Source organism: Podarcis vaucheri, assembly GCF_965113315.1.
Source record: "Podarcis vaucheri genome assembly, chromosome: Z".
NCBI lineage: Eukaryota > Metazoa > Chordata > Lepidosauria > Squamata > Lacertidae > Podarcis > Podarcis vaucheri.
Genome location: NC_138758.1, coordinates 50,480,758 through 50,541,705, shown reverse-complemented (window position 1 = coordinate 50,541,705; position 60,948 = coordinate 50,480,758). Strand labels below are relative to the sequence as shown.

Here is a 60,948-nt window from a genome sequence, read left to right as displayed (position 1 = left end):
GTTGTTTGTGGGGCCTGCCTGGTGTTTTTACATGAGTAGAATGTGTCCTTCTATTTAAAATGCATCTCTGGGTTATTTGTGGGGCATAGGAATTCGTTCATATTTCCTCCCCAAAAAATGTAGTCCGCCCCCCGCCCCCCCACAAGCTCTGAGGGACAGTGGACCGGCCCCCTGCTGAAAAAGTTTGCTGACCCCTGCTCTTGATCATCCTAGTTGCCCTCTGCACACCTTCCAGCTTGTCAACATCCTTCCTAAATTGTGGCGCCCAGAATTAGACACAGTATTCCAGATGTGGTCTGACAGAGGCAGAATACAGTGGTGCTATTACTTCTGTTGATGCATCCAAGAATAGCATTAGCTTACTTGCCACTACCCCCCCAAATATTTTATTCAAGTTGGCAATTAAAAAAATAAATCAAATAGTAAATAAAAGCATAGCTCCAAATCCTTTGCCACCCGCTAGCCCCCTAACCCTCTCCGCACTCCCAAGCCAAAACTTCCGGTCTACGCATTCTGAGTAGCTCATCCTAGTACTTTCACTTATATTTGTGTGTGATCCTAAATTATTAGAAGGGGACTGAGGGGGCTCAGTCTCTCTCTCACTGCCCTCCTCCATGCGAGTTCCCTTCATGGTGAGAGACGGAAGAACGCTGCACGTTCTCAGAGGCACTGTCTTCCGTGCGCGCCTCTTCATTCAACGACGTGCAAGATCCGAGCCCTGCAGGAATATCCACCATCCCGGTCCTTCTCTCTCTCCTTCTCTGCTGCTCTCGCCACCCCGTCTAGCTTCAGGAAAGAAAGGAAGGAGGAACAGGAGGGGGGGAGCGCCCTAGTTTTTTGTTTTGTTTTTTTTTTTAAAGAAGGAACATTTAAAGTTGTTTCCAGCAGCCGCCTCGGGTGAGTCACGTCTGGGCGGCCGCTGCGGAGGGGAGCTCCCCTCCTCGTGTGCCCCCCAACTACCCGCCCCCGTCCATGTTCTGGAAGAATGAGACCTCCACCCCCCAGTCCGAGGGCCAGCAGTCGCGGACCGAGGTGAGGCATGGCATTGTGGGGAGGGGCAGAAAAAGCGGAGAAGAGCCCTTCTGTGCATGTGGAGGGAGGGGAACAGAGGGCCTCCTGTGCCCCGTGCAAACTCTAGAGAGGAGAGTTGGGGGGGCAAATGAATGTCCTGAAGCGGGGGAGAAAAAACGTGCCACCCTGGTTTGGGGGTGGGGTCGTAGTTTTGAGAACCTGGTCCCCAGTCCTTCAAGCAAAAAGGAGCCAGACCCCCCCCACACACACACCTGAGCTGGATGACACCTAGGCTCGCTTGGGATGGGGAGGACTGAGAGATTGTCCCCCCCCCACAAAAAGGAGCATACAATGATAAAAGAGGCCTCACTGCAACCCCCCCCCGCCCCGCCTTCCACGTCTTTGACAGAGGAGGGAAAACTCCTCAGCTTCTATAGAGGACAGATGTGACCTCAACCCACCCCCACCCCCCAGAATGAATGTGCCACCCTAATCCCTTCCCTGCCTTTTGCGGGGGTGGGGAGAGAGATTGTGAGATCCCCTCGCTGATCTCCCAGGTGACTGTATCTTCCCATCTCCTGCATCTCTTTTCCTGGGGGGGGGCATGTTTCGAGATATTCCTTCTGCTTTTAGTGCCTTGGGGAGGATGGTCTCCTCGAGAGCAAAAGGGGCCTCCTTAGGAGTAAATAAAATAGTATAAAATGCTCTCTGGAAGCTTCCTTGGCGGCGGCGGCGGCGGCGTAGTAGTATTGTGGACGAGAGTATTGGTTGGAAAATGTTGGTGGTAAGTTTCGGGTAGCGGGAGAGGAAGGAGAGTCTTCTCACGGGTTTGTTTGTGGTGGGGAGGTCGAGGTCGCCTCCTCCCTCTTTCTGCTGAGCGCGGGTGGGGGTCTCAGTTCTTTGGTGCTCGGGGGGAGAGGGAGGAGAAAGTGCGACTGCGGTGGGGGGGGGGGAGAGAGAAGAGCAGGAAAGGGGCAGGCGGGCGCTGCTATTGCGCAGCCCACCCGACGGCGAGGCTGACTGAAAAACGCTGCCTTTCTGGCTGGGCATCGGCGCTAATTGCAGGCGCTTCGGGGCGGCGTAGGGAGGAGGACGCCGCGGACGCGGCTGCAGAAGCAGCTTTGGCGAGGCAAAGCGAGCCTGGAGCGCAGCGATTACCTCGAGAGCCGCTTTTCAAAGCCACCCCCTTCTTTCCTTTCCTCTCTCCCCCCCCCTTGCAAATTGCTCCATTAACAAGCCCTACCGCCTCTACCTTTCTTCTTTTCCTTCTCTCTCCCTCTCTCTCTCCCTCTCTCTCTCTCCCTCTCCCTCTTTTTTGATCGACGCCGTTTCTATGGCCACTACAAAGTTGAGGTTTATTGTTTGGAGCGGGCTTATATAGAGGGGGGGGGCATGGAGCCCCGCAGCTAGAGCCTTTCCGCCGGTTTCAGAAGCAGCAGCAGCAGCGACGAACGTCTCCACCGCGCGCCTTGACGAATGGTAAGCCTGCTTCCGACGGGGAGGACGAAGCGCAGATGACTGAGAAATGGGGGAAGGAAGGGAAGAGAAGGAAGGAAGGAAGGAAGGAAGGAAGGAAGGAAGGAAGGAAGGAGAAGGGAGAAGGCTGGTCCTCCGCCTCTCAGGGGAGCCCTGGGGGGCTGGGTGCTGTCGGGCTCCCGCGGAGCTGTGCCGCCGTCTAACGCCTCTTGGTTTTCTCTCCTCTCCGCAGGCCCAGCCGGACGGGGAAGCGCTCCCGAGCGCCCTGGATAAAGAAGAGGCGCGCTCGGGCGCCAGCACGCCCTCCACACCCTCCGTCTGCTCCCCACCATCCTCTGCCTCCTCCTCCTTGCCGTCGGGGGCCAAGAACGTCTGCTTCAGTTGCGGCATGGAGATTGTGGACCGGTACCTGCTCCAGGTAAAGGGCAGCTGCGTAGGGGGGAATGGTTGGTGGGCAGGTGTGTTGCGGGGCAGAGGCAGTGAACGGACAGGGGTTTTCATCGCCAGACCCCTCAGCCCTCATCTCAGGTCCCTTTGCCTCTCTCCCCCCCCCCTCCCCGCAGGTGAACGACCTCACTTGGCACATGCGTTGCCTGGAATGCTCAGTGTGCCGGACCTCGCTTCGCCGGCAGCACACCTGCTACGTCAAGAACAAAGAAATCTATTGCAAAAGGGACTATTTCAGGTAGGTTCCAGGAGGCCGCGAGGATGGACGGAACTGTGGGGCTGAGGGAGGGCGGATCCGGAGCGATTCCGCTTGCTTTGGAATTTCCTGGTTGCTGGGTCAGCATGTTCTGGAAAGGTCTCCTGAACGCCCGGGCGGGTTTGCTCTGGATCACTTTTAAAGTAATGGTTTCATATGCAGCGCAGCGAAGTTTACTTGGGAGGAACTCGAGGTGGGCCTGGAGCTTTCAGAGAGAAATTATCTCAGCTTTGGATACTGGAAGAGAATGGGAGTCTTGGCAGTGGCGTAGCGTGGGTTGTCAGCACCCGGAGCAAGGCAAGCAATTTGCGCCCCCTAACCCGTGGATTTGCACCCCTAACCCTAACCCCCAGATGTTGCGCCCGGTGCGGCCGGCCCCCCTGCACCCCCCACGCTACGCCACTGAGTCTTGGGTTTCTTGTGGTGTTTTGCCCCGTAGCGTCCATACTCGATTTGCGGGATGCGGCTAAGGATGCATTCACTGGTACCTAAAGGACTCGAACTGAACGTGTGGACAAATTATTAACTCAGGTGCAAATTGTTCAGTCTTCGGGTCTTTGCTCACCAAATCTTGGCAAAAAAGGTGTGGGGAGGCTGACCCCGATATATATATATATTTAGGCGCGCGCACCCAGTTAGGCAGGATTCCGAATTTGCTTGATTTTAATTTATACTGGTTCTTAATCCTGATTAATCCGAATTAAAAAATTTTAAAGTAAACTTTAAAACAGGCGTCCCAATCTCAAACCAGTTTCTTCCTTTAAGATTAGGATTTGGTAATGAAAACGAAGTCCCGCTCGGATTCCTGGCTAGGCGGAACTCCGGAGCGGAGGCGGGCGCTGGTTTTGGTTTGGAGCTGTCCGCCTCCAACATCCTTTTTCTGAGGGGGGCAACTCTGCAGGTCGGAAGCGGGTGCGCTTTGACAGCGGAGGCAGAAACGTCCACTTTTTGGCCTTATCCGGATTCAGCGCTCGGATTGTCTCCAGGTGTCTCGTTTGTCCGCCCGGGCCAGAGATTTGGAGTTTGGAGTGAACGAAGCGGGCAGCTGCACTTTCCTGTAGAAAAAAAGGGGGGCAGCTAAATCCGAACCCGTCTCTTTCTTGAAGGGTTTTAGGGGGGGGCGTTCTAAAAATAGATAAAAGCGGAGAGACACCCCTCCAAGAGGTTGAATAAGGATAGGTTATTCTGGGCAGGGGGGGGGAATTTGAATTATACCTAGGGCACCTGAGAGCTTCCCAGGGCTGTTTGTGAACAGGCTGACCCCCGAGAGGCGAGCACTGGGGGTGGGGTGCGTCCAGATTCGTTGACGGGTTTTCTCTCCCTTTCGCAGAAATTTACTGAGGAGGCTGTGAAGAATCAAGGGGCAGGGGGGTGGGCGCCGGGTCTCTGGGTCAGGGCCACCCCTTGCTCGGCGGACGAAGCCCCCTGTCTAAGGACTGCGGAAGAGACTTCCAGCGAAGTTGATCCGGTGCCTCTCAGCCCAGTGCTAGACTGGACGGGCCTCTGGGGCGAGGGGAGGAGCAGGAAATCTCCTGCAGCGGTGAAGCCAGCCAAGGCCAAAGGACAACAACGCCTCGTTTCCTCCCCCCCCCCACACTGCCTCGACCGTTTTCTGTAGCTGAGAGAAGGACCCGCTCAAATAGTTTTAGTGAGGTTTTGTTTTGTTTGTATGTGTGGTGTTTTTTGTTTTATTAAAAAAAAACCCCTACGTGCGCTTTTACCTAGTTTGGATTTGACGGGTCGCGCGCCGCGTTTGGAAGGGCCTTTGCCCCCCCCCCCCCGCTCGCTTTCTCAAACTGACCTACCCTTCCGCACAGTGGGTTTGCTTTATAATACTACGGTTTTTGAGAGGATAAATGAGATCAGGAGGGCTGGGCGATGCTCGGCAGGGAAACGGGCGCCCTTCTGGAGTAAAGACAAAACGGCCGGCGCCTTTGCTTTGGCGCCCGGGACCCGCCGGGCTAAAGAGAGGAAGGGAGGCGTCAGCTGAGTGGCCCAGAATGCTCTGAATCCCGAACCCTTCGATGGCACTTGCTGAAATAATAATAGCAATAGTAATAGTAGTAGTAGTAGTAATAATAATAATAATAATAATAATAATAATAATAATAATAATAATAAATAATATAACACCTAATCGGGCTATAAAGCGGGATATATTTTAAATAAACATAAGAACAGAAGTAGTGTCCGCTGGATCAGGCCATCTGATATCTTTCAAAGTGTCCTTAAAATGCCTTTCAAATAAAACGGAATAAAGTCTTCTAACCTACCCATTTTTGCGCGCCGCCTCAAGGTAGCCAGGGAGCGTTGCGAACTATGGTAGTTTGCATTGCTTTTTCTAAATAATGGTCGGCGAATTTTGTGACTTACTCCAGGAGCTGGAAGCGGACCCACCCAAGCAAATCCGAACTCCGGGGTTCAAAGGCGCTGGATCAAAAAAGGAACCTGGGATTGCGGGCGGAAGGTGGGGACTGGGGGTGGGCGCTTGCCCTAGCCCCCGAGGGGAAGGCTCTCCCCATGGAATCGGGCCCTCCTAAAAGAAAGTCCTTCTTTGTCTATTCCTTGGCTTGGGACCCCGTTCTCTCCTCAGCGCCCTCCCGGCCTGCCATCAAGGAGGTCCGAGGTGGGCAAACCCTTTCTGGGGGCAGATGCTTCGGAAAAGGGGGAGAGGTCGCCCTCTCGCCAGGCGCTGCCCCCCTAATGCACCTTGAGGCGGCCGCGCAGCGCCAGGTTTCCTGGAGGGAGCAAGGCGCCCTGGACGGCGCGCGTGGGGGGGTCACCTTTTCCGGAAGGGGAAAAACGAAGCAGGCAAGCGCGTTGCTTGAAATCACAGCGCTGCGGAGCTGTCTGATTTTTAAACCTTTCCTTACCATGCCACCTAACCGAAAATAGTAGTAGTAGTAATAGTTGTTTTGTTTTATTGTTGTTCCCACAGTAGTTATATCCACTGAAATGAATGGACGTGGCTAACGGGTTTCAGTTGTTTGAGCGGAGCAGAACAACTTATACGCAGTTGTTTTTCCTGTGACCGTTATTTTGTATTCAACGAATTTCTACTCAAAATGCAACCGCTGAGTCCATTCATATCAGTGCATCTACTCTGAGGGTGATTAGGACCGATGGCAACTTATCTGTTACTATTAATAATACAACACTAACATCTAGCCAAATTCTCGGGTTTTCGAAGTTCTCTTTCCAGCTGCGTTTCCTAAAATAAAGCCTAGTCGAGTTCCCTGGGACTTACTTCCGCACGAGTGGGTGGGTGGATTGGGGTCTTCATCCCAACGTCCTTCTCAGTCTTTGGCATTTGCCACCCCACCCCCCGCCGTCGCGTGTCTGAAATCTACGCCCCTGGACAACCGCCCGCGTTATAGCATTGCCCCGGATTAAAAAAGGAAAAAGAACCCCGCAAACCAAAGATACCCGAAAACGGGGTAGGGAGAACCAGAAGGAAAAACAAGAAAGAGGAAGCTAGGAATCGTTACGGTTTTGCGTTTGCAAACAAGCAATGTTGTGGCAAGATTTCGAGCCGAAATGGATTCGAAGCGAGTCCCGTTTGCTAGTTACGCAGCGCAAGTGCTTTCGGTTTTTAAAAACTCATACTAGCTAGGGTGAGAAATAATGGGGAGCGTGTGATGGTTTAGGGTTTAGGAGATCTCCCCAAGCCGAGGCGGCGGCGGCGGCGGGAAGATGGTGCTAAAATGTTTGGAGTGATTTAAGGAACCTGAATAAATGCGTCCCATTGCAACGCATCTCCCGCCGCCCCGCTTGCCCGCCTTGGGGAGGCTGACCTCGCCTGGCTGGGACAGTGTCTGCCCACCCGCAGTGCGGGGTAGCCTACCATGAACCCCCTCTCCCTCCCAGCAAAGGAACTTGCAAGCTGGAGGCTTGGTTCTGAGAGCTGCGGGGCGAGCAGCCTCTTCGGGGCGGAGGTCGGCTCTTCGTTCCAACCTGGCTCTTTCCTTATCTCTGGATACTTGCGCCGCGGTCCCGGCCAGAGATTTTATGAGAGACAGAGAGGATCTTAAGGCTGCGATCTTGCAAGGTTCACTCCCCCTACCTGGGAGTAAATCTCACTGGGGCACGGGGGAGTCGCCTATAAGTAAAAACCTGCGCGGGATTTGCGCTGTAAGGCTGTAAATTCTCGAGGTGTAAGAGAGGGGGGAAATGCTCCATGGAGCGCAGCGGCTCTTGCTCCCGAGCAACCGCACCGAGAATCGCGCTGCGGAAAACGGAACATTCTTAAATTCAAGCGGTATGCGGAAAGAGATTTGCTCTTGAAGAGAACAAATACATAAATTGTAATAGAGGAAGCGGAGAGATTAGATAAAAGTTGAAAACCCCGCTTTTGTTCTTTAAAACACTGCGCATCAGAGGGCGGCGAGCAGGTTTGAAAAATTCAGGTGATGCTCCGCCAACTCCGCTCCAGTCTTGGGCTTCGCCTTCATCATCTGACATTTTCCGGGACACCAAAATCCACGCCACATCTTGACTAAATGTGTCCCCTCCTCCCCACCCCAAAAGAAAAGGTCTAAATCAAAATCGAGGTCTTGACAAGTTTTGGGGGGTATTAATTGGGTGCTAAACACCCGCCCCCCCGAAAAACGACATCCTTCTGAAGCAAACTCTGATTGACGCTCTTGCCGGGTGTCTCTGAATGGAGATTGCAGAGGGAGGGTCGCGATCAGACTCGCAGGAGAAGGGGCTATTTTTTAGAACATTGATTGAAACTTCAAAGACAGAACAAAAGTCAGTTAAATCCACAGCACCAATTTTCCAGTTTTTTAATCCATAATTTATTTTTACTTTTAGCAGCCAAAGGAACTGTTATTTCCTCCTGCTGCCTTTCCTCAGTTTCCCCGCAATAAACCGAGAGATCCACATCTACTGGTGATATCCAGAATAATATGTTCCTAATTAAAATTTGAAATTCTTGCTGTGTTATCAAAGAAAATAAAAATTGAAACGCTGAATTAAAATGACCATTCACTTATTTACACACATACTTACTAAGACCTAATGGCCATATATATACATATACATATACATATGTATATGTACATACACATACACACACACACACACACACACACACACCCCTACTTATAATTAATCTGAGCAAGTATTAATACTTGTTATTTCCCCCGTTTTAATATGCACATTTCTGAGTTAAGATGCTGCATGGAATGTGCTGTACACTTTGTTTTTACCTTTATATATAACAATATATTCTTATATTATATATTATATTGAACACCCACACATACACTCTGCATAAACTACATTTTTTTAAAAGGTGAAAAGCAGCCTTCTGGCAACTTGAAGATGAGCCTACTTCGGGGTAGATGTTTTCTGTTCCTTGACTATTGGCATCAGAGCAAATCCAAGAGATGGTTACGTTCCAGCAATACACCTCCCCCATCTAACCTAATCTAGTATTTTCTCTATGCTTCCCAGACATTTAAAATGTTGCATTCCACTGTCAACTGGCGAAGTTATTTCAAAGCATATTTAATCTGTCACTTTCCTGCTCAGCCAGGCTCCCAAACGGAGCCAACGTTCTACGCAAATTCCCCTTCTGGGTGTTGGGGCTCTCCTCCCTGCTAGATGGTTTTAAAATGCAAAAGTGAGGCAAATAATTCATGTCTGATGGCAAGAGGATGCAATAACGCAAAAGGTATCGCCACCAGTGTTACCAGATGCCACATTTGAAGTAGAAAGAGCACTGGGCATCGCCTAGGTGGATGACTGGGATGGTGAGGAAAGCAAGTCACAGCAAACTGCCTTAACCACGTAACACCAGTCCTGAGAGATCTGCATTGGCTCCCAGTATGTTTCCAAGCACAATTCAAAGTGCTGGTGTTGACCTTTAAAGCCCTAAACGGCCTTGGCCCAGTATACCTGAAAGAGCGTCTCCACCCCCATCATTCAGCCCGGACACTGAGGTCCAGCTCCAAGGGCCTTCTGGCGGTTTCCTCATTGCGAGAAGTGAGGCTACAGGGAACCAGACAGAGGGCCTTCTCGGTAGTGGCCCCCGCCTATGTGGAACGCCCTCCCATCAGATGTCAAAGAGATAAACAATTACCTGACATTCAGAAGACATCTTAAGCCAGCCCTGTTCAGGGAAGTTTTTAATATGTAACGCTGTACTGTTTTTAACACTTGATTGGAAGCCGCCCAGAGTGGCTGGGGAAACTCAGCCAGATGGGCAGGGTATAAATAATAAATTATTATTATTATTATTATTATTATTATTATTATTATTATTATTATTTTATTATTATTTCACTCTTGGTCTATCTTGCTCAGCTTTGTCTGCACTGACTGGCAGCTGCTCTCCAGGGTTTCAGGCAGGGTTCTCCCTCATTCCTATGTGGAGATGCCATTGGGGATTGGGACCTTCTGCGTGCAGGGCAGGAGCTCTGCCACTGAGCGAAGGCCCTTCCTTGAAAGAGCTGCAAGGGAGGGAGAGGGGGGAGCTGAAGAACAGTCAGTCAAGCAGAGGATGAGGAAGCCTTGAGAAACGGAAGGAGATGTTGTGGTGGGACCATCTGCCTTGGGAGGAGGGTGGGTCTCTGTGTCACTGGAGGTACGTATCTGAACAGAAGCTGGATGGCCAGCTGCCAGAGATGTTGTCCATTGCAGTTCCTGCTCTGAGCAGTGGGTTAGGCTAAGCGACCTCTGAGTTTATTTCAATTCTATTTCCAGTATGGGTAGTCTAACACTCGGAAGCATGCAACCCCACAAATGTTTTTACCTTGACTTTCCTCAAGGCTTTGTGGTGTCCCAGAGGGTTCAGCAGGTGGGTAGCCTGCAAGCTGAGCCCCACTGACAATAACAGAACTTACTTCTGTGTAGAGACATATAGAATGGTACTATTGTTCTCCAGGGTGCTTTGCATGTGCAGAGGGCCAAGACATTATTATAAGTAGTTTTTGTTTGCTCAAAGATCCCTTATCTTAGGGGGTCTGACATATGTAGGAGGCAGCATCCGTTTGCGGAGGGCAAAATGGAGCTGCAATTGAGATTTCAAGATGTTAGGCTGCTGGTTACATCTAAAAGACAAATAGATAATGGTGCCGTTCTGTTTGTTTTAGGTGTTTAACATTTCTAATTTTATGTGATTTTGTTTATGAGATTTTGTGGTTGTTCTTTTACCGTATTTTGGGGGTTTGAAATCTTATGAGAATAAGCTGCTTAGGAAGGATCTTTGTTTTTGAAAAGCAGAACCCAAGTTGAACCGCCCTGAGACCTCCGGGGATAGGGCGGTACAGTGGTGCCTCGGGTTACGAACTTAATTCGTTCCGGAGGTCCGTTCTTAACCCGAAACTGTTCTTAACCTGAAGCACCACTTTATCTAATGGGGCCTCCCGCTGCTCCCACGCTGCCAGAGCACGATTTCTGTTCTCATTCTGAAGCAAAGTTCTTAAACTGAAGCACTATTTCTGGGTTAGAGGAGGCTGTAACCTGAAGCGTATGTAACCTGAAGTGTATGTAACCTAAGGTACCACTGTATATAAACTCAATTAACAATAACAACAGCAATTGATGATGGAGATAATACAAGCAGGCAGAGAGCACACTTGCACCTACCAGGGCCACAATTAAGGTGCAAGTTTACATGAGAATAAGCCCCACTGAACTCCTGAGGACTTGCTTCTGAGTAGACATTTAAAAGTTTGTGCTGGTAAGCTACTTGTTAACTTGAAAATAAGGGGCCTCCCCAGCCACTCTGGGCGGCTTCCAAAAAATATTAAAATACTCTAATACATCAAACATTAAAAGCTTCCCTAAACAGGGCTGCCTTCAGATGTCTTCTAAAAGTCTGGTAGTTGTTGTTCTCTTTGACATCTGGTGGGAGGGCATTCCACAGGGAGGGTGCCACTACCAAGAAGGCCCTCTGCCTGGTTCCCTGTAACTTGGCTTCTCGCAGCGAGGGAATCGCCAGAAGGCCCTCGGTGCTGGACCTCAGCATCTGGGTAGAACGATGGGGGTGGAGACACTCCTTCTGGTATACTGCACCGAGGCCGTTTAGCAAGTTCAAGTCCCATCAGCGTTGTGGAACTTCCACCTGTAAAGTGCATAGTTAATCTATGGAACTCACTCCCACCAGAGGATTAGACAAATTCATGGAGGAGAAGGCTACTTGTAGCTACTAGGCTTGATGGCTCTGCTCTGCTTCCATGGTCAGAGGCAGTGATGCTTCTGAATACCAGTTTCTGGAAACTGCGGGAGGGCAGAGTGCTGTTCTTGTCCTCGAATCCTGTTGGTTTCCCACAGGCATCTGATGCGACCTTGTGAGAACGGGAAGTTGGACTAAATGGGCTATAGGGCTGACTGAGGAGGCTTTTTTATTATGCTCTTAAAAGGTTGCCACTGTTGCTTTTTACTTTGTCCTTTAAAACAAAAAACACAATGTCCTTCTTTCTATCAGGCAGATCCTTGGGTTGTTTTGGCCTGAAAGGTAAACTCTCTACTAGCTTTAGACACATACTGAGCTTGGCAAAGAGGTTGAAAGGAGTGTGTTCTCTCTCTCTCTCTGAGAAAGCCTGTAATCAGAGGAGAAAATGTTAATTTTAGGACTATTCTGGGCACAGACGACTTGTGCTAACGAGACATAGAAAGCAAGGGAGGAGAATATTGACTTGGAAGATACATGTACCTATACAATGTTAGGTACATACTTTTTAAAATGCAGATGTGGGAAATGTGAGTCTCTGTGTGCGTGCGGAACAAAGCGCCATGTTTTAGAAACAGCCAGAAATAGATGCGACGGCAGGAGTGTTTGAACCAGATTAGATGCACCCATGTATGCAGAGTGGAATACAAACTCATAGTGAAGGCGTGTATTGTGAGGACGGAGGCATCACTTGCCGTGTGATTAAAAATATGCCTTAATTATATGGATTTGACTATTCATGCACCACAGCCCTGTGAAGTAGGCTAGCATAAAAATCCCTGCACCTCAGCTTGAGAAATCGTTTCCGTGGTGTGGGCTGCTGGCAGTTTCTCAGTAGGGAAAGAAATGCGTTTCGGACTGTGCTTAAGGGGCGGCGGGGGCGGCTATGTGGCCTTCCAGATGTTGCTGGACTCCAAATGCCATCAGTCCTAGCCATCAGCCACATGTTGACTGAGGTCGCTGGAAGTCCAACAACATACGACGGGCCACAGATTTCCCCATCCCTTTTGTAAGGCCTGACACTCACAACAGGCAATGAGGCTCTCAGCACTTGACGTAAATATGAGTGGTTTAAATTAAGCACATTCCACTGGGATTTGAAGCCTGAATGCAGACTGCAATTTAAACCTGAAAGTAGGAAGGCCTCCCCACGGGGGTTCAGTAGGGAGCACAGTACGCACTGCAGGGTTGCTGTTTGGATGGCTTTTATTTGGCTGCACAAGCCTTTGTGTCTTCAATTTCTTGCTGTGCATTCAGGTCATTTTGGACTTGGGCTTCATAATAATAACAGATTTTATTTATACCCCGCCCTCCCCAGCCAAGACCGGGCTCAGGGCGGCTAACACCAGATATAAAACAATTGATTGAAATACAACTTAAAAAACAAGATTAAAACGCAACATTAAAATGCAGCCTCATTTCAGTGGAAACTCAAATCAAAAACTTTTTTTTGGGTGAAGACGTCACGTCTTCATCAAGGCCAACTATCCAGATTGGTCCTACGCGGGCCAGAGAAAAGCCAGGGAAGTCCCAAATAGAAGCTCCATCACAGAAGGAAAAGGAAAGAGGGGGAGGGGATCAAGTTGATTCCAAGCCGAAGGCCAGGCGGAACAACTGTGTCTCACAGACCCTGCAGAAAGAAATCAGATCCCGCAGGGCCCTGGTCTCATGAGACAGAGCGTTCCACCAGGCCGGGGCCGGTGCTGAAAAGGCCCTGGTTCTGGTTGAGCCTAATCTGACTTCCTTAGGGCCCGGGATCACTAGGGTGTTGCTATTTATGGACCTTAAGGTCCTCCGCGGGGCAGACGGGGAGAGTCTTAGACACAGTCCTCTTCTTCCACGTGTGGCAAGCCAGACTGGCCTGCTGTTCATTCTGCTGAGTGGGGCTTGTGTTTTATGTGTGATTCTAAATGTTACTTTGTCACCTTGATAACTTTGCTTTTAATTACCTTTCTTCTGTAGCATCCACCAATTTAGTCCTTACGGTATTTACTTACACCTCAAATTTAACTTAAACATTTTTCAAAAGAGGGTTTCTTATTATTTGTTTAATTATTATACCCTGCTTTTCCTACACAAAGTTGTACATTTCTTTGTCTGAATGGGCAGGTGATCTTATAAAAATACAGTTTTAAGTTAACTACTAAAAGCATGTTCCGAAAGCTCTTGTTCACTGAAAGAATATCATTTTTAAAGGTTTGACGTATTACTGGAACAGGGGACAGAAAAACTAGAGTTAAAACAATGTATGTAAACCTGCTCTCCCTGATTAAAATGTGGCTCCCCAAATTAATCTACCAAATAAGTCGGAAAATGCTTTGAGTCACTACTTAAAGTGGTTGTGTAGAACAATGATAAGTGTTGCAGGTCTATTCAAAAATCCTTTTTCTTCTCTCTGGTGCTGCTGGTGAGGACTCAAGCTTTCCCCGAGCCTGTTACAGCAATGAAAAATTAATTAATACCGTTCCTTTGTTTGTACAACCATGCAAACAGAGCATCTCACAGCCAGCTTGCTGCATTCCCCATATGCAAGAAATTAGCACAGTCTTGGTTGTTACTCCATCGCTTTCCCTGCTCCCCCCTCTTTCCAAATTGGCTTTGGGACTGTTCAGACACAACTTCTCACTTGCGTTTTTTAGATGCCGTTCTGCTCCGGTTGTCCCAGGCTGCATCAGAGCAATGGGGGACGGGGTCAGTGCCAACTTGGGTGATGTTCTCTGGGAACCACTTTATCTCCTTTGTGGCCAACGGTGGTGGTGAGGTTGGCTCAGGTTTTGCACGGGGTCCATCTCTGTGTTGGATATGAAGACGAGTGAGCTGATAGTGCCAAAAGTTGGCTAAAATCATTGGACCTGGCTCTTGGGAGCTTGATAGTCAAATGCCCTTTTGCTTTATCCTTAATATGCTGAGTACTGCTTCAGCTCTACAAAGCTGCAGAAGGAGAAGCAGTTAACCTCCAAAGTCTGCCCTCAGCACCACTGCAACATTTCAGAGCTGGGAATGGCACAATTCTGTTGGTGCAAAGTGGGTGCAAAGAGCCTGCAATAATTCAAGCGAATGAGCCAAGGGCCATGCTGAGGAGACAGGCCTCACCTCTGCCCCATTCTTCCTCCCTCCTTATAGGGCAGGTATCTATTACAGTGGTTCTCAAACCACTGTTGCCTGTGGACCACTTGAAAATGGTTGGAGGTCTCAATAGACTACTTAAGCCACTGATGGCCAAACTCGGCCCTCCAGCTGTTTCGGGACTACAACTCCCATCATCCGTAGCCAACAGTACCAGTGGTCAGGGATGATGGGAATTGTAGTCCCAAAACAGCTGGAGGGCCAAGTTTGGCTATCGCTGACTTAAGCCTTTTTCCTCTCTTCCGCAAATCAAAGAACATGGAGTCCTTCAAGTAGCAATATTGGGATCTGTGCGTTTTAACTTGTTCATAAACCATCTAGTGTTAGGTGTGAACAGTGAGGTGGTCAAGTTCACTGATGACACTAAATTGTTCAGGGTCAATAAAACAGAGCTCTGAATTGCAATGAAATGCAATTCATTGTAAAAATGTGTAAAGTGATATATGTTGGCACAAAACCACCTTAATTTCACATATATGCTCATGGGGTATGAATTGGTGGTGATGGACCAGGAACCAAGATCTTGGGCTTGCTGTGGATAGCTCAACAAAGATGTCCATCCAGTGTGTGGCAGCCATAAAAACACAAATTATATGCTAGGGACCATTAGGAAAGAATTTGATACCATAATGCTATTATACAAATATATTTTGTGAGCACATTTGGAATATTTTGTTTAGTTCTGGTCACCTCACCTCAAAAAGGATATTGTACGGTTGGAAAAGGTTCAGAAAAGGGCAACCAAAATGGTTGGGTGTGTGTGTGGAGGGATTCCCCCATGGGGATAGGTTGCAGCATTTGGGAATTTTTAGTTTAGAGAAAATGCAAGTAAAAGGTGACATGACAGAAGTTTATAAAATTATGCATGGAAGGGAGAAAGTAGACAGAGAAAAGTTTTTATCCCTCTCTTACAACGCGAGAACTTGAGAGCATCCAGTGAAATGGAATGTTGGAAGGTTCAGGGAGTCCTCCTTCTTGCAGGAGTTAAACCATGAAACTCCCTCCCCCAGGAGGCAGGGAGGGCTTGGACAGCTTTAAAAGAGGATTGGACAAATTCATGGAGGAGGAAAAGGCAATTGATAAGCCAGAATGGCCATGCTCCGCTTCCATAGCAGTGCTTATGAATACCAGTTTCTGGGAAGCACAAGGGGGCTCAGGTCCTGCTCCCTGGTTTCTTACCACATCTGGTTGGCCACTGTGAGATCAGGATGCTGGGCTGGCACTTCTTATGTACTCATGCTCATCTGCAAGGAAGCAGGAAGGCAGCTCCCAGGATGACTCAAAGAATGAGCAAGACACGGATGGGTCATGGTGCAATGCCCCCTTACCTTGCAAAGGGAGGTAGATTTCTCTGCCAGGAGAATGTTTTCAGTCCTTAGTATGGAACTGAAGGGGAGCAATTGTCTGCACTAGGTTAGTTAGGTTCCCTCAAGTGGAATATTGAACTCCTGCCATGTTTCGGCTGGGAGGAGGGACAGGTGTATTTCCGCTGCACAGTGGAGAATGATCACCAGTCGACGTCACGAGAAGCGATGCACAACCCGTGGCAAACCTGTATCCCATTGTTGTTGGACTTCATTTCACAATGTCAGCCCCGGCCAGCGTGGCCAAGGATCAGGGATAATGGGAGCTGTGGCTTGTCAACATCTGGGCAGCCACATATGTCCCCCTTCCCTGCTCTACGGTATAAATGAGAGCTGCTTTAAGCATCAACACTACCCACCTTTCGCCCTAAGGAACCTCGGGAATTGTAGCATTTCAAAAAACTACGATTCCCAATGTTCTTTCCCAATGGCAGTGAAACAGTTTCAGGTGATGTAGCATGATTGCGCTTTCTGAGGACCAGCTATACCCTCTGGTTCCTCCAGGTGGGAGTCATCTGGAGGAACAGGTGTGCTATATCTCTTTGTGGGACCAAGGATTTGTTGCTACATTTATTTATTTATTTATTTACTTATTTATCTGCCGCATTTGTAGCCCGCCTTTTTCTCAAAGGAGCTCAAGGTAGCGTACATCGTGTTCTCCCGCTTCTCACTTAATGGCTGTGGGGTGGGCTAGGCTGAGGGGCAGTGGCTGGCCCAAGACCACACCCAGTGAGCTAGGGTGGTTGAGATTCGAACCCTGGTCTCCCAGGTCCTAGTCTGGCACTCTTACCACTACACCACACTGGCTTTTGATTCACTGTCCCAGGGGATTCGCTTTCCTGAGGCTACTGTTTCAGCATTTCAGCCTGAAAGGTAATGTGACCTACTGGGCTGAGATTAGGGTTGCTGGTGTTGTACGAGAAGTTGCGCCAGCTTTTGCCGCAAGAGTGAGCAGGAGGCACCCAAAGCACTGCCAGCTTCTTCACTCTGTGTTTCTCTCTCCTTGCAGTCAGTTCGGTACAAAATGCGCCCGTTGCCGGAGGCAGATCTATGCCAGCGACTGGGTCAGGAGAGCTCGCGGCAACGCTTACCACCTGGCTTGCTTTGCCTGCTTCTCCTGCAAACGTCAGCTGTCAACTGGAGAGGAGTTTGGCCTGGTGGAGGAGAAAGTCCTGTGCCGGATTCACTACGACACCATGATCGAGAACCTCAAGCGCGCAGCAGAGAATGGTAGGTGGACACGCCCCCCCCGGGATCCTGCTTACCCCCTCTGTGAGACGGTTTGAGGTGTGATCCCTTCCCCTCAACCCTGGACTTATCCTGGTTGATGTCTCTCGACAGAAAAGCGCAGAGATGCAATGCCCTCCAAGCCCAAGCGGCTCAGAAAGGATAACTAAGCAGAGCGGAAATGTGTCGACTTCCGAAAATTGGCCTCCATGTGTTTCTAGGTGTTGAATATTCTCCAGATACGTGCTAGATATTTGTCGGAAGTTTACCAAATACTTGATCTCTATATTTGCAAGCTATTTTTTGTTGTTGTTGTTGTTGTTCCGTTATTTCTTGCTCGACGATATCTGATGGGCAGCATGCAATGGCATTCAGTACCTGACAAGGGTTGCCACTTTCCATTTGGTGCTTACTATTCATTATTTATTTATTGCATTTATACCCCCACCCCCTTTTCTTCCAAGGGTCTCAAGATGATGCACATGCCCCCCCCCCATTCTTCATGTAATCCCCACCAGAGCCCTGCAGGTAGTTTAGGCTGAAAGAGGCAGCGACTGACTCCAAGGTCACACCCCGTGTCCTTCATAGCCAAGTGGGGATTTGAACCCAGGTCCGACTCTGGCACACTAACCACTGCACCACACTGGCTCTCCAAAACCCAAGTCACGAAGAGATGCCAGCCAGCCACTTTCATAGAGGAAGGCTTGCAGCTTAGTGGGTAACGCACCTGTCCTTTGTGCAGAAGGTCTTGAGACCAGTTCCTGGAATTCCTAGGGAGAGCTGGGAACTCTTAGGCCTCTCTCACTGTCATGGGGGATCCTGCGGACTGTCATTTTGTGAAGGGTGCTAGCCCCACAGACCTACAGTTCCCAGCACGCTCAACAAACTACTGTTCCCAAGGTTCTTTGGGGAAGGTTCTCCCCATGGCTGTAAAAGGAGTATGAGAGTGCTTTAAATGTGTGGTTGGGATGTGGCCAAAGACTTCTGCCTGAAGCCCTGATGAGCTAAGGTGGACCATACTGGGACCAGGGATCTGACTTAGTATAGTTTTTTTATGTTCCCAGTGGGAAGTTTTCCTTGGAAGGGTCATAGAATCATAGAACTATAGAGTTGGGACCCCAAGAGTCATCTAGTCCAACCCCCTGTGATGCAGGAAATCTTCTCACCCAATGTGGGGCTTCAACTCATGACCCTGAGGTTAACAGTCTCGTGCTCTACTGCATGTGTAGGCAAACTAAGGCCTGGGGGCTGGATCTGGCCCAATCACCTTCTAAATCCAGCCCACGGATGGTCCAGGAATCAGCGTGTTTTAACATGAGTGGAATGTGTCCTTTTATTTCAAATGCATCTCTGGGTTATTTGTGGGGCATAGGAATGCGTTCATTTCTTTTCTTCAAAATATAGTCCGGCCCCCCACAAGGTCTGAGGGACAGTGGACCGGCCCCCTGCTGAAAAAGTTTGCTGACCCCTCTACTGGTTGAGCGATTCCAATGCAAGGCCCGGCTCAAAACATTTTGCCATCTGAGGCAAAGGACAAGATGGGAGGAATGGCTTCCTTCCAACAAACTCGGCTCTTGGGGAAACCAGCAATATCACAAGTGCTCCTGTAAAAGGAGGGAGGGGGAGGGGGGGAGAGAGCAAGCACCTCCCTCCATGGAATCTGCCACGGCCAAGATGATACTAAGCAAAAGGGGCCAACAGCCCAATTCCTCCTGACCTACAGAGGCAGGCAGAATGATACGGAAATGGTTAAGTCTGACAGTTTTAGAGGATTGGTGAATATCCATTCCTGAGTTGGAACTAGGAACACACAACTGAGCACCTGCCTGTCAAAAGTTGGCACCACCTTCTGCCACTGCCAGAGGAACTGCGTGTGTCTGTGACAGACATCCCCTTGGAAATAAAGCTGCAACTGAAATTATTCAACTCCCATTGCAAAAGAGGTGAAATTCAGCCGAAAAGGCCACTTCCCCTGGCTTCTCCAGCCTCACTATAAGTTGCATTTTCAGCTGAATTTGGGGGAACCACTTGAAGCATTCGCTGTAGGGAGCTATCTGCATGGCTTTGGTGGGATTCGCTCCTTCCAAACAGCGGAAAGTCTGTAGATTTTGATCAGAAACCTGATTTGGAGTTGGAGAATTTCAGCTGCAACTGTAGCTGGGATTTTTAATCTGCTTCCAGAGCCAGTGTTCTTTTGAGATGGAAGGAGAAGTCTTCTTCCTCCCTGGAGCTCACACTTTCATGCCGTCTGCGTGCCTGAAGCCTACCCAGTGCCGGATTTACGTATAAGCTAAACAAGCTATAGCTTAGGGCACCACTCTCTTGGGGGCCCCCTAGAAATTTAAAGAAAAACAACAACTGGGTGTACATTTCCAAAATATGAGATAAAAAAACAAATAAAATAAAACCTACATACAGTTAGAGCTTAATATACTTATTCTTAACTGTATTTCAGTTCAACAATTACCGTATTTTTCGCTCCATAAGACACACTTTTTTCTTCCTAAAAAGTAAGGGGAAATGTCTGTGCATCTTATGGAGCGAATGCGTGGTCCCTGGAGCTGAATTGCCCAGGGGCGAAAAGCAGATCATGCTTTTTTTTTTTTTTTTTTGAAAGAGGGAAGGGGGTGTGGAAACAAAGCTGCTGATCGGCAAGCGATTGGGGAGGGAGATAAGGGATAGTAGCAATAAAGGAGACTGCCTGGGAGGGGGGAGGTAAAGACAATGAACTTGCAAGGAGAGGAGACAGGAAGGTTAAAGCAATGAGGAGAGAAATTAGAAGAAAAGGAGGAGCAAGAAAACCGCTCCAGCTAAGGAAAAGACACTAAGGCAAACAAGAGGGAAGGGAGTGTTGAAAGGAAGCAGCAAGCGATCGGGAGATAAGGGACGCTAAAGATAAAGGAGGCTGCCTGGGAGGGGGGAGGTAAAAGACCATGGATCCTCAGGATTTTTGCATTGGGTCACCCCAAATTCACCATCGGATCACACAGCATGTCCATGGCTACAGCCTGCACCAAAAAACACATGCATCCACTGTTCTCAGGATTTTTGCATTGAGCTACCCCAAACTCACCGTCAAATTATATGTCTGTGGCAACAGCATGAACCACAAAAATCATACATCCACGCTTTCGTTCAGAATATTTTCTTTCTTGTTTTCCTCCTCTAAAAACTAGGTGTGTCTTATGGAGCGAAAAATATGGCACTTTGATAAAATACATACTTTGTTATGTGCAAATGGCTTTAGATACCTAATAGGTCCATAAATTAGCATATATTCAACACCAAAAACAGTGAAAATTTGTTGTTGACAAAGGACAGCTGGACATCTAAAGGGCGCCATTATCTTCAGTAGCTGAGGGCCTCATCAAACCTAAATCCGGCCCTGAGCCTACCAGTGAGTCCCACCTGCGCTGTGATCAGTCAAATCAGTCTCTGGCAAACCGCAGGCAACCTCCCCTTCCAAGGGAAGTCCTTCCCATGAAACCCGAGGAAGCATTTCTGCAGAGGAGCCATCCTTCTCAACAGCTCTGAGCTGCAAACTCACAAAGTGTCAGAATTCGGATACATGCCTGGAGCCTCAGCTACTCCTGCCGTAGGACGGTTGCTGCTAATTCATGCCACACTTTTGAAAGCGCAGCATAAACATAGCACGATCTTTATATGCTTGTCATAAAGAACATCAGAAGATCCATTTGTGGCATCAGACCAACAGCCCATCTGGTCCGCCATCAAGTTTCCAACAGTGGCCAAACAGATGTGCATCCAGGAAGCCCAGAAGTGGGGCACAAAGGCTGCAACCCTCCCTACTGTTTCCCTCCCACCAGCTGGCTTTCAGTGCTGTACCTGGAGCACATTTACCTGCAATGGCTAGCAGCCATGATAGACCTTCATGAACTTCTCTGGCCCACTTATAAAGCCATCTAAGGCAATGACCACAATCTAATATTGTGGCAGTAAATTCCACAGGTTAATTATCCACTGTGTGGATTTATTTAGGTTGTTCTGATTTTTTTTTGGCCAATCCATTTCAGTAGACACGTCTGAGTTTAGGGAGGTAGCTGGTGTCTCCAGACAGGGCTTGACAGTTCCCTGTCTGAATAACCACTGCCAACCTGTAGATGCAGCGGTTCTCAACCTGTGGGTCCCCAGATGTTGTTGGACTACAACTCCCATCATCCCTGAGCTCTGGCCTTGCTAGCTAGGGGTGATGGGAGTTGTAGTTCAACAACATCTGGGGACCCACAGGTTGAGAAAGGCTGCTGTAGTGTGTAGACAATACAGTCATACCTCAGGTTATGAACGCTGTGGGTTGCAGATCACGCCAAACCCGGAAGTACCAGAACGGGTTACTTCTGGGTTTCGGCGCTCGCACATGTGCAGAAGCACAAAATGACATCGCGCGCATGCTCAGAAGTGCTGAGTTGCATCATGCACGTGAGCAGATGCGGCGCTGCAGGTTGTGAACGCTGCGGGTTGCGAACGTGCCTCCCACGTGGATCACGTTCGCAACCCAAGGTATGACTGTACTGAACTAGATTGTTTGACGCAGTATAAGAGAGCTTCTATGTTCTATGAAAGGTCAAGGGGAATGAATATCTTTCTTTCTACACTATTAATAATTTTATTCACCTCTCTCATGCACTTCCTTTCAATTCCCCGCTAAATTAATATTCCCTGTCCTGGTATCCCTTCCTCATAGGAGAGTGGCTCCAGCCCCTTGATCATTTTAGTTGCCCTCTGACAGCTTTACAAAACCGTTTTGAGACAGGCAGCAGAAACACGGCATTCTGAAATAAGCCACAGCACAATATTTCAGCATTTGAAATTTTATTTTCAACCTCCTTTCTGACTGGCTCCTCGGAGGGGAGTCACCTTTTCACAGTTGCTTGCTACACACCAAGTCAACATTTTCACCAAGCTACCGTAGAATCATAGAACTGCAGATTGTGAAGGGACCCCAAGGGTCATCTAGTCCAACCCCCTGCAATGCAGGAATCACAGTTCAAGAATCCCTGGCAGATGTCCATCCAACCTCTGCTTAAACACCTCCAATGAAGGAGACCCCACCACTGAGGTTCCCAGTCATCTCAGTGGCTCAGACTCTGTTGGTGCATGATAGGCGAAGTTAGGGTTTGTGCATGAGCTGCTGTTTGAACTTACATTGAACACTTTCCCCTTTCTTTGCCCACCCACTCAGTGTGGAGATGTTCTTTTGGAGCTCCATGCAGATCTTTGGGGAACTCCACCGCTTGCCATCCTCCACTGCAACGGAGAACTACCCATTTGTCCCTCCTCTCTTCTTCTCCTCTGTTCTTTAATTAGTCACCCAACCAGAAGAGGACCTGTACTCTTATCCACTGTAGAACTGTAGACATAATGAAGGTGGGCAGTCTGAAGATTCAGGAAGGATAAAATAGTGTCCTCCTCCATGCAGCACAAACTATGGAACCTGCTGCCCCAGGAGGCAGTGATGCTTTAAAAGAGGATTGGACAAGTTAATGGATGAGGAGAGGGCTATTGATGGCTGGCAGTCACCACGTCTTGGCTCTGCCTCTACAGTGGTTCTGAATACCAGCTGCTAGAAACCACAGGAGGGGAAGAGTGTGGCTCTTGTTCTCAGGTCCTGCTTGCTGGTTTTGCAGTGTGGCATCTGCTTGGCCACTGTGAGAACAGGGTGCTGGACTAGATGGGACCCCTGTGGCCTGATCCAGCAAGAAGTTCTTATATTCTTTTTGCCCAACATGGGGCTGGAACCCACAACCCTGGGATTGAGTTTCATTCTCTACCCATTGAGCTGTCAAAGGGTTTTTGGCTCCCAGTTGTTTAATGTGTAGCAAGAACTAAGTGCGCTCTATCCTCCTTAAGGAGCAAATCGTCATAACCAGGTTCGGATTCATTTGTGAATGGATTGTGCACTCAGTTTAGTTCCAGTACTGAAAACAAATTGCTAGGCTTAAAGTATGTTCCAAGGCATCCTGTTCTTTCATTCTGTCTTTTCCACTAGATCTTGAGTTTCTAGTAAAGAAAAATGCAAAGTAAGTCTGACAAGCCTAAAGCCTGCTTGCCCTTCTTCTACAGTGGAGATAAATGTAAATTCACTCATCTGTCAACTCCTTATTCTCTTTCAGTAAGCCTTTCACATCTCTGTAAATAGTCTTCCCAGATGCTCTCCTGCCTCTGTTTGCATACATTTTTTACTGTTTTTAGCAATATACTCTTTAGATCAGGATTCTGTGCTTGGACACTAGATCTGCAGGTATTTGAAGTACACGCAGCTGATATCTGTGCATGTACAGAGACTTGTGCTCAATGCAATGGATTTTCTAGCTTTCCCACTTCTCAGAAGTTGCCGTACTATCTCAATGTTCATTTGTATCACCAAAGTATGTGCTTCTCCCTATTTGGACAGGACTTACACTTCCTGAAGCAAGCTCATTTGCCTTTTGTAGCTTTCTTGACACTGCTTTTTAACCACACTTGCATTCTTTTGGATTGGTTCCATCTTTCTTAATCCATGGTGCACATTTCATGCAAGCTTCTATCACGGTGGTTTTAAATAACCACCGTGACCTCCTTGCCTCTTCCTTTTAACAAATCTTAACACTTATGATCTAGTTAGAGAGAGCAATGTTTTTCAACAAAGCATCTCACACAAGTCTTGGGCATGCCTTGTGATAGACACCAATATCCATGGATGATTGTCTCACAACAAAGAGAAAACATGAGATGGTGTGCTTGTGGATTGTGCAGAACTGCCTGTGAATCTGTGGCTGCACCGAACCTGTTTATGCAGTCATTTCCAGTGTGTGTGTGTGTGAGTGAGTGAGAGAGAGAGAGAGAGAGAGAGAGAACTTCATTAAGTAATCAAAATATTTTACAACAAAACACAGAGGCAGGTGGTGACTTGCTATTATGGATCCACAGTACATGGTTGCATATGACAGTGGAACGCGAAGTGGAACATTTCAATCTAAAGTACGTTTCCGAGCACAATTCAAAGTGCTGGTGTTGACCTTTAAAGCCCTAAACGGCTTCGGCCCAGTATACCTGAAGGAGCGTCTCCACCCCCATCGTTCTGCCCGGACACTGAGGTCCAGCGCCGAGGGCCTTCTGGCGGTTCCCTCATTACGAGAAGCGAAGCTACAGGGAACCAGGCAGAGGGCCTTTTCGGTGGTGGCGCCCGCCCTGTGGAATGCCCTCCCATTGGATGTCAAGGTGATGGACAACTACCTGACATTCAGAAGACATCTTAAGGCGGCCCTATTCAGGGAAGCTTTTAATGTATGATATTTTAGTGTTTTTTGGTTTCTGTGGAAGCCGCCCAGAGTGGCTGGGGAAACCCAGCCAGATGGGCGGGGTACAAATAATAAATTATTATTATTATTATTATTATTATAAAGTAAGACAAGAAAAAACGATTATTGTTCTTGCAGAATGGAGAGGGCTAGTAATAATGCATATCGGTATGTAATCAGTACCATATAAAGCCAAATTTGGTGGGAACCTGCCAGTCATGACTTTGTTTCTTAATGTACATCAAAAACATCCACCACATGGCAGCACAGTCAATTGGCTTGGCAGGTGAAATACGCATTGAATGAGTCAACTTTTCTGAAACTGAAATATGTAGGGTCTTCTGAAACCAAATATGAAGGGGAAAGTGTGACGTATTTCTCCATCGCTGGGTAACAACAATCAATATATCCACAACCAACAAGCATATAATAAGAGTTTTACAAAGTAGTTCTGCATCATCAACCTTGAATCATAGAATCATAGAATCATAGAATCATAGAGTTGGAAGAGACCACAAGGGCCATCGAGTCCAACCCCCTGCCAAGCAGGAAACACCATCAGAGCACTCCTGACATATGGTTGTCAAGCCTCTGCTTAAAGACCTCCAAAGTAGGAGACTCCACCACACTCCTTGGCAGCAAATTCCACTGTCGAACAGCTCTTACTGTCAGGAAGTTCTTCCTAATGTTTAGGTGGAATCTTCTTTCTTGTAGTTTGGATCCATTGCTCCGTGTCCGCTTCTCTGGAGCAGTAGAAAACAACCTTTCTCCCTCCTCTATGTGACATCCTTTTATATATTTGAACATGGCTATCATATCACCCCTTAACCTCCTCTTCTCCAGGCTAAACATGCCCAGCTCCCTTAGCCGTTCCTCATAAGGCATCGTTTCCAGGCCTTTGACCATTTTGGTTGCCCTCTTCTGGACACGTTCCAGTTTGTCAGTGTCCTTCTTGAATTGTGGTGCCCAGAACTGGACACAGTACTCCAGGTGTGGTCTGACCAGAGCAGAATACAGTGGCACTATTACTTCCCTTGATCTAGATGCTATACTCCTATTGATGCAGCCCAGAATTGCATTGGCTTTTTTAGCTGCCGCGTCACACTGTTGGCTCATGTCAAGTTTGTGGTCAACCAAGACTCCTAGATCCTTTTCACATGTACTGCTCTCAAGCCAGGTGTCCCCCATCTTGTATTTGTGCCTCTCATTTTTTTTGCCCAAGTGCAATACTTTACATTTCTCCCTGTTAAAATTCATCTTGTTTGTTTTTGCCCAGTTCTCTAATCTGTCAAGGTCGTTTTGAAGTGTGATCCTGTCCTCTGGGGTGTTAGCCACCCCTCCCAGTTTGGTGTCATCTGCAAATTTGATCAGGATGCCCTTGAGTCCATCATCCAAGTCGTTGATAAAGATGTTGAATAAGACCGGGCCCAAGACAGAACCCTGTGGCACCCCACTAGTCACTCTTCTCCAGGATGAAGAGGAACCATTGATGAGCACCCTTTGGGTTCGGTCAGTCAGCCAGTTACAAATCCACTGAGTGGTAGCATAGTCAAGACCGCATTTTACCAGCTTCTTTACAAGAATATCATGGGGCACCTTGTCAAATGCTTTGCTGAAATCAAGGTAGGCTACATCCACTGCGTTCCCTTCATCTACCAGGCTTGTAATTCTGTCAAAAAACGAGATCAGGTTAGTCTGACATGACTTATTTTTCAGAAATCCATGCTGACTATTGGTGATCACAGCATTCCTTTCTAGGTGCTCACAGACTGTTTGCTTAATGATCTGCTCCAGAATCTTCCCTGGTATTGATGTCAGACTGACTGGGCAGTAATTATTTGGGTCCTCTCTTTTCCCCTTTTTGAAAATAGGGACAACATTTGCCCTCCTCCAGTCTGCCGGGACTTCGCCTGTTCTCCAGGAATTCTCAAAGATGACTGCCAGTGGTTCTGAGATCACATCTGCCAGTTCTTTTAATACTCTTGGATGCAGTTCATCTGGCCCTGGAGACTTGAATACATCTAATCTAGCCAAATATTCTTGTACTATCTCCTTAGTTATTCTGGGCTGTGTTTCCTTTGCTGAATCATTTGCTTCAAATTCTTCAGGTCGGGCATTGTCTTCTTTATCGGAGAAGACTGAGGCAAATAAGGCATTGAGGAGTTCAGCCCTTTCTGTGTCCCCTGTTTGCATTTCACCATCTTCTCCTCTGAGTGACCCCATTGTTTCTTTGTTCTTCCTTTTGCTACGAACATACCCATAAAAGCCTTTTTTGTTGCTTTTAACCTCTCTAGCAAGCCTGAGTTCATTCTATGCTTTAGCTTTTCTGACTTTGTGTCTACACGTGCTGGCTATTTGTTTGAATTCCTCTTTGGTGGTTTCCCCCCTTTTCCATTTTTTGTACACATCCTTTTTTAATCTTAATTCAGTTAAAAGTTCTTTAGATAGCCACCCTGGTTTCTTTAGGCACCTTCCATGTTTTCGTCTCATTGGTATTGCCTGACGTTGTGCTTTTACTATCTCCGTCTTAACAAACTCCCAGCCATCATGAACTCCCTTTCCTTTTAGTATTGCTGTCCATGGGATCTCACCCAGCACTTCCCTAAGTTTTATGAAGTCGGCTTTCTTAAAGTCAAGAAATTGAGTCCTAGTATGCTTGGCTGCTACTGTCCGCTGTATAGTAAACTTCAGAAGAGCATGATCACTCGCGCCTAATGATCCTTCCACATCTACCCCACTAACCAGGTCATCAACATTGGTTAGGACCAGGTCTAAAATGGCTGTTCCTCTTGTTGCTTCTCCCACTTTCTGGACAATGAAGTTGTCTGCAAGGCCAGTGAGGAATCTGTTTGACCTTATGCTCTTGGCTGAGTTTGACGTCCAACAAATATCCGGGTAATTGAAGTCCCCCATTACTACTATCTCCCTTCCTTTTGCATGCTTGGCCATCTGTTCCAGGAAGGCATCATCTATGTCCTCCGTTTGGCTTGGGGATCTATAGTAAACTCCCACAATGAGGTCTCTGTTATTCTTCTCTCCCTTAATTTTGACCCAAATGCTCTCACTTTGGCTTTGAGGTTCTAAATCTTGGATCTCTTCACAGGTATACACACCCCTGACATATAACGCCACTCCTCCTCCTTTCTTGTCTGGTCTGTTTCTCTGAAATAGATTGTATCCCTCCATTATTACATTCCAATCGTGGGACTTATCCCACCAGGTTTCAGTGATGCCTATTATGTCATATTTAGTTTGCTGTACCAAGAGCTCAAGCTCATCTTGTTTATTTCCCATGCTTTGCGCATTAGTGTACAGACATTGAAGTCCATTAATCATTCCCCCGTGTCTCTTATTTAAGGATTTTTTCCTCCCTCCACTAGGTCCGCGTGCTGTTTGCTCCATTTGGTCTATGACATTTGGATGATCATCTTCATTAATTGATAGACTCCTACCTTCAGGAGCACTGTCTCCCTCCCCCACATTAGTCAGTTTAAAGCCCTCCTGATGAGGTTTCTGAGATTTTTGGCAAAAACATTTCTCCCAACCGTTGTGAGGTGCAGCCCATCACTTGCCAGAAGTCCATCTTCAAGAAACTGCAGTCCGTGAATACTGATAATACGAACATAGAGCCTGTGTTCTGTTATTATAGGAGGTTATGTGCTGGATACAAGATTCCGTGCTTGTATGTGGGACCAGTTGTTTTGGGAATATGCACATGGGCTTCTCAGGACCCACACAATTCCCTTCTTCAAGACAGTGGATTTTCAGGCATTTGAAGAAAGGAGGAAAGAGAACAGCACTCAATCGAGGGTCCCATGTGGTCCTCTTCAGCCCGGGTGCTTTCCTCCTCCTCCTCCTCCTCCTCCTCCAAATTAATGTGTGTGTGATTCCCAAGAGATAAAACTTTGCCCAAGTGCTAAGAAGTTGTCTGATTTTTCTTTTCTGAGAAAATGTGAGACTGGGGGTGGGGGAGAGAGGCGTATGTAACAGGCCATCTTGGGCTGCAGATGGAAACGATTTCAGAGAAGGGGAGAGATCTCAAAATGAAAATAATCCGTGTTTCTGTTTACAAGGTTTAAGCGAGGAGATGAAAACAAAATCAAACCAAGATGCAGAAGTGAGCTGGGAAGGGGGTGGGCGTCTGAGGCGCTCATTTGTGGCGTGTCCTGGGCTAGTGTGGTCCGGCGGCTTGTTAGCGGCTTAGACTTGGACCCGGGTTCAGGCGCTTTCTGGGCTAGGGAAGCTTGCTGGGTGGCCTTGCTCAAGCAAACCGGGATCTCCCTTGATCTTCAGCCTCTTGTTTGCAGAAGGGGGATCTGAGTGACTTACCTTACAGGTCAAGAAACAAAGAGTAAGGCTGTGCTACAATCCCAGTTACTGGGCATTCAACTGGGTTTTTAATCTGCCTTCACACGACATTATAATAAATGCATCTGTAGCCTGTACTTTGTTATGAGATACTGCTACAGTGGATGCTCGGGTTGCGAACGTGATCTGTGCGGGAGACACGTCCGCAACCCGCAGCGCCCGCAACCCGCAATGGTGCGTCTGCGCATGTACGGGTTGTGATTCGGCACGTCTGAACATGCACAAAGCACAATTTAGCACTTCTGTGCATGCGTGACTGCCGAAACCTGGAAGTAACCCGTTCCGGTACTTATGGGTTTTGGTGGTCCACAACCTGAAAAAACTCAACCTGAAGCGTCTATAACCCAAGGTATGACAGTATTTGATGCGGTTGGGTCTCAAATATGTGAAGGGCTGCCACATGGAAGATGGAGCAAGCTTGTTTTTTGCTGCTCTGGAGGGTATGACCCGAACCAATGGATTGAAACAGCCGGAAAGGAGATTCTGATTAACAGTAGGAAGAGCTGTTCAAGAGTGGAACAGACGCCCTCCGAAGGTGGGGACTCTCCTTCATTGGAGGTTTCTAAGCAGAGGTTGGATGGCCGTCTGCCATGGATTCTGTAGGCGTGATTCCTGCATGCAGAGGATTGAGCTAGATCAGGGGTCAGCAAACTTACCGCACCTCAGGCAGGTGTCTCCAGCGTTGATTGCGTGGCGGGCTGGAGGGCAGGGGAGCGCATGCCCATACGCGTGCACACAGGCTATTTCTGGTGCAATTCCGGGTCGGAAGAGCACTGGAATAGCTTGTGTGCATGTGCATGGGCCTCCTCCGACCCGGATGTGCACCAGAAATAATGTATGCGCAAATAACGCTTGTGCATGCGCACAAGCTATTTCCAGTGCTCCTCCAACCCGGAAGTGGGCAGTCGTGCAGTGCAGCATTAGTAAGAGCGGGCGGAGGCAGTAGGCAGTGGGGGTCACAGTGGGCCAGATAAACGAGTCCCTCGGGCCTTATCCGGCCCGCTGGCCTTAGTTTGGGGACCCCTGAGCTAGATCATGGGTAGACAAACTAAGGCCCGGGGTCTGGATCTGGCCCAATCGCCTTCTAAATCCAGCCTGCGGACAGTCCAGGAACCAGTGTGTTTTCACATGAGCAGAATGTGTCCTTTAATTTAAAATGCATCTCTGGGTTATTTGTGGGGCCTAGGAATCCGTCCATTTTCTCTCTCCAAAATATAGTCTGGCCCCCCCCCCACAAGGTCTGAGGGACAGTGGACCGGTCCATGGCGGAAAAAGCTTGCTGACCCCTGAGCTAGCTGGCCCTCGGGGAACCCTTCTAACTATATAGTTCTATGATTATGCAAATGCGCTTCACACCCATTGGAGTCCTAAAGCTGTTTCTAATCGATCTCTAGCCAAGGCATGAAACCCCTGCATAGGGTAAAGGCATCACCACCCGTCAACACCCCCCCCCGAATGTACACGAACAGTAATGAAACTGACACTAAGGAACCCATGCTGGTGTGAACAGCTGAGGGGAGAAAAAGCACTGGGCATAGCTGTCAACGTTTCCCTTTTTTTAAAGGGAAATTCCCTTATTCCGAATAGGATTCCTCGCAAGAAAAGGGAAAAGTTGACAGCTATGGCACTGGGGGAAACACAAATTCTCTGCGCTCTAAGGCAGCAATTTGAACACACCCTAATAATGAGAGTGTGGTGCCATTCCCCTGAGTTTTGGGGATCAAATAGGTTTGGCACATAGGTCAGTATCAGGCCATGGCTGTACAGATGCAGGCAGCTCTCCCATCTCCTCTAGCAGACCCATAGCAAGCAACAAAGCTGCAGGCATCTTGTCCTTAGAGGTTGCCAGGTTCAGACATGATGAGAGTCACATACAGGGCCAAGGTGAGGCATTCCACGTGAATTTTGTGGTGGTTTAAGAGCAGCACAGTGGCAAGAATTCAGTTTATTTCACTGCCATGGAGTGGCGTGTGCAGGCGCCTGTTCTGTTTGGGTTTTCCCACTTTTTGTCTTCTGCTGTGTTTTGCCCAAAATGTCTGGTGGTGTAGAAATGACAAAGGTTTTGCTGGCCCCCATTTCTAGTGAACTCTATCTTCTTAGACACTACAGTGGTGCCCTGCAAAACGAATGCCTCGCAAGACGGAAAACTCGCTAGACGAAAGAGTTTTCCGTTTTGGAGGTGCTTCGCAAAACGAATTTCCTATGGGCTTGCTTCGCAAGACGACAATGTCTTGCGAGTTCCTGCTGGTTTTTTCCCCTCCCCCCCTTTTCTAAGCCGCTAAGCCGCTAATCAGCTTATCCGATCAGCAGATAAGCCACTAAAAGCCGCTAATAGCGCTAATCCGCTAATCCTTCAATGGGCTTGCTTCGCAAGACGAAAAAACCGCTAGACTAAGAGAATCACAGAACGGATTCTTTTTGTCTTGCGAGGCACCACATTAAAAACTTCCCTAAACGGTGCCGCCTTTAAAAGTAAATTAGTTGTTTATTGCCTTGACATCTGCTGGGAGGGCGTTCCACAGGGCGAGCGCCACTACCGAGAAGGCCCTCTGCCTGGTTCCCTGTAATCTCACTTCTCACAGTGAGGGAACCGCCAGAAGGCCCTCGGAGCTGGACCTCAGTGTCCGGGCTGAATGATGGGGGTGGAGACACTCCTTCAGGTATACTGGACCGAGGCCGTTTAGGGCTTTCAAGGTCAGCACCAACACTTAGAATTCTACAGGACAAGCCATCCAGCTTGTTTCTAGTAATCTGAGAGAGGGACAAAATGCACCTCTCAGTCCATTACCCCCACCCTGTGCATGACTTTGTACACAAGCCTCAAATGTTGCTTCCTTTTGTCATCGTGACGAGTTCCTCTTCCGGTCTCTACATAATTTTTGTTGCCCCCCCCTTTTTTTGTCCAGCTCTACAATGGTCTTTTTTGAGTTCTGGCAACCAGAACTCATAAACTGGGTTTATAGAAGACAATCTTACTCGGCTACAAGTGATCGCCAAAGAAGAAGATGATTCCAAGTTTTGTTGCGCCACCGATTTGTATAAAGCCCTGCCTGCGTCACACTCCCCTCCCTGCTCCTCTGCTGGCTGAATTTGTGTGGGGCTTTAGCCTGCCTCAACCAAAGTCCTAACTGATGCAGTCACTGCTTCGGCATTCTGTCTCTAGGCATCTGAAGCAAAGCCGTCCCAGTTTCAAGGTGTCGTTTGTGGCTCCCGCTGTCTGCATCACGGCCCAGGATAGGCCCTGCCCTGCCCTGCCAGCCCTTCCTGTGGCTCAGGATGCTGATTCCCCGAAGAGGGAGATGTCAGCTTGGAGGGCAGATGGTGGGCAGAGGCCAGGTGGCAGCTGTGGGTGGGGTGTGCCTTCCTGCTTGCTCCAGGGAGGGGACACGAAAAGCGCAAGCGGCAATTCCATTTGGCATGTACGTTTCCTCTGGGAATCACAAAGCGATTTCGCCTGTGTTGCAAGGCTTTTCTGGAGAAGGGAAAATAAACACATGTTGCTGAAGTTGAGCCCCATTAATCATCCTGCAACAACGAGTCAAACTGTTAAAAAAGAAGAAAATTCCTTCAACTGGGGCCAAGATAATCACATCCCAAATCTTGCCTCCAAACTGAATATCTCGGAGGGTGAGGAGCCTGACCAAAGCTGCTGAAGGGTTCCCACAGTTGCTAGAGTCTCCGTCTGCATTAAGACTCGAGTCCCTGTCATCACTCAGAAGATATGGCTAAACACAGGAATTAACCATTGTGACCCTGGAGTCGGTGGCTGCAAGAGCCACAGAATAAATGTGCTCACCCGTGCAAGGTGGTTTGAGCACAGAACGCCAATCCTGGCCCAACTGCACTGGCTGCCAGTCAGTTTCTGGGCCCAATCCGAAGTGCTGGGTTTGACCTACAAAGCCTTAAACAGCTCAGGTCCACAATACCTCAAGAACCGCTTCTCCACATATGTGCCTCCTCCATGAGAGGTCTGAAGGGTGGCAACATGAGAACAGGGCCTTTTCTGCAGTGGCTCCCCGTTTGTGGAATGCTCTCCCCAGGAAGGTTTGCCTGGCTCCTTTGTTACATATCTTTAGTTGCCAGGCAAACATTCTTCTTCTCCCAGACCTTTGGCTAGTTAAACAATCTATAGCCTTTTAAACAGTGTGTGTGTAGGAAGGGGGTATTGTTTTTGCTTGTTACTATGTTGTGTATTTTTGTGTTTTTATATTGTAAACCACCCTGTGATCATTGGATAAAGGGTGGTATGAAAATGTTGTTGTTGTAACTCCCAATGCAACTTATGCCTGTGGCTTCTGAAGCAGGGGCTTTCTCTCTCTTTGTGTGGGTATCTTTGGCACAGAATATTCTTTAGCATCCTATGTGTGGCTGGGGCAGTTGTGGAATGCTGATCAACAGTGCATCTTCTGTGAGGAAAGTGAAAGGTCAATCTGACTGGTGAAGGTGGGGGAACCACACAGAGCCTGCAAGGGATTGTGAGCTGTTGGACGTAAAAGAGGAGCTTAGTCAGTGGCGTAGCGTGGGGGGTGCCAGGGGTGCCGGCCGCACCGGGCACAACATCTGGGGGGGCGCGCTCGCTGCCTCTGGAGTCGCCGAAGAGCCTCGGGCGCAGGCTGTAGCGGAGCCGCATGTCTCGCGGAACCGCCGAGCTGTGCGCGTGTCCGGGCTGAAGGCGCCTGGCAGGCAGCGGCTCTCCGCGCTCGCCGCGGAGGACGCGCCAGGCAGCCCCTCCTCACAGCCCCGCCTCTGCCGGTGCTGCTGCAGCTGCTGGGCCGTTGCATTTTCCTCGCCTCTCTGCCCTCCTCCTCCTCCTCCGGGCAAGCGGCGTCGTTTGGGCGGCAGCGGGGGGCGCAAATTACTTGCGTTGCCCCGGGTGCTGACAACTCACGCTACGCCGCTGAGCTTAGTGACTAGGAGAAAGCATAAAGTTGAGGAGAGCTTTGTGCTTGATAGCAGCTGATGTGGGATTGCTGTGTTCTCGGCAACCCGCCATCTTGTCTTGAACATTGGGAAACAGGCCAACAATGAGCTGGACCTGGCTTTCATTAACAAACTGACGCTGGGTGGAAAAGGATCACCCATGCAGACCGGAGCAGCAAGGATATCCTTTCTCCACTTCTGTTTCTCTCATTAAAGCTGTTGTAGCTGCTGATGGGGAAATATGAGGAGGAAATGCCCAAATAAATGACTGGTGGGGTGCTGGTGGTGGAGGGGAAGGAACTGGATGGTCTAATAAGCTAGGTCTTTGGATCTGGTGGTAGGATCTGGTGATGACTGGGTGAGAATATGCGGTAGGTAGATATTCCATCTATATATACCCATTTAGGGCTGTGGTTAAGTGTGTTGCACTAAGACCTGAGAAACCAGGGTTCAAATCCCCACTCAGCCATGGAGCTCACTAGGTGACCTTGGGGACCAGTCACTGTGTCTCAGCCCAACCGACCACATAGGGTTGTTGTGGGGATTAAATGAGAAGGTTGGGACCATGTGCACCACCTTAAGCTCCTTGGAGGAAAAAGGTAGAATATAAATGCAATAAAATATAAGAAGAAGAAATAAAATAATAAAACCACAACGGACTACCAGTACTTGTGCCCAGAACAGTTAGCAGTGTAGGAGTTGGTAAAGATGCACAAGTTTCCCAGTCAAGGGCCTAGTCCTCATGAACAAGCTCAGGCTGAGAGAAGTGCTCAGAGCACACACACATAGCTTTGCCCAGGTATACCTTGAAGCTTTTCAGACCCAGGAACCACTTTTAACCCAAACATGCATTTTGGGATCCATTTCTTAACATTTCACCATATAATTGCACAGTGGTATTGCTCCTGTTGTCACCTGCTTTGTATCAGGCCTCAGCCCACTAGTGCAATAGTGTGTGTGTGTGTGTGTGTGTGTGTGTGTGTGTGTGTGTGTGTGTTAGTGTTAAGAGGCAAGGGGGTGGCAGGGGGCACTGGAAGTGTAAATGAATATCAGACTTTGAAAAGCTGACGTCACCGGATCAAGTTCATCCATTTTGCCGAATGATTTTGAACAACAACAACAACAACAACAACAACAACACCAATTTATTATTTATACCCCGCCCATCTGGCTGAGTCTCCCCAGCCACTCTGGGCGGCTTCCAATCAAGTGTTAAAAACAATACAGCATTAAATATGAAAAGCTTCCCTGAACAGGGCTGTCTTAAGATGTCTCCTGAATGTCAGGTAGTTGTTTATCACTTTGACATCTGAAGGTAGGACGTTCCACAGGGCGGGCGCCACTACCGAGAAGGCCCTCTGCCTGGTTCCCTGTAACCTCACTTCTAGCAATGAGGGAACCGCCAGAAGGCCCTCGGTGAATAAATGTGCAATTAATCATTACTGTTTTGACTTTTATTGTGTTATTCTCCTCCTTACTTGGATTGTAAAAACCGCTGTTCTGAAAAATGTTTTTGGTAGGGTGCAGAAGGGCGGCACTGGGGATGAGCTTGTGGAACCGGGGGGGGGGGCAGCAGCCTGAAAAAGTTTGGGAACTCCTGTACTCGTAGGTCCTGACCCACCAGCTGACCCATCAGTGTTCAGCCAATACGCCCCAGATTCACCCTTTGTTCTCTTGCAGGTAATGGCATCACACTGGAAGGGGCGGTCCCGTCTGAGCAAGACAGCCAGCCAAAGCCAGCAAAGAGAGCGCGGACCTCCTTTACGGCAGAGCAGCTACAGGTAGAGAGCCGGGTGGGCTCTCTCGAGAGTGGTAGTGGGATGCAGGAAGAGGAGAATGCTGGCGACATGCCTGGGTTACTCTTGAGTATTGTCCTCCTCTTAGGTCATGCAAGCGCAATTCGCTCAGGACAACAACCCAGACGCACAGACCCTTCAAAAGCTGGCAGACATGACAGGGCTGAGCAGGCGAGTGATACAGGTGAGGCTCTGAGCGCAGCACTGGTGGCCAAAAGGACTTGCCCTGTGGGCCACCAAAACCACCCGTCTGCATCAGACCAAAAGATCCATCTAGCCGAGCTCCTTGGTCTCTTACGCCAACCCGCAGGATGCCTACGGAAGCTTTGCAACCAGGTGCTATGGGCATCTCAGACCCTGTTTTCGTTTGGTTCCCTGAATTGTGGGCGGGGCAGGGGGGTGGGGGTGGGGGGGTTTGCCAACATTCCACGGAGGTGACAGTCTCAGAGTATTACCCAGAAACCGAGATGCTGTAAGGGAGCCGAAAGGAGCAGGGTGGGGTGGAGGAAATGGCGCATACGAAGAGTATGCAAAGGACTGTGGAAGGAAAAGGTACAGGGAAGCTAGCAGTTTCATAGGATCATGGAGTTGGAAGGAACCCAAAGGCTCATCTAGTCCAATCCCTTGCACTGCAGGTTTGAGGAAGAGCTAGTGCAAATGTTAAGGAAAAGCATGGAGTGCAATAATAATAATAATAATAATAATAATAATAATAATAATAATTTGTACCCCACCCATTTGGCTGGGTCTCCCCAGCCACTCTGGGCTGCTTCCAACAAAGATTAAAAATACATTAAAATGTCAAACATTAAAAATTTCCCTGAACAGGGCCACCTTCAGATGTCTTCTAAATGTCAGGTAGTTGTTTATCTCTTTGACATCTGATGGGTGGGCATTCCACAGGGCGGGTGCCACCACCGAGAAGGCCCTCTGCCTGGTTCCCTGTAACTTGGCTTCTCGCAGTGAGGGAACTGCCAGAAGGCCCTCGGTGCTGGACCTCAGTGTCTGGGCAGAACAATGGGGGCGGAGACGCTCCTTCAAGGATACTAGGCTGAGGCCGGTTTTAATCATAATCACAAACTCTCAGGACTGGGAAATATTTCAATGCTTCCCTGTGGCAAGAACTGTTTGTGCAGAGGATTCTAGCACGGCGGGGGGACCTTTCCCCCCAAAGAGCTAACTTTCCAAATGTAGGGTGTGTGCATGTATTTTAAACAGAAAGGGTGCATTCAAAAACATGACCCTCTCCAGCAGTATGAATTATGCCATTCCAGGTAAGCTGTACTGCAAGCTTTCCCAAAATTCTGAATTAGCTTGAAGGGGGAGGGAGGGGAGACTGTAAAATGTCCACGGGATGCTCTACTCAATAAACAAGGACGAAGGGCGCTGGAGGAAGAATGAGATGCTAAAATGTCTTATTTATTACTCTTAAAATAATGTTTAATTGACCTGAAGTGGGTCTGCAGTAAGGCACTCTGGCAATGGCTGTGGTGACACAGGATGACAAGCCCAGCTCATCCATTCTGAAGCCGATATATCAGAGAAAGAGATGAACTGACCGCCTGGGTTACTTTCTCCAATAGCCTTGCTGACATGTGACACTCTAGGGAGTTGGGCTAGATGACACTTTGACTTTGGACACCTTCCAACTCTACACATCTATGATTCCATCTTGCAGACATCCTTTTTGCTATCAACCTGACTGCTCCCCAAGACCCCTCTTTTGCCCATCAATGGTATATATTTTTGCGCTTCTCTTTTCCTCTGATGTATTCTCCACCAGGGTGAAACAGAAGCACCAGGAGTGGTATTCAACTCTTACTCAGAGCAGACCTACTGAACTTAATGGGCCATGTTCATTGAATTCAATAGATCTACTCTTGAGTACTAGGGACACGGGTGGTGCTGTGGTCTAAACCACACAGCCTTGGGCTTGCCGATCAGAAGGTTGGCGGTTCGAATCCCCACGACGGGGTGAGCTCCCATTGCTCGGTCCCAGCTCCTGCCAACCTAGCAGTTCAAAAGCACGTCAAAGTGCAAGTAGATAAATAGGTACCGCTCTGGCGGGAAGGTAAATGGCATTTCCATGCGATGATCTGGTTCGCCAGAAGCGGCTTAGTCATGCTGGCCACATGACCCGGAAGCTGTATGCTGGCTCCCTCGGCCTATAGAGTGGGATGAGCGTCGCAACCCCTGAGTCATCTGTGACTGGACCTAACGGTCAGGGGTCCCTTTACCTTTATCTTTACTCTTGAGTAAAACCTAGCAAGTTTTTTTTTTTTTTTTTTTTTTTTTACAAAATCAACACAGCTGTGCCTCCCTCTCAAAACGCCTCTTGCATTCCAGGTTTGGTTTCAGAACTGCAGAGCGCGCCATAAAAAGCACACGCCCCAACACACGGTGCCCCCATCTGGAGGCTCCCAGTCCCGCATCCCTTCGGTGTTGCCTGACGACATCCACTATTCCCCCTTCAGCAATCCTGAACGTGCAAGGATGGTGACCTTGCACAGCTACATAGAAAGTAAGTGTTGACAGCCGCGCTTAAAAACAGCGTAGCGGCTGAGAAAGCTGATGTAGCATGCCTTAGGTTGAAGTCTCATCACTGCAGGAATAGCCAGACAAACCTCTCTCTCTCTCTTTTTCTCTCTCTTTGCCTCAATCCTCCAGTTTGCATGATGGGGGTATCAGTACTGACCTATGCTGCAAGGTGGTGCAGGTGACACACCTTAAATATCTGGGCTGCAATCCTAAACACATGTGCTAGGAGTGGGTAACCTCCGGCCCCTGTTAGCCTTGGCCTTATTTCACAGGGCGCTCAGATTCATCTCATATGGGTGGCAAGTACGGAAAAAGGGAGGGAGGGGAGAGAGAGAGAGAGAGAGAGAGAGAGAGAGAGAGAGAGAGAGAGAGAGAGAAGAGCTGCCCCCTTCTGCCTCTGACCCCAGGCACCAGTGACCCTAGGTCAGGCATAGGCAAATTCCGGCTTTCCAGATGTTTGGGACTACAATTCCCATCATCCCTAGCTAACAGGACCAGTGGTCAGGGATGATGGGAATTGTAGTCCCAAACATCTGGAGGGCTGGAGTTTGCCTATGCCTGCCCTAGGTCCTCACCAGTGCCAGCCTATGGTCCACAACCCCCAACAGAGTGATTTATTTTAGCCCATATATCTATACTACAGTCATACCTCATGTTACGTTTGCTTCAGATTGCATATTTTCAGGTTGCGTCCCGCGGCGACTCGGAAGTAATGGAATGGGTTACTTCTGGGTTTCGCCCCGCGCGCATGCGCAGACGCGCAAAATGATGTCACGTGCATGCGCAGAAGCAGTGAATTGTGTCCCGCAGACACGGGTTGCGTTCTTTTCAGGTTGCGAACGGGCCTCCGGAACGGATCCCGTTTGCAACCAGAGGTACCACTGTACTTAATACATAAAATATCTCTAAGATGCTGGAAGATTCAGGATGGATAAAAGAAAGGACTCCTTTGCACAGAGCATGGTCCAACTGCGGAACTTTCCTCCCACAGGAGGCAGTGATGGCCACTAACTTAGAGGGCTTTAAAAGAGAACCAGGCAGATTTGTGGCGGAGGAGAGGGCTGTCCATGGTTACTAGCCGTCATGGCTTGGCTCGGCCTCCACAGGAGGGGAGAAAGTGCTCGTGTGCTCGGGCCCTGCTTGCAGGCTTCCCACAGGCATCTGGGTGGCCACTGTGAGAACAGGAGGCCGGACTAGAAGGGCCCCCTTTGGCCTGATCCATCGGGGCTCTTCTTAGGTTCATTCATGGTGGTGTCAGTACTGTAGCTCCTTCTTGCCCTTCGAGAACTCTGAGCCTCTTGGCTCTCACTCATGGCTCTCACATCTCTTGGCAAAGAGGGTCTCCTCAACCTGCTGAGCTCACTCCAAAGAGAGTGTGGATCCTGAGAGAGAAAAAGATCACCCACCCCTAGACTAGGTAAGGAGCCCCACTGGATAAATTGGGATGAAGTTGTGAAGAAGTGTGCAGAGGATTGTTGTGATCCAAGGTGTTGAGTGACCAAGAATCTCTCCATGAAACAAACCAACTAACCCTGTCAAAAGGATGGAATTTAAATGTGGAGGGAGGTGCTTTTGATGAGGATGAATCCCACCCCCCACCCCTGTTTGCTTCTTGGGTTTCCATAAGGCTTGCGTTGCTCCTCACAGGGATCTGAAATCCTGCTCTAATTTCACACAACTAAGCCAAGGTGCAACTCAAGGTGCCCTCTGTTACCTGCCTTTCATGACCTCTCACATGTGGCAGCTGCAGAGGGACCATCATTGTGTATTTTGGGCACAACACATGCGCACAATGGCATGGGGAGATAGCAACAGCTGAGACTCGAGTACCAGTTACCAGAACATGCAGTAGAATGAGGTACTGAAGTGGGTGGTAGGTGGGAAAGATCACTTGGAGAGACTCATGTTTGGCTACTGTAACCCTATTTGGTGCACAAATACAGGGTGAGTCCTCTAAAAGTGGCCCCGTGGATACAGAGCACACATGTTCCACGGGGCCTCTTTTAAAAGACTCGCCCTATACTTTGAGATAAATATTTTGGGAGAATTGGGATACCAACCTTCTGAGAACAGAATACTTCACAGCGTCATGCTTTCTCCTTAAAACCAATATTTCTGTAGCTGGTGTTTCTCATGCCCTGTGGCTTCCTCTCATTGCCCTCCGCTTGTGAAGCCAAGGGGCACAGAATTCTCAAAAGCACACCAGCAATGCTTTTTGTTTGATCACAAAAGAATAAGGCTGGAAGCTGCCTTCTCATTCCATTCACAGGTCAGGTACAGTGTGGACAGATGCATTGCCGCCTACCTTATGCTGCCCCTCCTGTGCATCTCAAAGCTGACATGGAAGGACCCCTGTCGAGTAGGGGGGAGAAGGTAAAGGTGGTCTCACTTCTGCAATAACCAGTGCTGCTTCCACACCTCCCACCCCACTGCCCCACCTCCACAATCCCGCAACGCTATTCCCACAAAACCTGAATCCGATGCAAGAGAGCCACCCAGCCTAGCTAGAGCAGTGATGGCCAAACTTGGCCCTCCAGCTGTTTTGGGACTGCAATTCCCATCATCCCTGACCACTGGTACGATTTCTTTGTGTATGGGGACGAATCCATAGCTTGGTGCTGGGGATTATGCTTTGTATGCAGGAGGCCACTGGTTCACTCTCCAAGATATTGGGTAGCAGGACTGGGAAAGGACCTCATTAGCTGAAGCCTTGGGAGAGTGGTTGTCAATTGGAATAAGAGGTCCTGGGCTTGGTGGAGCAGTGGTTTGTTCTGAGCTGCTCACTTCCTTGCCCAAGGGGTGAGACGCTCCAAGAGACAACACCAAATATTCCAAGACTTATGGAATATTTGCAACTCTTGCTTTGTTTTCAGATACGCAAGCAGAGCACAAGTGGAGGCCAACAGCTGGTGCCTCCTGCAATGTGGCAGATCAGCTTCCTTGCATAAAATCCCCAAGGGCAGAGACCCTGAAGCCCACCCCTACCCCTGCAGCCTTCAACAAGCTCTAAGCTTTGCTTCTTGTTGCCTCTACACACAGACACACGTGTGGCTCACGGCATATTTCTTTCCACATTTCATAGAATTGTAAGTTGGAAGGGACCCTCGGGGGTCATCTATTCCAACCCCTTCTATATTTGACAGCCTACCAGACTGCAGCTTTCCTCAACACTGGTGATGAGACAGCACTGCCACACTAAGTCCAGCAAGGTACTGAGAAGGGGAGAGGAGAGGAGAGGGGGAAAGGGCAGGCATGAAGCACATGACTCTGCCCTCCAACCCGTCATTGTCCGAGGCCACTGCTGCCTCCTGCCTTGTGGCTGGGCTTGGCGTGGTGTCACCTTTCCCACGCACAGTCAATCTCACATATACTGTATTCCCAACCATCTCCCTGCTATCATCCTGAGCTACTATTCCACAACCTGCCTAAAAGAGGAGTGGTTGGACAGCACAGTATATTCACTTGGAGGCCCTCAACCAGTTTGGCACTGCCTTTCTTTAAGAGGAAGAGATGTCGCGGGGGAAGGCATTGCTGACAAGAAGCCTAGAGGGCTCAGGGTGACGTTGGGGAGCTCCCTATAACTCTTGAGTGGCTCAGGGGCACAAAGTGACCCTCTGTTGGTGAAAGAGGCACTGTAGACTGGGGTGTGGAGAACCTTTTTCCCTTTTGTGTTGTTGCACAGGCCCCCACCATAGCTTTGGGTTCTCCAATTGTGTGTTGCTGAGTCCCTCTGTATGGCTTTCCTGACAGGTCATCCTCTTCCAGTACTGACTGCTCCTGCTCCTCGTGACGTCCCAGGGATACTTGATGGCGGTGGCGGCGGCACTGAATCATGCACACCAGCCAATCCACAGCAACTGCAGACCCTCATGCTGCGGTAACCCACCCGTGGTGGCACTCCTGATCCCCTTCCACGAATCCGGCACCTGAATCTCTACGGCTCTGCAGCACATTCCCGATGACCGCTGAGCCCGTGACTTCCCTTCTGGAACTGTTTGGCTTTCAAAGACTCCAAGGCAGCGCATCTCCCTGGCAGAAGCAACCAAGGACTTCAGTTCAGTAGAGTTTCAACAGCATGCACTGTGGACTTGTTTCTTTCAATGCTTTTGGACTTGTATCTTTCAATGCTTGTCATCAAATGCTTTACAACCCCCTGGTCTTTGACCTTCCCTGTAGAGAACATGCCCACCTACTCCTTTGACAGGCAGGGGGTCTGCAGCTCTGAATACCAACATGGGCTATCTGTGCCAGGAGAGTTCTATCCAAGCGCCACACACACTTCCAACCCAGTCATCACCCAACATCAGGGTGTGTGTGCGTTTGTGGAATCAGTTCCCACAACTGTGGAATCAATTCCCAATTCCTAGGAGCCACAATGAAGTTGTCAGGGTCTAGGTCCCAGCACAGAACTGAGAAAATATTTGACTATTCCTTGGTGTCAGCACCAAACTTTTTAACAGCTGTGCAATGAACAGGTGCCTGGGATTCTTAGTGTTGCAAAAACTATTGATTTGTTTACCACTTGGGGGGCCTTGGCTAAATTGTATTATACTACAGAAATAAATGGATAATTATGGTGATGATGAAACCTGGAATTTCAGCTTGATATCTCCTCCCCTATACAAAGCACAGTACTGTCTTACTCTGACTGGCAGCAGCTCTCCAAGGTCTCAAGTTCTGCTTCACCATAAATAGATGGCTGCTGGATGATACATTGGTGCCAATGCAAACTAGCCCTCTGTCAAAAAAAATCATTGCCCTCCTGTAGATCCATTTCCCTCTTTTATCATCCATCCAAAATGTATGCAGTGCCACAGCCACTCCTTGGGAACAAGTCCATGAGCAATTACTTACCACCCCTCCCAGTTAGAATTGATTGTTCCCTTAGCCTCCTTCCCTGAGGACTGCTTCTCCTGGGCAGCTGGCTCAAAAGGCAAAGGCACAGGTTCCCCTGTCATCGCAGTGTTGCCAAGCTGGGTTGGTCCACCATTTCAGTGGTTTTGATCTCTGTGGTTGAGGCTTTTACCAATACTCAGACGTGTCCTCCTTTTCCGGAATGGTTCCTGAGTTTCTGGTTGAGGACTGCAGTACTATTTGGGCATGGCTGAAGCAGCTGCCTCCATGGTGGCCTTGCACCCAGAAGCCACAGATGTGCTGTTGGGGATGCAGGAATGCACAAGATCTCCGTCCCCTCTGCTGGGAGGGGCGTATTGCCACTTGGGACTGCTCATGCGCCTTTGAAACCAAACATGAACACATCGCTCAATGTGGTAGCACTTGGTAACTGAGGGAAAAGAGACTGACTGTGCAACTCAGTCCTAAGCAGCCTTCCTCAGAAGCTCAACAGAGCTCTGCACTCTCCAGTAAGTGTGCAGAGAGTTGCAATCTTAAGAATGGATGCAGACCAGGCACACACAGAAGGCCTTCCTAGGATTTCCCATAACTATTCTTAAAACGTAAAAGCAGCTGCAAAGATGCAGACTGGATCAGGACCAGTCTGGTGCTGGGCGAGCTCCCCCCCCCCATTAAAAAAACACAACAGCCGGCATTTTCTCAATTTAAATTGCCCCTCCCCCAAAGCTGCTATTGCTTATAGTAGAAAACATGCAGGCACACTATGTACGAGCGGCTAAGAGGTGAGGACTAGCCCAGTGCAGAAGAATGGACAGTTGCAGTCAACTGTTATATCTAAAGTGAGTATTGTAATCTTTCTCTCTCTCCTCCCCCCCCCCCCCGCCAATCCTATTCCTCATCTCTGCAGGAAGCCTTAGGCTGTGTTCCTTGCAAATCTCAGGAAGCAGCCAGGACCAGCTTTTTAAACTTGAGAAATCTTTTTGGCTCTGCCGTGCAAAAACTGGAAACAATTCATAATTAGTTAAATGATGCCTATGGAAAATAAACGACTGTCCTGAGAATGCAACACATCCCCTAATTATTTTAGTCCACTGACTCTCGTTAGCCAATGTGTTTACACTGACTGATGGTGTTGGAAAAAGTCTTATGCTGGGTCCAAACAAACAAATCTGAGCATTCAGTTTGCTGACTCTGTAGTTGTCGAAACAGTTTTACAGGGCAAGAAAGCCAATGTTCACCCTGATCCAACGGTTATGATACGCATGCAGTGGCTTTGATGCTTGCAGATGAAGCTCCATGTAAGCTGCAGCTGTTCCATTTGTTTGACTGTTACACTGAACTGAACAGGCAAGCCCTCCCATGGAACTCGACATGATCACTGGAAGCCCTCTGGCGTCTTGGACTATGGGCAGCTACACTTTTGTAAGGTATTTACAAAACTGTTCCTGACTGTGCCTCTCTTCTGTCAAATCTTTTGGGCTAAAATTAATTGGAAGTCTTTTGAAATACTTGAATTTGAAGCATCGGTGCTACTTTCTTGCCTACCCCAGAGTCAGTGAGTTAAGTCCCCACTAGATTGGCCAACGATCCTATTTTAACGCAAGGCTGCACCAACGGACAGTGGCCTAGATGGGGCTGGATGCACGTCATACGAAGACAAAACTTGGTATTGGGAATGGAACTCAGCTTTGCTTTTTTTTAATAAAAAAAATGATATATAAAGTTTCTAGCCCTTAAGGCTAGAAATGTGGGTATCTGGCAGAACTTTAGAAGGCAGGGCACATATTAGGAATGCTTCCCAGGAAGTAAGGAAGGCAAGACTTTCATGCATAGTCCTCCCCGCCCCCCTCCTTGGCAAAACCAGAATGAATCAGGCAAATTATGCTTGATTTGCATAACTGATGCAGGTTGAACCTGACATGGCTTCTTCAGAAGCCAGAGCTATGTCCCCCCCTCCCTCCCTCCCTCCCTCCTTCTTTCTCTCTTTCTTGCTTTGATTAGCTTCACACTCCAGAACAAGGAGTGCCTAGGACTGTGGTGTAAACTGGGCAACAGGGGCTTCGGACACCAGTGATACCAGATAAAAGGGAGGTCTCACAAGGTGATGCCAGCTGCAGAAACTCAGCCAAGTTTTTCTTGAAAAAGAAGCAGATTGTTTTGTTTGTAGCATGTTGCAATTGTGCATGTCTTGGCTAAAAATACCCTTCTAAAGAGCAGGCAGTCAAGATCAATATTTATTTAAGAAGAGAGGGAAAATTGGGGGGGGGGATGTAAAGCACTTTTTAAATTGTAAAACCAATGTCTGTTTTGTTACCTACTTTTACTGTTGTGCTTTGTAAATGTCTTATTTGTGTAATAAATAAAGTTAACGCAAGTCGAAGTGCTGGCACTTACATCAAAGGAAACGGTGCAATTCCATTTTTCTTTTATTTCAGAAATGCTTCTGCAGCCCTAGAATTCCAAAGGCAGCCCGCCCCATCACCTTTGTTGAGAACACCGATGTTCGTGGCAAATGGGTTTCATTCTCCCCCTTTGCCAAACCAGTTATTAAAAACCGTCGCTTCTGAGCTCGCCGTTACAACAGCCAATTAATATCCAAGTGCAGGGGAAAGATCCACTGTAGCTTGTGGGTGTGTGTGCAACCGGTATATAATATGGTGTTGAGAGACGGCAAGGCAGCCTTTTGAGTTAATTCTTTTGTGCTCACAATATAGACTATAAAAAGCCTACCAGGTTGCACACCTTGTGGGAATATTATAGTAAATATAGGGTGATTATTTGCACAATTTCCTCTTAATGTTGCTTATGAAGTGAGGGGTTTACATCTTATTTGGTTAGCGAAGGTAACAAAAAACTACCCTAATGGAGAAATTATAGGTGCAGAGTCCTTGAGCAGGGAAGCAGAAGGCTTCAACGGGAAGTCTGTTTCTCTGTTTTCCTTAATGAGGCTTACTCCTTTGGCTTGAAACCAATGATCTCGTCCCAACCTTTCCGACAGGTCTTAACAATCCAGTCATGTTCATCATCATCTGAGGGGGTGAGAAACAAAAGAAGCATCAATAATGAGTCAATTCAGACTGCCCTCCTTGCCTTATTGGATGTCCCTTTTTGCCAAATGGACAAAGGTGCATTTAAAAGGTGTTCCATTCAAAGATGTTCATTGTATTCCTGTGATATGGGGGGAACAGTTCATGTTAGATGCTGGTAAGCATAAAAATAAGCACAGATCAGAGCCACAACAGTCCCTGAAACTTCTGAAGGTGCAGGAAGGAAAAACACAGAAGAAAACAATTTCAGGTTATCACAAAACCTTTGTGACTCTTGTTACAATAAAAACAAAACCAGCATTTTGGGTGGCATGTAAAAATAGCTCACATTTACAAGGATTGTCAATTTGATATAATCTTTTTAAACTGCTCAATTCATTAATTTAAATCATTTTGCAGAGTGCCAAAATTTTGACACAGGTGCCTTTGTTCGGCATCCTCAAGCAAGTGCAAGATAATTTGATTAAATTGGCTTTCACCAACCTGGTGCCCCCAGATGTTTTGGACTACAAGTCCCATCAGCCCCAGCATTATACAGGCATGTTGGCTGGGGCTGATGAGAGTTGTAGTCCAAAACACGTGGAAGACACCAGGTTGGCAAAGACTGGATTAAATCATTGAGATTTACCACACATTGTCAGAAGGAATATTTTAATTATTTTCATTCAAGCATTTTAAACTGGAAGGGTTTCAAAAAAGAAACTAGTGTCTTCAACACACCAATTGGGATTGTTACACACAGATTAACTGGGCTCATCCACACTTTTGCTTGGCCCATATTTTGATAGTACTATGTACTGATTAATTCCTCTGAGTCCGAGAGCTTTTCTTGTCATTTTGTAGCTGTGCCTTATGAAAATCGGATCTTACCTGCTGGTTCAGATCTTCTTAGATGCACGGAAAACCTGAAAAGAGATTTTGCTTAACCAAGCTTCAATTTAGTGGGTAAGATTGGATTTTAGCAAGGCACAGTTGCAGAATAACAAGAAAAGCTCTTGGACTGGGGTGGGTGGGTGGTGGGCAGGAATTAAATGGCACACAAATACTGAGTCAAGCAGAAGTGTGGATGACCCCACTGACCAAAGTGTTAGTTGACGGATCTGCTTAACCCATTAAAGGTTAAAGCCCTACTGTTAGCATAAAATTATACCACCTTCCCAGATCTATTGGCACTTAGGTCTGGTTGAAATCAGGGTTTTATTCTTCCCCTCCTCCTGCAAGAATCCTAGAGACAATATGTGTGACCTCATTCCTTGTTTCATCCCGTTATAAGCAGACCTTATTCTCATATTTGTGTGCAGCTGCAGCCAAATGCAATGCTAACGCTTCAGCTTAAAATGTGTTTTTCCTGTTCCATCAACTTCAACAGGATTTGTTTTCAAATAAGCATGGTTAGCACTGCAGCCTAAGCCAAAAAACTGACATCTTAACCACCTTTGGGGCAAAAAGTTATTAAACACAAGTTCGGTTGAAATTAATGGAAATAATGGTGCTCTCTTGCAGCCCCTATTCATTTTAGCAGGCTCAGTCAGCATAACTGCCCAGCAGAATGCACCCTTTAAAAGTTGGCATTGGAGATTACATTTCCCTATCCAAACCCTTGCTCCCTACCCCCTTGTTTAAGTAAACCCCATACCACAGCAAGCCAAATCGTCTTAAATCACGGCACTATTTGCCACGTCAGCATCCTGCCCTTCCTGCCAGGAGGCTCAGGGCTATGCGTTTCTTTTCTCTCCTACAGCCCAGTGAGGAGGGCAAGGCTGGGAGTGAATGACTGGCCCAAGGTCACCCGGTGAGCTTTGCAGCTGAGCCAGGGATCTGAAGCCAGGCTTCTGTGGCTGCTGCTACAATCAATCCACTGAACCAAACTCCTTCAAAACCTCAGTGGCAAAGCACCTGCAAAAGCCCCAAGCTCAATCCCTGGCATCCCCAGGTAGGGCTTGGAAAAACCTCCATCTGAAACCCTGGCAAGCCATTACCAGTCATAGAACCACAGAATTATGGAGTTGGAAGGAACCACAAGGGCTATCTAGTCCAATTCCTGCAATGCAGGCAACTTTTAGCCCAACATGGGGCTCGAATCCACGATCCTGAGATTAAGAGTCATTGTGGACAATATACCAGTCATTGTGGACAATACAGAGCTAAGATGAATGAATGGTTGGACTCAGTATAATACAGCTTCCTCCAAAAAGGCTCAATTATTAAGTTGGGTGAAACATAGCATTGCTTTCTTTTCAAGTAAGGTACCTGCTCTGGCCTCCATGCTTGAAGGCATTATTTGCTGGCATAAGGCCTGATGCTCCCAGTTAGAAGATATTGAGTGGGAAAAGTCTCTGTTCAAGACCTAGCTAGCAGGACTCGTGGTCAGGGATGATAGGAGCTGCAGTCCAGCAACAGCTGGGGAACCAAGGTTGAGAAACACTGGATTACTCGATCACCCAAGGGCTGCAAATCACAGCTGAGGTTAAGCTTGTCTTTCAACTGCTTTCCAGACAGCTTGTGTGCACTGGTGTTTATTTGTAAGATGTGGGGTATCGCAAACCAGAGACATGCTTCAGATTTGGTAGATCCTGGAAGGCAAAGATGCGTCACATTTAAAGCCTGGGGAGCTGTTTCAGTCACCACGAATGGGAATGGTTCTTGACTGGCCAAAATAATGGAACACAAGGCATTTTCCAAGCTCCTCTGTTCTTGTGGTAGGATAAGTCTGGCCTCTCTCAATCCAAGAGTTGTGGTGAGGATCTATAAAAAATGTCCATGTCCAGTACCAGTTAGAATACCAGCTGAGGAAGTCAACAAGGTAGGGCTTGCGCCTTTGTGCTCCTGCAGGCACCTGACTAGGTAAAGGTAACGGGACCCCTGACCATTAGGTCCAGTCATGACCGACTCTGGGGTTGCAGCGCTCATCTCGCTTTATTGGCCCAGGGAGCCAACGTACAGCTTCCGGGTCATGTGGCCAGCATGACTAAGCCGCTTCTGGCGAACCAGAGCAGTGCACGGAAACACCGTTTACCTTCCCGCTGGAGTGGTACCTATTTATCTACTCGTACTTTGACATGCTTTCAAACTGCTAGGTTGGCAGGAGCTCACCCCGTCACGGGGATTCGAACCGCCGACCTTCTGATTGGCAAGCCCTAGGCTCTGTGGTTTAACCCACAGTGCCACCCGTGTCCTGGGCACCTGACTAGCCACTGTGTAAAACAGAATGCTGGACCAAATGGGCCTTTGGGGGTCTCTTCTTAGAATCACAGAATTGTAGAGTTGGAAGAGACCCTGAGGATCATCTAGTCCAACCCCCTTGAAAGGCAGGAATCTCAACTAAACCATCCATGACAGATGGCCAGCCAACCTCTGCTTAAAAACCTCCAAGGAAGGAGAGTCCAACACCTTCCAGGGGAGTCTGTTCCACTGTCAAACAGCTCTTACTGTCAGAAAGTTATTATCACATACACTTTTAAGTTCCAACGCCCATGTATTTGGAAGAGAATCCATGACCAAATCTGTGCTGAATGACTTGGGGCCATGACACCACAGGTCTGCAGGGCCCTGGCAGCTTGTGAAGAGGCTCAAACCTGTTGGAAACTAAAGAGTTAAAAGAGATGGGCTGAGCATACTACTTCTGCCACCCTAAAAGGAGGAGGCTGCCTGATAATCACTGTAGTTGCTGGGTATTTGAATCAGTGCAGCTGCAGCCTCTTCAGCAGTCACCCCTGAAACAAGACAAACTGGGTTTATTGTACTAAGCGAATGTTCAGGCTCCTCCTTGATTGTTCGTAATTGGCGGCCAGGGACTTAACAGCCTCTCGACCACCCTTTTTACACTTTACCTGACTGTGCAGCTAACAATTTAAATCACAGATGCCGATCTGGCTTGGCAGCAGCTGCTTGTTAACCACGCAGATCCCCTCGTGCCATCCCCGGCGGCTTCCATAACCCCACAACACCAGGGTGAGCATGGAGAGTTGTGTTTCATCCATATTTAAAGCAGAATTAAAGCCTGGAGTTTGATTAGTGCTCCCCAGACAGCAAGTTGTAATTACTTTTTTTCCCCCTTTTTGCAAAGGCTGGGTTATATTAATGCGAACACCAAAGCACATCTTCACCTTCATATGTGATTTCCTCTGGGTTGTCTTTTTTTGGTTTTTTTAAATGTGGTGGTAGGGAGTCGGGGTGGGGAGAGAAAGAATACAAATACTCTTTAATCAACTGGAAATTATCACCCCGGCGCAATTAGGCAGCTCTCCACATTGTGGGTGAGAATCAAATCCACGCTTGCTCGTTTCATATTTTAAAAGTTCTTTCTTTCTCCATTGTCCCCTTTTTGGTGGCCCCAGTTCATGGTGAAGTAGAAATCACTTAGACGGGGATGGGTGGGGGGCAGGGAAGGACTTCAGCGCGTGAAGCAACAAAAGAAAGTTGCTCTCTGTAGAAAGGAGAAATGGGCCACCCAGGAACACTTAGCAATAAAAAGATAAAGCAATGGTGGATGTTCCAAGGCATTCTACACTAGCTCAGGAAGTATGACAGGTGTCAGCAGGCCAGGTGAAGATCTGCCCAGAATCCCTGGAAGGTGCATCCAAGCACCAGCTTCTCTCTGGGTCAGTTTTGTTTCCCAAAATCAAGCCATGGTCAAAGCACAATTTTGCAAGAGGGGCAGAAATGTCCCCTGCCTAATACCCTGGAGAGCTGCCGCCACTCAGCATTGACAGTACTGAGCCAGATGGGTCAATGGCCTGACTTGAAATAAGGTAGGGGTTCATATGTCCTTATATTCTCTCTCCTACACCACCAACCATGGCGCCCGTCCCCGACTTCCTTGCCAACCCAACACTCAATTTTTACCTTGGTCACTTGCTGCCTGCAGTACTTTTCCACCCTTGGGCTGGACACCTGGCCCCCAGAAGAGCTCAGGCTAACCTTGGGGATAAAAAGAAGGCCCCATGCTAGGGCGATCTTTGCAGCGGAGCATTTGCTCTGAATCAATTCTCACGTGCATAAGAACAGCTCTCCTAGGCAGGACCAAATGTTCACCTAGTCCAGCATCTTGCCTTCCACAGTCACCACCCAGATCCTCCAGGAAGTTCACAAGCTAGGATTGAAAATGTATGATTGCATGATCATATGATATGCTATGGTATGATTATATATGATTGCTTGTATGATATGATTATGTGACTGTGTGATATGAATGTATGATTTGATATGATTGTATGATATTCTGTTATATGGCAGTACAGTATGATATCCTGCCAACCTAGTAGTTTGAAAGCACGTCAAAGTGCAAGTAGATAAATAGGTACTGCTACGGCAGGAAGGTAAATTCCGTGCACTGCTCTGGTTCGCCAGAAGCGGCTTAGTCATGCGTGCCACATGACCTGGAAGCTGTCTGCAGACAAACGCCGGCTCCCTTGGCCTATAGAGCGAGATGAGCGCGCAACCCCAGAGTCATCCGCGACTGGACCTTTACCTTACAGAATGATATAGGACTGTATTATAGGATAAGATCTGTGATGTGATATTATTATATATGCTATGGTTGTAGGGTATATGATTGAATAATATATATGATATGATTGTATGACACGATTGTATGATTGACTGACTGACTCTAAATAGCGCTCACTAATGGTTTCTAGTCATCCTGGGAGAAAGTGACAAGTGGGGTGCTGCAGGGTTCTGTCCTGGGCCTGCTGTTGCTCAGTGTCTTTATAAACGACTTGGATGAAGGAACTGAGGGGATGCTCATCCAACTTGCAGGTGACATCGTACTGGCAGAGATAGCTAATGCCGCAGAAGACAGAATTAGGATTCAAGATGACCTTAACAGACTGGAGAACTGGGCACAAGCTAACAAAATGAATTTCAACGGGGACAACTGCCACGTTCTGCACTTGGGCATCTAGAACCAGCTGTACAAATATAAGATGGCAAATGCTGGCTTGCCATTGGAACATGTGAAAAGGATCACAACGTGATGCAGCAGGGGGGGAAAAGGAAGGGGAAAAAATGCTAACGCTATTCTAGACCACATCAACAGAAGTACTGTATATTGTCCATATCAAGGGAAGTAATAGCACTGCTCTATTCTGCCTTGGTCAGAGTCAGACCACTCCTGCAGTCATGTGTCCAGTTCTGGGCACCACAATGTAAGGAGGATATTGACAAACTGGAACACGTGAAGAGGCAGGTGACCAAGTTGATCAAGGAAATCAGGCCTTATGAGGAATGGTGGAGGGAGTTGGGTATGTTTAGCCTGGATAAGAGCAGACTGAGGGGAGGTGGCCATCTTCAACTACCTAAAGAGCTGTCACATAAGATGGAGCAAGTTCATTTTCTCTTACTCCGGAGCGTGGCACCCAAACAAATGGATTCAAGTTACAAGAAAGGAGATTCTGACTAAACAGCAGGAAGACCTTTTGACAGTTTAAGAGCTGTTCAACAGTGGAGCAGACTCCCTCAGGAGAGGTGGACTCTCTTTTCCTTGGGGGTTTTTAAGCAGAGGTTGGATGCGATCTGTCATGGGTGCTTTAGTTGAGATTCTGCATTGCAGGGGATTGGACTAGATAACCCTCAGGTTCCCTCCCAGTTCTATGAGTCTATGAGCTGATTTGGAGTGGTACACTGCCTCTGAATCTGGAGGTTTTATCTAGCCATCATTTCCAAATTCTGTGGTCGGACCTCCATGAGTCTGTCAAATTCCCTTTCAAAACCATTTAAGCTTGGGGTCATTACCACACCTTGTGAATGTAAAGTTTGTAAGTTAATGATGCACTGTATGAAGAAGTTCTTTTGTCGTGGCTGTCTCTCCTGAACTGAGTGGCAATCAAGTCAACTGAGTGACTTCCTAAGCTATACTGTTATAGGGGGAAGGATGGAGAAGATACATTTCTCTGCTCCACGTATTAATTTACAAACCTCAATCATGCCCCCTCCCCCTTAACACTACTCGGGTTTTTTGTTAATTAAGAAGTCTACCTCTTCCCTAAGCTGCCCAAATAGGTCCTTGCACTATTAAGAAATGGTGGGGCCCCATCTGTGGCTTGCTTTTATAAGAGAAATGGGGTAAATGCGATCTGTACGAACCTGTAAAAATCCATGAACTTCCCTGTCCCAGAAAGCATTTAAAAGCAAAATGCAAAATAGTGCATTTTTAAACAGTGATTTTGGGAAATGTCCTGTGAAACCTCTTCACACTGGAGAAGCATGAAGACACTTCTCCAGCCCAGGGCCTTGCCTACTCATGGAACCCCCCCCCCCACTGTACTCCACTGCAACTTGGCTGACAAGCGGAAACTTTAAAATACTCAATTAACCTTCACCCCATAATGCTTTACTCTCTCATTTCCATTTAACTCATACAATTCCAAATTGCCCATTAAAAGGAAATTCCCAGCCTGGATGACATTTTTTACACTTGTTAATGTTACACGACACAGTTGCCCACAAGCTGTAAAGCAGCATGCATCACAATCTTCTCAGCGTCTGCACTGGGAGAGCTAAAACCCAAACACTCCCTGTTATTCTTGGCAAGCTGAGGATTGGAACTTAAACCTTTGCAGGTTTCATAGCAGCAATTGTTTTAAGGTCCGGAAACCGGGAGAATTCAGATCTTGCCATCTTGCCCAGGGCAGGCTCTTGGTCAACTGTGATTGGCAGCCGCTCCCCACGGCATCAGGCTGAGGTTGTTCCCAGCCCTGTTACCCAGTATCTTCATCAACATTATCATCATCATTTACAAACCACTTAATATGCAAACTCCCTAAGCAGTTTACATGAAACGCAGAAAGATAATTAAAAGAAGAATGTATATACAACATTTAAAACCAAAGATACAAAGGAATACATCATTAAACCAGAGAAGCTATCAATAAAACATTGAGTTAAATACTGATAAATAATAGAACAGAACAATGTGATGAATTTTATAGGCCCAGGAATGCTTATTTAAACAGATGTCTTCAGGAGGTGTATAAAGCTTGCCACTGTTTCTGCTTCATGAACAGCACATGGGTGTTCTAGAGAATGGGTGGAATTCTGAGCACTGGCCATCTTGACTGGGGTGGATGTGAGTCCAACAACAGGTTGGGAGTCCACAGGTCCTCACTCTTGTGATTTAAAACATAAAACCAGCACCAGAATTTTGGGGGCTCTCAGACAAGGCATCCTCTGTGGAACCCCTAACCTAGAAGGTGCCTGCTTCGAAGAGATCTCTATGGATTATTTTGGGAAATGGTGGGTGGCTATCACCTCCATGATGCACACTGGAGGTGTGGTGGGGAGATGCTTAAATTCCTCCCCTCCACATCTCCCCAGGGAGACCTGCTTTGAAAATGGCTCAAATATATGTATTGCCAGGAAGATGTTGCTGAATTACAATTTCCATCAGCCCCAGAATGCATATTCAGTGGCCACATGTGTTGGGAGTCAGTTCAGCAACATTGCCATAGGAGATGAGTAGAAAAGATGGCCAGGAGAGAAAGTTACAGGTGCTGTTATTTATTTAGAGTCTATCCCCAGGAATTTAGAATATTTAGTATCTATCCCCAGGAATCTCTCAAACTGCCTCACAGAAGGTTCTAACAATAAAAATCACTGTCTGATATCAGTCTGATATCAGGAACTGATATGCTGGTGCCAGGATTATTCAGGTGGCATTTCCTGCCCTCATCATTGAGCTTGTCCTTCAGTCTGTGCCTACTAGCAGCACTAAGGTCCTCTGGGGCAATGGAGTGGTGCTCAGCCCACAATGGAGACTAGCCTTCCCTTGTTGGCTGTTGCCAAGAGACAGCTCCCAAAGACGTATTTTAAGGCAAGAGAGCACCATCCTCCACAGCTGCATTCCAGAGCTCTGGGGTGCTGTTTCTGCTAAGGTGCCTCAGCCCTATGGGTAAATGGCCCTTGGAATAGGGTTGCCACCCTGCTTGAGCGGGGAGGAGAGAGAAGAGAGAACAGCCTGGAAAGGGTTGCCTCTGTCAACTGCTGGAGGTTCCAGCTGAAGTGCCTCCTCCTCTCTGCAGCTGACACCACAGAAACCCATCTTGCTCCTTGGAGGGTTGTCAAATGACTGCTGAAGACAGCAACACGAAAAGACAATAGGAGATCAAATGCTGGGTTTCTGTTCGCCCAGTTCAGGAAGGGGGGAGCTTAGAGAGAACTTCAGCAGTGAGCTCTGACAATGAGCCACGACAAAGTAAAGGGAGTTCTTCCTACTAATGAAACTTTCTTTAAATCCTAGGAGTAGACAGATTTTTTGCATTCATATATTTATATGGTACAACTCCATGGTCATTTTTAAAAACTCAGGAGATGATTCTTCAGCATGCTTAGATGGGCTGTGATCTTAAATATTGCTTTGTTTCTTATATAAAATGCTCTGCATTTAGGAAAAATTACAAAAAGGTTCCATTTCTGGTTAAAGGGTTTTGAGTTACCCCTGCTGAGCCTTGGAGAAGTGCTGGCAGTTGGAGCAGGGAGTTCTGTGTGGAAGGTCTGAAGCTCTTGTCATTGCTATAAGGTCAGCCATTAATCTCTCATGTTGTGACTGGGCAGTATGGCCCAGGATGAAGGGTGGTCAACAGCAGCTTTCACCAAACTGGTGCCCCTCAGCTGCTTTGGACTTTCAACTTGAGGTCCAAGATGCCCGGCCTGCTGGGAGCTGTAGTCCAAAACCTGTAGTCCCAGGTTCAATCTCCAGCTCCTCCAATGAAAGCCAATGTAGCACAGTGGTTAGAATGCTAGACTAGGGCTTGGAAGACCAGGGTTCAAATCCCCACTTGGCCAGGCACTCTCTCTCAGCCTAAGCTACCTCATAGGGTTATTGCAGGGATAAAATAGGGAGGGTATTTAGAAGAGTGTGGTGTTTATGCAACCTTGAAGTCTTTGGAGAAAGGGTGGGATATAAATCTACTAATAAATAAATACAGGATCAGCAGAAAGAAATGGGAGACCTTTATCTGCCTGAGGCTCTAGAGAGCCACTGCCAGTCACAGCAATGGGCAATAAAGCGGCTGCCCACATCTCAAAACCATCAAGCGGCGCTTCCAAGCATTAGGTTTATGCATTGAACTGTATGGCAATATTTCTGGCATTCCCAGCCCAAGCAGAAAAATGATCAATAAACGGGCAGCAAACTATAGCATGTTAAAAACAAGAACAACCCACGTCCCATCTACCTCTCCTCTGCTCACGTAGCTATGTGATGGAAAACCAGCAAAACAATTGGCACAATTTGGTTTTGTTCCATGCTCAGGAGCAGAGACTAAAAGTGCTCACAATTAATTTCTGCAAAAGCTGAACATTCTTGCAAACAGGTCTGGCGCCCGTTCCTTTGAAGAATACACTGATTACCAACAATTTCTCAGGGCCTGCCACAAACATTATGTCTTTTGTCATGTGAAAAAAAAAGCAAAATCAACCATCTGGCAAATGCCCCAGAGCTAAAATCTTTCACACGGCTTGTAATTCACAATGATTATATATACAAAAGCAAGTAAGAGTTATAGTATAGCATATTTTTTTTTAAAAAAATCAAATAAAAATAAGCAGTGAAGAACTTGAGGTGATTGATCAAAAACCCAGTGTATTTCATTTGCAAAGTGTCTAAATAACCATATTTATTTTTTTGTTTTTTAATGCATTCCTTTTTTTCATTCCTGGAGAGCTGTCAAAGGAGTTCACATTTGTAGGAGTCGGACCTCCTCTGAATTTGGAACAGCAATGAAGAAAAAAGGCAACTGGCATATAAATGACTAAATTGTCCTGTGTTTCAAGGGCCACTTCGCACGCTCTGCTTTCTAAAGGCACAGGTGTGCTCTCAGGAGCCGCTGGAGGGAGGGGAGGCATGTGCCAGTGCAGGCAAGGCAGGAACAGGGGCTCAGCCTTCGTGCCGCCTATGCATGGGACTGAAATGAAAGGCCTGGAGTGTACAGTTTGCGGTTACATGCAAACTGGACCAACATGGGAGGGTGAGAGAAAGTAGCATGATGGAAGGACATTCACACATGACCTTGGTTGGAGCCATTGCAACAGCAGGTGCTCTTTTTGCAAGAAGAGTCATATTTAAGCTGAAGAGCGTTGCCTGGAGAAGGTCCCAGAGTAGAAGAGTAGCTGGTTCAGCCCCCCAGCTACTCTTCAGGTAGGGCTGGGAATGTGACCTCCTGGACACCTTGGAAATCAGCTTCTAGTCAGTTAGCAATAGATGGACTGGTGGTCTGACCATGTATGAGGCAGCTTCTCATACTCCTTTCAGCCTTTCAGGTATGTAGGCTCTGAGATTCTCATACACTCTTCACTCCAAAAAGCCTCTTTACCTCAGCCTCTGATTCTTCCACCTATCACGTTCACAGGCACAAGGCTTCCTCAGCCACTATCCCTGCATGTTCTGCATTGCCACTTAGCTGCATCCTGTTACCAACAAGCAAACAACCTCTCAATTTTCTGACTCTGCCCTCCTTCCTGATACCAATACCCAGATCCTTCTCTCCTGAATTCCTCTGCAACTTTGTTTTTCATCCTGACCTAACAAAACTCCTCTGGCTCTCGTAGGAGCTGAGCTACATTGCTTGGTCAGCAGTCAAAATATTGAACGTTCTTCCCCAGCTGTTAGAACATTTGTGAACATTCTGTGACCTCAAAGTATCTATCATACTCTTTCTTCTGCCATTCGGAAAGGGACCTAAGGCCACTGGGAGGCTGCACGTGCTGCCTCCCAGGAAAAACATCAAGGAGTGGAGCAAAGCCTGGCCTTGCCAATCAGCCAAAGCAGCAGCTATAGGGAAACTGCTTCCTGCTCCTCTCCAGTTGCCTTTCCTTGTTTTTCTGGTTTGTAAGCCTTACGGCAGGGCCTGTCTTTTCCTTCTCCCTGCCTTTGTTTTAGTGATGTGACCTGCTTTGGGGAGACAATAATGGATTGAAAAGCAGAACGAAAATATAGCAAATAATGAAACCCATCTATCTACCTATATATGATGGTACTGAGCAGCACTGAAGACTTGTTTCCCCCTCTTTAGAATCTCACTTCTCACCTTTGCAGGGTCTCCTATCCCGACGTTTGTGATCTCAAGTTGGCAGAGGAAAGAGGAAGAAAGCATGAGGCTAAGAAAAAGCTGATCTCGAGCCCAGCTCTTTAGGAAAACGGCATAACTTAAGCAAGCCCACCAGGGTTTTGCCAAAGGTTTCTGAATGTTTCCTGCCATCTGCTTTTGATGCTTCCAGGACCTGGCCAGCAGCCTGACGGGGTTTTCCTGCCTTTCCTGTAAAGAAGCAGTCCTGGATCTGTTCCCTCTCGCTCCCGACCACTTCCCTGGCTTCTTTTGCACACGGCCTGGCTATTTACCCGCCTATTTTGTCACCTCTGTGGCCTTGAGCCTTGAACGACTTCTCTTGGGGCTACTGGAGTTCCTCTGATGTCAGGCAAGCCCTGGCTCTTTCAATTGTGTTGGTGCCCTTAAAGGAAGGGATGGACTCCTGAGCTGCATCCCATCTTCACACCCATGTCCTCAAAGCAAAAAGAGCCTGGGGGCCCTCCTGGACACTCGGCAGACAATTGCTTTGCAAAGCGGGACATATACAATGGGCCATTTAATCGGGGCTGATACTGTTGTAAGTTTATAGTAATAAAGTGTAACAAAGGAGAGTTCAAAGCGGAGATTAAAAAAAAAAAAAGGAATTCCTAGGCGTTCCCGCCTGGGTTGATCTGTCTAGGTTCCTGTGTTTTTGGAAAGCGTGTGCTTATCATATGCATCAGCAGAGCCACCGCATTCCAGTATTTTGGGCTAGTGCCACCAGGAGCCATTTAGATCTGCTCGTGCTTAGCGGCTGGAAGTAGAGATTACGCCACAAACTCCACACTTATTCCCTGCTCCCTGCCTCACCCACTACAAAGGCCACTAAGATAAGGTTACCAGATTTTTTTCAATGAATCCGGGGACACTTTTCAACCTCAATAGGAATGATAGGATTTTGTATGGGGACTGATTTGTAAATCCGGGGACTGTCCCCAGGCAACGGGGAGGTCTGGTAACCTTACACTAACAGCCGTGTGGTGTGGTGAGTAGAGACCCAGGCTCAAACCTCTGCTTAGCCATGAAGCTAATTGAGGGAAACCCTTTAAGACAAGCCTAGCGGGTGGGAGGCTGTTGAGAAAATTATGGGGAAAACCTAAATATATTAACACTGTATACAACTTTTTTTTATTTTTACCCTGTACCATTATGCCTTATTTGGAAAATTTAACAGTATTCTTATCCTCAGCCTTATCAGAAAAACAATCCTTTACTCACTCTCCAAATTATTAATTCAAACTCAACCATAACATTGAACAGGAGATTGAAAAACTATAACATACATTACTTATTATTTATTAATTTATTGCTCTTATTAGTTGTTTTCTTTATAAGTGGTAACCCAAAGAGACTTACAAAATAATGTATTAGGGATGCATCCTCTAGATTGGCAATACTGAATGAAGCTTATTTGTTTCTTCATAAATAAATATTGTATTTGTGCTTGCTTACTCCTTAAATAACAAGCCAATTTTGCCATAAGAGCATATTCCCAGACTTTTTCATGCCAATCAATTACTGGGTGTATAGATGATTGTCTTCACTTCTTTGCATAAATTACTGTATATGCTGTTAACATATACAAAACAAATTCCTTCTGTTGTGGCCTTCCTGACTCTTACATAATTTAATAAAAGCAGAACAGGATGATGGGGAATTTCATATCCTAAAATTTCAATATTTTTTTACTTCTAATTCCCTCCCCTTCCCTAACCAACTAGACTACAGGAAGACATGGCTGCCATGTCTTTGTAGTTCCAGCCTGACCTCTTATCTTGAAGTTCAAGAAAGAAGTGTGAGGAGCAGCAGGAAGCTGTAAAGTAGAGTGCAACCTAAGACACATTGGTCTAACAAGAAGAGATGTAGAGCCGGCTGTTTTAAAACCCATGTGCTCAAACGTCCAACAAACCATATGTTCCTTTACCTGCTCTTTACTCTGTATCAAATTTAACTGATTGGTTTTTGCTTTTATATGCCTTTTATATTTCATTATTAGTTTCTCAAATTCAGTTTGTTCTTGTACAAAGGGCCAGCTCACCAGGGCCAGCTCACCCACGAGGCAAGGTGAGGCAACACCCTTGGGTGTCAGGACCCATAGGTGCAGCAGATCCGGCCTTCAAGGAACACATCACCTGCTACCACACACTCCTTGCAGGCCGGATCTGCCACTTCCTTAGCAGCGCACCCGTCTTCAATGCTGCCTCTGCAGCAGCCCAGTGAATAGGAGGCGCTGTTGGTCTCCTCCCACCCCTAGGGAAGAAATGGTGGGAGCTGCCCTCTGGGGTCTCCTGGAATTTGCACCTGCCAAGCGTGATTCTGAGCAGGCCCCTCTCTGCTCTACAACAGCCTGTGATTCCCATCTCAACCGCCAGATAAGGTTGATCGCCTTGTTCCTGATGCAGATTCTCACTCACCCCTTCTTCCCTGGTGGGGGGTTTGCATCAGGTGCCAAAATGTTTTGGGCCAGCCTTGCCTTCCACTGAGTCTGATATTCCTGCACACATGATCTGTTCATAAAATGGCAGAATTCTATTTTGCAATTTCCTCTGAATTTCTAAGAAAGAAACAATTGAACCCCAAATTATATATTGCATGCTCCCAAGGTCACCCCCCCCCCATTTCCATAGCTGACATCTTTGTTGCAAGTCCTGAATCCTTGTAACTGAAATTGCATCTGATGGTGAAGGTTTAGGATTCAATAACTAGACCATTAGAAGTACATAGTAAGTACACAAATATTGTATTGCAGATCTGATTGACAAAGCCATACCTGCATTCCTCAGAAACCGGTGGTGGTAATCAACAACCACTCTGGTTTTGGGGTTATAGAAGCCGTCACCACAGTCATAGCAGCCTGCTGGGATGACCCGAGGAGGATCCAGGTTTGTAAGCTGGGAAATGCCTTAAAATTGAAAACAGGCTGATATCAGCATAAGAAGAAGTCACTTAAAATATCCAGGTCTTTAAAGAGAA

At 47.6% G+C, this 60,948-nt stretch overlaps 2 protein-coding genes across 7 annotated transcripts in view; one reads left to right on the top strand and one right to left on the bottom strand.

The window, feature by feature from the left end:
* The first annotated feature begins 797 nt into the window (after window positions 1–797).
* Window positions 798–42,597, top strand: LHX6 (LIM homeobox 6). Of its 6 annotated transcripts, none has more exons than XM_082208973.1 (10): window positions 801–1,032; window positions 2,720–2,905; window positions 3,051–3,172; window positions 16,872–17,092; window positions 35,356–35,456; window positions 35,560–35,655; window positions 37,818–37,992; window positions 40,279–40,382; window positions 41,092–41,218; window positions 41,760–42,597. In XM_082208973.1, exons 1-9 carry the CDS (start codon window positions 973–975, stop codon window positions 41,206–41,208), a joined length of 1,182 nt encoding a protein of 393 aa, XP_082065099.1. In that variant the 5' UTR covers window positions 801–972; the 3' UTR covers window positions 41,209–41,218; window positions 41,760–42,597. The 6 variants fall into 6 exon arrangements, 5 of the variants coding, with proteins under 5 accessions (XP_082065099.1, XP_082065102.1, XP_082065101.1 ...); XM_082208974.1 differs by lacking the exon at window positions 801–1,032 and adding an exon at window positions 1,485–2,490; XR_014215883.1 differs by lacking the exon at window positions 37,818–37,992 and having other exon boundaries at window positions 798–1,032.
* A 2,669-nt stretch (window positions 42,598–45,266) lies between these two features.
* The window catches only part of MORN5 (MORN repeat containing 5), an 18,376-nt gene continuing 2,694 nt past the window's right edge, over window positions 45,267–60,948 (bottom strand). The window contains exons 4-5 of the mRNA XM_082209029.1: window positions 60,746–60,877; window positions 45,267–45,892 (exon numbers count right to left, since the gene is read on the bottom strand). Coding sequence (XP_082065155.1) covers window positions 45,813–45,892; window positions 60,746–60,877 — 212 coding nt within the window. The 3' untranslated portion in view covers window positions 45,267–45,812. The remainder of the gene's footprint in view (window positions 45,893–60,745; window positions 60,878–60,948) is intronic.

Excerpts from the sequence above, each read along its gene's own strand:
- LHX6 (XM_082208973.1), top strand. The coding sequence starts at position 973 with ATGTTCTGGAAGAATGAGACCTCCACCCCCCAGTCCGAGGGCCAGCAG. Across the intron at positions 1,033-2,719 it reads GCCAGCAGTCGCGGACCGAG|GCCCAGCCGGACGGGGAAGC; the intron begins GTGAGGCATGGC and ends TCCTCTCCGCAG. Across the intron at positions 2,906-3,050 it reads TGGACCGGTACCTGCTCCAG|GTGAACGACCTCACTTGGCA; the intron begins GTAAAGGGCAGC and ends CCCTCCCCGCAG.